Here is a 72089-nt window from a genome sequence, read left to right on the forward strand (position 1 = left end):
TTTTCGATGTTGTGTCAGGGATGGGGATGGAATTGCGTCAGTCGGTTTTTATTTTTTCACATCTTTATCCGTTGAATGTTAGGATGTTTTGGGTTTATTATTTTTGTCTTTTATGTTTTGCCGGTTGTGTCAGTACAAAATTTATGATTAAAGTGTTATGTTAATCTATCATACAAAATTTATGATTAAAGTGTTATGTTAATCTGTCATACAAAATTTATGATTAAGAAGTTTTTAATTTCTTTGACTGTGATGTTATTGGGGTTTTTGATACACTGACAATGTCATTTTAATTATGGGAAAGGAAATTGTTGGTCTCTATATGCTGGTATGTTTTTGTGTCAGTACATCATTTTTATGTTCTTTCTCTATATGTGGTCTCTGTATATTTTTCCTCTTCTACAGATTGCATCGGTGCATGCGTATAGGCAATTGTGCCTATTTACATCTTTAATTTAAAAAAAAAAAACTGTAAAAAAAATCGAGCTCGCCACGAAAGAAGAAAAAAATACAAAAAACAAATAAAAAAGACAGTGATTTTATTGTCCTTCCATGTATAGTCCGTGTGTGTTGTGTCTTTTTTGTCATTCTATTATATTTTTTTTGTGTCCGTTTAAGTGAGAGTTTTTTATCTTTTGGTGTAGGTGACAAAGTGTGCAGCTTTAATCTTTTTTTTCTTCTCTCTTTCAATCTTTTTCGGTGTTGTGTCAGGGATGGTGATGGAATTGCATCAGTCAGTTTTTACTTTTTCGCATCTTTATCCATTGAGTGTTATGATGTTTTGGGTTTCTTATTTTTGTCTTTTATGTTTTGCCGGTTGTGTCAATACAAAATTTATGATTAAAGTGTTCTGTTAATCTGTCATACAAAATTTATAATTAAGAAGTTTTTAATTTCACTGAATATGATGTTTTTAGGGTTCCTGATGGATTGACACTGTCATTTTAATTATGGGAAAGGAAATTGTTGGTCTCTATATGCTGGTATGTTTTTGTGTCAGTACACCATTTTTATGTTTTTGCTCTGTATGATGGTCTCTGTACACTATTTTTATGCTTTTTCTCTGTATAGACAATTGTGCTTGTTTACATCTTTAAGTTTTTTTTTAAAAAAAATCTGTAAAAAAAACCGTGCTTGCCAAGGAAGAAGAAAAAATTCACAAAAAATAAATAAAAAAACACATAAAACATTAAAAAAAATTGTAAAAAAAATCAATCAAATCTATAAAACAGATAAAAAAATCACAAAAACTATTAAAAAAATATGCTTAATGAGTGGGTATAAAAAAATTTCATCATTACTAAAAAAATAAAATCAAATCCATGCATGACTTTCGACAGTTCATGGTCCTATTATTGCACTTTCCTATAAAGTAAAATAAAATATATGTGAGAGAGATGCTTAAGAAGAATACATCTAAGAAAAAACTGTGCCCATTACTTAAAAAAAAAGGGAAAAAAAAAGAAAAAAAAAACATATGCATGCATAATTTCATGAGTTTTTTTCCATATCTGGTTTGAGAATTTTTCTTTTCTCATGTATGGCTTAGTTGGTTTTGTAGTTTTTGATTGGTTTTGCAGTGATATGATGGGTAATAGGTCACTTAGAGGAGAGAGGACATTGCACTTTAAAAGATAGTGTGTTGTGTTCATCTTTAGGAGAGGTCATAAATCTTTAGTGTTTTCATCTGGTGTTATTTGTTTCCTTTTAGATATTTTTCCTCATTACTGGTGGTTTTCTGGAAAATCTTTTTTATGTTTTTTACTTCTCATCTCTTCTCTTCTCTTCCATTTTTTTTTACTGGTTTTTAATGTTTACTGCTGGTTTTTACTAGTGATTTCTTTTCAATTGTTTTCCCAGTTCTCTAAGGTGTTCTTGGCTGGAGATTTCCAAAGTTAGAACTTTCTGATGTTTGATCATTGTGAATGCATGATTGTTTAATGTAGTATTTTCTAACTTTTTTTTTTTTTTATTCATTGGTTACTACAATACTTAGTATTTTCTGTGGGTTATTTTTTGTGATTTATTTTTAGGTCTTGTTGGTTGAGGACTTTCAAAGCTGGACATTCTGGTTCTTATCTTTGTAAGTGTATGGTGTTATTTATTTTGTCACGTAATTTATTATATAATTTATTTTTTCAATTTTATTTATTTATTGTTATTGTTGTTTTATATTATTTATGGGTCAACACTTTAATTAATGAAAATTGTGCATGTGTTATTCTATTTATTCATTAATAGTGCATGTGTATGTGTGGTTTGATGGTGACTAAAAATCTTAATTTTCTATGTAGGATTGGATATATAATGATTACACGAACCTTTCATAAAATGGTGCATGTGCAAGTGTTGCCCCATACTATTTATTTATTATTATTCTATTTATTTATTCTTTTGTTATTCTATTAATGAAAATGCATATGAAATCTCTATCTACAAAAGAGGATATGTAATAACCTTATTTACAACATATAATATATTGGTGAGAACTCAAACAAAAATTACTATAGAAATACCCCAAAAAAAAAAAAAATTTGGAGCACATTTAATAGATAACTGGTTTAGTTCAAACCCAACACAATGTACGTTTACAAAGAGATCTAACAAAAATTGTGAAAACAAAATTTTTTAAAATTCTTGTTTTTATTAAATAAAACAGAAATCCTATTTTATCTAGAAAAAACTAAAAATAAAATAGAATCTAGGAAACTCATTGTAAAAAAAGGGCACAGATTGTAGAACAGATTAATAATCTCTTGCCTTTTATTTTAGATTCTTATAGATTTGTCAAATATAATATTATTTTGCTGCAATCAATCTAATTTTTAGAACATGTTTTATATATTTAGATGTTTGTGTCAGTGGGCATTCTATATATAAAATTGTGAAATTGGTCAAACAAAAGGAAGACAGTTGAAGGTAACATTCAGATCAGATACAAAACAATGTGGGGTTAGGTTGGCTATGTAAGGACTTGGAGAAGCAGAAAACGTGATGCAAACCAGATGCAATTATCCCATTTTCTTAAAGTTATAAACCCAATCATAAAACCCTAATAACACAAACTCAATCATAAAACTCTAATAATACAAACACAATCACAAACACTACAAAAATTCTAAATTTCGGATTCAAAAATCCTAATAAAACAAATATATTATACCATCTACCAGATTTAGGATTTCAAAGTAATTTTTTAATAACACAAACATAATCACAAAACCCTAATAACACAAACACAATCACAAAAATCCTAAATTTCAGATTGAAAAAACCTAATAAAACAAATACATTATACCATCTACCAGATTTGAGATTTTGAAATAATTTTAAAAACACAAAAATAACTTACTGTGGGGAATCGAAGATAGAGAGAATGGGGTGAGGCCGAGGGTCTATGCGTGGTAGGATTAGTAGGTTGTGGCTAGGTTATGTGCGACGGAGAGTGGGATTGAGGGATGAGAGAGTGAGGTTGAGGAAGAGCAACGAGAGACGAAAAAGTGAGGTAGATTTTCCAATCACAAACCCTAATAACACAAACACAATCACAAACACAATCACAAAAATCCTAAATTTCGAATTCCAAAACCCTAATAAAACAAATACATTATATCATCTACCAGATTTGAGATTTTAAAGTAATTTTAAAAACACAAAAATAACTTATCGTGAGGAATCGAAGACAGAGAAAGTGAGGTGAGGCCGAGGGTCTGTGCGTGGTAGCACTAGTAGGCTGCGGCTAGGTTATGCGCTATGGAGAGTGGGACTGAGGGACGAGAGAGTGAGGCTAAGGAAGAGAGACAAGAAAGTGAGGTAGATTGCATCATTGCGAAGAGACAGAGGCAAGAAAGCGGGCGAATTGTAGAGTGAGGCGGCAGAGTGAGGCAGAAACGAGAAAGTAAGGCGGCAAAGCGAGGCAGAGACGAGAGAGTGGCGAGAGAGTTGAAGAAGGGAGTGAAATGAGAAATGGGTGTGCAACCGGGGGGGGGGGGTAAGGAGAAAAAGATAGGATTTTTACCTATTTGTGACAAAACAACAGCGTTTAGAGAGAGGGGCTGGGTTCTCCATTGGTACACGGGCTGGGCCTTTCACAAACACACCCTCGGCCCAACAATAATAAAACTCACCCAAACACTACACACAACCCACCAGCACAAAAGGCTCAATCCGAAAAACCAAAATAATATATAAGAAGAAAACACCTTAACACAAAATACACAACAACTTTTACAATAGTAAAATAAAATAATGAAGACGATCATAATGATAATAATAATAAATTTGAAATTAAAGAGCCAATAATAATAGAAAATATTATTAGAAAATTGAAGTTTATATAATATATTATTATGAAATAAAAGGCTTAAGAAAACACCTTAACACAAAATACACAACAACTTTTGAAATAGTAAAATAAAATAATGAAGATCATCATAACAATAATTAAAAAATTGAAATTAAAGAGCCAATAATAATATAAAATATTATTAGAAAATTGAAGTTTATATAATATATTATTGTGATACGGAAGACCCAATCCGAAAAATCAAAATAATATATAAAAAAACACCTTAACACAAAATACACAACAATTTTTGCAATAGTAAAATAAAATAATAAAGATCATAATAATAATAATAAAATTTAAATTAAAGAGCCAATAATAATATAAAATATTATTAGAAAATTAAAGTTTATATAATATATTATTGTAACAAATCAGAAGAAGTGTAAAAAAAATTCTCGTGTGCTCATTGGGTTTGGGATTAATAAGAAAGTTTTGAATAAAATACTATAAACAAGTTTTAAGAGCGATTTAAAATTTTTTTCATCATTCCAAAATATTTGTAAAAGATATATTTGAACAATCTTTTTGTGCTTATATGTGTGTGTATACAATACAATCAAAATTTACAATGTCTTTTGTGTCTAGACAGGAATTATCCTCCTTATCAAGAGATCTAAATATGTAAAAAACTCTCCACTGTTCATTTCAAGACCTGTAAGTGCCTTTTTATATAATATATATATATATTTCTTTTTTTTGCTGGTCTCTGCTTGTAATTTTTAGTGGGTACATACTAATAGCAAATTAATTTTAAAAAATATTTTATTTTATGAATTTTGATATGTGATATCGATCTATACTTTTTATAGGTTCTCTTTTCATTTCATGTGTTATTTTGTTATCTTCGTTTCCTTATTGATTTAATATGTATTTTTTAACATATTAATTAATAAAATTGTTTATAGCATTTAAAATGCATCATGAAGGTGTGCATTTTGCATTACGCAGTTGTTAATTATTTATTTAGTCTTGGTTGTGTGGAACAGTGTCCAACTTTTGAAAGAATTGTTTGCTTCATTAATATACTGAGAAGTGATAAGATTGTGTTAATGAGTTATGTAGCATTTGTTTTTAAATATTAATATTAATTTTGTAAAAGTTAAGTTTGGAAATTATTTTTTGAAGATTATGAAAAACAACCAACAAATAAAATCTAGTATAAAGATTTACCAGAAGAGAAAAAGGAAGAACTCCATAGAAAGCAGAGAAAAAGATATGCTAAAAAAAAGCGTCTAGAAGCAATTCCATCCAGTTAAAAGATTCAACTTCATTTGAGGGTGATCAAATGACTACGTCAATTGATGAACTTTCAAATGATGATGTCCAACATATAAACATCATTTAGGGCTTCACTGTTTTACAAAAAGTGTCAAAGAGACAACGAAATTTTCGCGTTGATGTTGACATCGATGAATTAGTTTCGTCTCATGAAGTATATGTTCCTCCTGATGTTAATGTCTGTGTGGTTGATTCAGAGGCAATTTCATCATTAAATAATGTGACGAATCGTTTTGATTGTTCGAGTGATTCTATGAATTTCTTGACACGTAAATCAGGAAACACATACATAGATGAAACAACTGTCTCTAATCAGCTTTTGATTCAACAGATTTTCTTGAAATTATTTTTCTATCTATCTTATTCAAGTAACTGTATATTTTTTTCATTGAAATTTGGGAACATCCTATTCAAATAGGTCTCATGTGTTATTCGGGAAGAGTCAAGTTTTGAAACAAGTATACCGTCACCTTGTAGGGGTAAAAAATAAGTATAAGTATAATTATATTATTTGTTCTTCTAATTCCATTGCCAACTCTTGTCACTCTTCTAGTAGTGTCCTTAGTTAGATCATTCAAATAATTCGATGAGTTTACGCCTATTGTCTTGTGTTCATTTTTTAACTCAATAAGTGGGGGCATCACCACTCTGCTGGACTTAGACAATTATTGTAAGTCGTGCCATCTGAAGCATATTCTTTGCCATATGTGCATTGTTGTAGACATTGTAAAGCAAAGCGATTCTATCATGAAACAAACGGATTTTGTTGTGCTGATGGGACAATTTCTTTGGCCACAAATGATATCCTTGATCAACTTTATGATCTTTTTATCTCCGGCACAAATGAAACCGCTCATTTTAAGACCTATGTTCGGATTTATAATAATGAGTTCGCGTTTACATCTTTTGAAATTAAATTCGATAGAGATCTTTGCAGACGAAATAGAGGGATTTACACCTTCCGAACTTAGGGATAGATCTATCTCTATATCAATGATTTAGTCCCTTTAAATGGTCGTCCTTCTTATCTCCAATTGTATTTCTATGATACTGAGCATGAATTAGAAAATCGCATTTCTGATTCAAACATAATGAATCCATCAATTATAGCTCAACTCATCAATATTCTTCGCTTCAATCTATCTTTTGTGTTTTTCCGGTCTCTTGGTGATTTGTCAAATTTGAAAAATCAAGTAATCCATATAAGATCAAATGCTGGCCTAGATTAGTTATTATTCAATGCCCCGACATCTTCACAAGTTGCAGCAATATGGGTTGAAAATGAAACCATTTTGTACTTAGTTTGTAGACGATCAAGTTTGTAATATTTCATTCTCCTTCAACTTTTCTAGCATTAAACAGAAAATAAAGAATCCAATTATTTCGTGTCGTGAATATTATTGCTACAACTTGCAAATTAGAGAAAATGTCAAATCAATTTTGTTGTTGTGTAGTCGCCTATTGCAACAATTTGTTGTTGATATGTATGTTAAGATCGAGACGTCAAGATTAGATTATTTTCGTAGCAAACAACAATATATTTGATCTGAGTTATATCAAGGTGTTGTTAATACCATTAACCTTGGGGAAATTAATGCTTCTAATGTTGGAAAACAGATTATTCTACCTTCGTCGTTTATTGGGGATCTAAGAGACATGCAAAAAAGATATATGGAAGCAATTACTTTAATTCAGCGTTATGGTAAAACAAACATTTTTCTAATAATGACATGCAATCCAAACTGGCAATAAATTTTAAATGAATTACGCCTGTATAAGGAGAGTCAAAATCGGCCTGATTTGGTTGCTCGGGTCTTTTATGCAAAATTAGAAGAATTAAATAATCGATTATTCAAGCAGCAAATATTTAGAAAAGTCTCAGCATATGTTTATGTTATTGAACACAAAAAAAAGGGTTTCCACATGCTCATTTTTTAATTATATTATAGAGAAATTGAAAACTATATACGCCTGAATCTTTTGATATTGTATCGGCAGAAATACCTGATAAAAATATAAATTTGCACTTGCATAACGCTGTTGTCAAACATATGATGCATAAACCATGTGGCGTGTTGAATCCAAAAATGTTTGCATGAAAAAAATGGTTATTGCAAAAATTCTTATCCAAAATTTTTGCATCGGGTACAACTGTTGGAATGATTGCTTCCCAATATATACACGTTCTGACAATGGAATAACTGTCAATGTGAGAGATCATAATTTGGATAATTATTGGGTCGTTCCATATAATCCATATTTGCTTGCAACATTTGACTGTTACATTAACATCAAGATTTGTTATACGGTAAAAACAGTCAAATATATTTATAAGTACATTTATAAAGGGCATGACCGTGTTACTTTCAATTTTGGTTTCTGAACAAAACAATTAACAAATTGATGAAATCCAACAATTCCAATCGACCGAATGGATTGCTTCGCTTGAAGCTATGTAGAGAATATATGACTTCATTGTTAATAAAATGTACCCAGTAGTGTATAGCTTATATTTACATCTTAAGAATCAACACCAAGTAACTTTTCGAGCAAATGAAGAGTTAATCAATGTTCTCAACTCGGATCAGTCTGCAAAATCGATGTTAACATAATTTTTTGCATTAAACCGAATAGATGAGAATGCCAAGACGTTATTGTATAAAAAATTTCCAGAATTTTATGTTTGGAGCCAACAATACAAATAGTGGACTTGTCGAAAAAAGAAAACTATTATATATTGAATTGTTACAGCAAATCCAGTTGAAGGTGAGAGGTATTATCTACAGATATTATTAAATCATGTAAGATGACATTTGTCATTTGAAGATCTTAAGATAGTTGATGGTGTCGTGGCTCCAACATTTCGTGAGGCAGCACCTATGCATGATTTGCTACAGAGAGACAACAACTTAGAAGATCGTTTACATGAAGTATTTTTATATCAAATGCCATCCAATTTGAGACGCTTATTTATAACTATATTAGTTTATTGGAATCCAACCAATCCGAGAGAGCTTTTGAAACGTTTTTAATAAGATATGTTAGTTGATTTTAGGTCAAATGAAGATTCTATGTTAAATGTAAGAATGCAAGTTTTGCGCTCAATCTCTTTTACACTTGAATCAATGGGGAAAGATTAATTCATTCCATCTTCTTGATGACAACATTTGTTTCGATGAAGACCAATTCAAATCTAAGAAAATCGATGATGAATTGGCTATTGAAATTTCAGAAAAAGATATTATTGCATCAGAAGCCCTTGATAGTGAACAACGATATGTCTATAATTCAGTTTTGGGAAAGATTTTTTCAAACAGAGTTGCTACATTCTTTATTGATAGCCCTGACGGGACAGGAAAGACATTAATGTATAAGGCACTTCTCACCGCAGTAAGATCAAGAAAATTAGTGGCACTTGCAACTGCTTCATGTAGTGTTACTGCATCTATCTTTCCTGGAGGTTGAACAACACACTCGCGCTTTAAGATTTCACTGAATACTGATAAACATAACATGTGTTATGTTAGTAAACAAAATATCCTTACAAAACTTCTACATGTGGCAAGGTTAATTATATGGGATGAGACCTCTATATCAAGAAAACAACACATCGTTATATTAGATAAAATGTTACAAGACATTAATTATTCAAAGTTAACATTCGGCAGAAAAGTTGTCTTTTTTTTTGTGGAAATTTTCACGAAGTCTTTCCTGTTGTTCGTAAAGGAATAAGACAAGAGTAGGTTGACGCCAGCTTGGTTTCTTCCTATTTGTGGTATACATTGATCAAATTTCATTTGACTGAAAATATGTGAGCAAGATTGAATCCAGTTTTTTCAGAATATGTGTTAGAATTAGGTAACAGAATGCCACCAATTACAGTTGATGAAACTATAAAAATTCCTGATGGCATGCTTGTTCCCTATGAAGATGATTGCACTTCTTTGAATCATTTAATAGATGTTTTTTATGATATTCATGAATATTTAATAAATATTTCAGTTATGATGAATCGAGCCATATTAACACCAAAGAGCAGTTATGTTGATGAAATAAATGCATTACTAAATTACTAATTCATATGTTTCTTGGTGAGCTTAGGCGATATTATATCTTTGATGAAATAATAGATGCTGGATAATCAGTCATGGAGGACTTTTTAAATACTCTAACCCCAAATGGATTTCCTCCTCATGAATTGTTATTGAAGATAAACTATCTTATCATGCTGCTTAAAAATATTAATACTTCAGAAGGACAATGCAACAGAACACGCCAAATTTGTTGAGTTTTTGATTGAAATGTCATTGATGCAGAAATCGCAGTTAGGCACCATAGCCAAAAAAGAGTCTTTATTCCAAAAATCTCATTATTACCAAATGTTAATTGAAAATAGTGGTTTCTCATTCAAACGAACCCAGTTTCATATCAGATTAAGTTTTGCAATGACTATAAATAAGTCACAAGGGCAAACATTGGATTTTGTTTGGATATATTTACCTCAACCTGTTTTATCACATGGTCAATTATATGCGGCTTTATCAAGGGCTAAGATTGCATTTACAATAAGGATTTTAATACAGCCAGTGTCGACTAAACGATCAGAAAAGAATTGAACAAAAAATATTGTGTACACAGAATTATTAAGATTAACATATTCAGATTAATATTATATGGGTAATGATTCAGTTGTATAATTTGAATTTAACTACTTAAACAAAATTACGCATTTAATAAAATTCACTTTTCTGTATGTTTAATATTGTGTTCTTAAAATATTTATTGTGTACTTTAATTCTCTTTACAATTCTCTTTTTAAATTTAGTATTGGGTTTATTATATATACAAGTTTAATATCTTTGTATGTGAACAGTTTTAAATATGCGGACGGTTTATACATCGATAAAAGATATCACTCCAAATACAAGGAATTAGAAAATAAAAATGATCGTGTCAGACAAATCACCAAAACGAAAGGCCAATGCTCACCAGTGAAGTACTAAAGCCTAACATTGATTAATCCAGAGATATATTATTTATTTCTATCTATTGTCTTTTGTTTTTTTGGTGTACTAAAAACTTGTAAATGATTTTGTTATTTTTTCATCCAATCTATTAAGCTTTGTTTCTTTATTTTTTTATTACTAATTTGTTGGGTCTTTTGATGTTTGATTTTTTAAATCTTTTCATATTATCATATTATATAAATGTTGATGATGTTCCCTTCATTTAGTTCTCTTCTTGTAACACATTTAAAAAAAATATTATTTTTTAAAACCCAAAAACAATTTAAAATCAAACAAAATTATTATACTCAATTATTCATTACAATTTTCTTTTTTGTAAATTATTCGTTTCAATTTCTTATATTGTACAAGGAAATCGAGTGCAAGCGGCAATGTTTAATAAAGATATTGACTCACGAGATGATAATTTACATATTTTTCTATCATATTACATCAGTAAGCATATGTGAGGCTATTGGATCCAAAGTATAGAATTGAAACACAAAAATATCAATAGATCCTAAATATAATTGAGGAAGTTTCAAATGATAAAAACAATTGGAGCCACCTAGGTACCAACTCATTCCGTTCAATGAACTAGACACTTACAAAGACTCAATTACAGAAATAGGTAATTTACTCTTTATTTTAGAATCTTTAATTATTAATATATTAAAAATTTAAATCTTATTTGTCAGATGTTTTGGCTATTGCAATCTATATCAAGCCATGTAGAGAGATAATTTCAGCGCATGGACCAAAAATTATTCAAGAAATATATATCATTGATCAAAGGTAAAAATATTTTTTGGGTAGTTCACTCTTTTAGAATTATGTTTCATTATTTATTTCTTACATATTTTGTTAATTCTTTTTTATTCCAATTTTGTAGCTTAAACTCCATATATTTAACTATATGGGATCAATCTGTGCAAGATGAATACAAAAAAATTTCAGAGATAATTGGGACAAAGCCAATCATACTTGGAATAAGGATAAGAGTTGGTTCTTATAATGATATTTTTAATAATTAACAATCTTATATTTTCTTTTATATTGTATATACTTGCATTAATCATGATCTCTATTTCCAATGAAGGATTATCTCTTTCATCGCGTCTGAAAAGTAAATGTATGATCAATCCTGTTATTCCTGAGGCAACTTCATTGCAAGAGTGGTAATCGTCACAAATAAGTCATTATTTGTTTCATACCACTTGAATATTGAAATCTCATATTTTTATTTTTTATGTTGCATTTGTTTTTATAAATTTTAAGGGCGGTGATTAATGATTTATTACTTGAGAGTATTATTGCAAAATGATTGACATACACGTCTACATCTCTGTCTTTTGTTGGTATTCAAGAAATAATCAAGAATTGTGATATTGCTGAGTTGATCAAAAGTTTACAAGCCATGGCGGTAAAATCCTATTCTTTGTAATAAACTCAAATATTTATACAATCAATTCACCTAAAAAAATATTTCTAATGTAATATAGAAAGTAAAATTTTGGATAAAGACGAAGATAATTGTGGTTGACTTGTGCTAGATATTTTTTTATATGTCATGTATTGGCTGTAATAAAGGAACTGTGTATGATTACAATGATAGTTTCATTTATTACCATTGCAAACACCAAAGTATTTTCCAACCACAGTTGTATTTTTTAAATTTTTTGTTTTGTTTGATAATTTATGTGATAGATTGAATATATAATTTTTATTGATTCTAACTTAAAATGATATTTCCATCAAATTTATAGTTGTCGAGCATATGTTGAACTTGATAATAGTATATGAAGACATCTGCTGTTATGTTTGACGGAGTTATAAAGGAAGCATTCGGTTGTTCGGCAGTTGAACTTATGAATCACATTGGCGATGCATGTGTTCTTATTTTCTATTGCCTTTATTGTTGTGAGTAAAAAAGTTAATCTTAAAATTTTTGACATATTTACTATATCATCTATAAGTACATTGAGGTTTATATTAAAAAACTATTAAAAGAAAATTATAACAAAAATCATTTAAATTGATTTTTATATACTTGTCTGTTATGCCAATTTTATTTTTATTTATAACATGCATAGTAATTTAATTAAGAACATTGTATTCAAAGATTTGTATTAATTTACAAGACATCAATTTCTAGCAAATTTGTTCTTTAAATTTTTATTAATCATGCAAGGCTATTAAAACTTACCTTTGCAAGAACATCTATCATATATAGAAAATCTTATAGCACAAATTTCGTAGAAAGAATGGATGATTGAACTTTTAGTAGACCCAATCAACTCAACCAACAATAGCACATGAATCTCAATGTCGTCTCTATTGATGCAGTACAAGATGACACAAAATGATTGATCATAGTAAAAATATCAAATGACTCATATTTTGAACTGATGTTTTTGTTGGGTTTGTTGCTAAAACTATTGATGTTATAAATATGTGTTGGGCTTGTATTAAACTTATTGTAGGCAACTTTGCTAAAACTATCGATGTTATAAATATGTGTTAGACTATGTTATATTTTGAACTAATATTTTTATCTTCTAATCTATGCAAGCATGTAATTATTATACTCTAGTTAACTATCATTACCCCTAAATATTTGTTAGATTTCACATTTTTTCTCATATGTCTTAAATTATTGATTAAAATCAAATTTTTTATGAAATATATACTATTTTTTTTAAAATAATTATTTTGCTAAACTAGGCAAACGTGCTTTGCACGTTGTTCTGACCTGGTATGTATGTATATATATATATATATATATATATATATAAGTTAGCTTTAATTGCGAAATGCACTCTATAATTTTACTTCAGTCATGCACGTGTCCATGATCTTCAGTCCCATCTAGAGCTTTATGAAGTTCTGAGTGTGTCTCATCCCCAAGTTGGGTTTCACTAAAGTCTAAAATTTCGGTAGTGTTTGAGGAGGCTAACAATAGATAAAAATATAAAAAAGTCATAATCATATTACCAAACATTGTAAAAAGTAAGAATAAAAAATTAAGACAATAGAATCATAAGCTGCCTGAATGACAACACTCTCTTGAGTGCCAACAACTGTTTGCCTAAATAAATTGTTGCACATGTCAACCCTGTTGATATCTCTTCCATGTGGCTACAAATCACTAAAAAATCAGATTACATCTAACAAACAAATACACAAAATAAAAATATCAAATATTCATAATGAACACTGAGTTAACCTGTTTACTTTTCCCTTCTGAGTTGCCTTCTTCATCATGGGTTTGACTATCTTAATTATTGATTTTTTTTCCTAAAGCATGGCGGTCTTCCTTTGCCTCAAACTACAAGTGGACTCGACTTTCTTTGAACTCTCAGCTATAGTTGCATTGACAGTTGTATCTGCAACATGTTTCAAGGGTCGTTGGGGAGACTTCTTGGTACAGTAGACATTGTTCATTGCATGTAACTTATCTATCATATCATCATCATGCTCATCACATGACGTTGCATTTGTGGCAATGTCATAACATACCTTCAATATTTTTTTTTTTGACAAGTTTAGAAGAAAATAAGAATGTCACAATCCGACCACATAACAAACCAGGACCAACAAAATATACGTGAAAATAAAAAAATAGCATACCTTCAATATATGTGAATATTTGCTCACTTCTGGGCTCGCATCAACTGAATCATAAGTACTTCGTATAAAAGTGTATGTCCTTTTAATGTCATTCCTCCACCGATCTAATATATACATTTTTGGCACTTTTTTCACTTTGTTAACTCTTACAATAGCTAATACATGTCTACACAATATCCCTCTCATTTCGAGCAGTGCGCATGAACACTTCACATCAACTTCAGCCTCACTAAAGTACACCGTTTGGGTCACATCCTTGATGAAATCATCAACACAGACTTCATTTTCTACATAGTACATTGCAATTACACCATCTTTCTGGTGTAGAGTTAGAAGAATATCAAGCATTCTCATTACTTCTTTAAATTTAGAATTAGTGTATGTGGCTTGAAATATCTTTTCAAGTGAAGAAATAAAGACGACGGGAATTGTGACGTTGAATGAGTGAAAGTCTGCCCCATTTTCATTCTCAATATTCTTCCTCAACGCATTATCAAATTGATTAACAAACTTTTTTTAAGTTTGTCCTAGCATGAACATACTCGTCAAAGAAAACATTCATGCTCTCACTCCCTCGAGCCAGGTGTGGGCTCTTGAATTTCTTCCACATGGCTTGAGCTTGCAGAGTTTAAACCAATTGGAGAGGAGGCTGATGATTGAAATCCCTACATGAGATTTACATTCAGTTTACAACAATATTTTGAAAAATATATACGCTATTTAAAAATTTAACTCATCACCTGACAAGTTCACGGAGATAGGTTGGCATTAGGACAAGGTAAGAATGGTGGGAACCAAGCATGTGGCATTGGTGCATGACCCTCATGCATATAGCTTAAGAAATCTAGATAAAAAGACATTGGTATCACCTAACATATAGATCAATAATGATAATTAACCAAAGATGTAGTAATAAATATAGACATTAATATAACTATAGTGTCAAATTAATATTCATAATACCTGGGTTGTTAGATTGATAGGTGGATCTATGCTAGGAGGTGTTGACAAATATGTATAAAATGGTTTTGGTATCATCTGATTTGATAGATTTGTTCATGGATCTGTAGTAGGATATGTGATAGGAGATGCGTGCTATTTCCCTTTCTCCATCTACATAACTGCCAAATGTCAGTCTTGGATGGTTTTAGGAACTAGACTTGCAAAGTAATACTTTTACTTTAATCACCAATACAGTTAAAAACTTACAATGCACCAGAATACTTCGTTGGAAGAGAAGCCACTATAGAGTTATTAATTTTGTTGATCAGTGCATGAATATCCTGCACAAGAATAAGAGTGTAAACTGAAAATTAATCCAATACAATCACTTAATGGACAGGACAAAGATTAAAAGCATAGAAGTTGCAGTGAAGCCTTCCAACATTAATCATGAAGAACAAGTAACTAGATAAAAACAAATTATATCAAAGGGACTACACAATCATACAACCATATTTGTTGCATTTACTGATTTTTAACATATTTGGGATTCCAAATCCAAGCAATATAAATACAAATACACTCAGGACCAGATGAGAGATTATGACAATGCAATGCAAAAAAGAACTTCAAATTTATAACAAGTGGATACTCTAAATTCTAGAAATGCTAAACATAGATAGAACTGCACAACTAATAAAAGTTTTGCTTTAGATGATTTTCTTGAAGTATTAAATTCCCCAAAAATAGAATTTTCATGAAGTTCCAAGCTAAGCCTTGAATCTAAAAGCTTTAACTGATAAGAGGAAAAACTTAAATTAGTTTATTAATTACAATTTTTTTTAGATTGTGGTTGATACATGTTAAAAGCAAACAGTAAATACAAAATGATGATGCAAATATTACCCATTACATGCCCAATTCTTCTATGTGCAAGCAACATAAATGGATCTTGTATTATAATGGAGCAAATAGAAAGAAGGTTAATTGATCTTCAAATAGAAAGGTAAAATTTGCGTGGATTTGGTCAAAATCTTTTACCATGAGGAATGGTAATTATATATGACCAACACAATAAATTAAGAGCATATCAAAGTTGTGAACCTAACTGTCAATATGTATCACGGAAGTTAGTAACCACTACTTTAGAACAATTGACTTTTACAGTTGATCAACCATTAATACATAAATGTGTCATTCATGATTGTTACAAATTACAGATAGTGACTACATAAGACTATGTGAAGTCAACTAAACAAAAAAGTTTCACAATAGAAAGCTGAAAGCAAGGAAGTTGAACTTAGATAAAAAAAACCATCCAAGTGTTATCAAGCTACAACAGAGAGATCTTAGCTATTCACAATGACATTCATTTTTTTAACTTTTCACTTGTATGAGAGTTATGAACCTAAGATCCATTCCAACCGAACCTTATTACTTGACCAATTGTATGACTATTGTTAAAATACAATCTGTACAAGCTATTTGATTAGTAGCATGATTACAAGTACACTCAACCAAAGAGAAGAATCAACTAAAGAGAAGACCGTTGTGGGCAGAGGAGACCGTTGTGGGCAGAGGAGACCATCACGTGTAGAGGAGATCATCGCCGTCAGTTGATTCTTTGGTTGTGCAATGGTACCTCCACTCTATGTCTTTCCCTTTATTCAACCGAAGAGAAGGCCATCGCGGCGCGTAGGATACACTTACTTCACATCAACCTCGACGTCGCGTGCAGAGGAAGAGATTGGGGGAGTTGGCTTCGTTGAGGAAGAGATTTGGGGAGATGGAGGGGAGCAGGCTGTTCGATTTGGAGAAGGAGGGAAGTGGGCTTTCGATTTGTGGAGGAAGACGGAGGAAGAATTTTCTTTCTTTACTTTTGATAATTACACAAATGCCCCTGCCTGCCTACTATGTCACTTTTCTGTTCGCAATCGATACCCAATTTTACTTATACCTAGAAGAATTGATAGAAAAAGCAATGTCTCTGCATCATGAGGTGCTACAAGGAAATAATCAACTTCACTACTACACTCATATTGGTATTGCACGATTCTTTCGTAAAGAATTGGAGGAAAGGGTTCCCCTGTGCAAGGTTTTAAGAGAAAAAAGGGGTCGTAAAATTTAAAATTAGAACATAAATGTTTTAGTTACAAATAAATTTATAAAAGTAAATTTATAAACTGACATGAGTTTATATGTATATTGTATTCTAAACTTACATTTATTGTAAAGTAATTCTAACGTATCGTAGATTTATTTTTGTAAAATCTTAACATTTTTCAAATTAAAAATTGTTTGATAACAGTGAATTGAAAATAGTTTTCAGAAAAAAATACAACTAAAAGTATTTATTTACAGAGAAATAATATTTGCAATTCTAGAATGTGCAGATCCTACATACTACTTTTTTAAAAAGGTGACAAAATCTAGGATCTACATGAAAAAAGTTAATTTTTTAATAATAGGCCTTATTTCTTTTTTAAAAAAATATACAAGACTTGCATACCTTAAAATTATATCTAACATTACCCTTATTTATAAGTTCAATCTTTTAAGATAATCTTGACTTAACACGGTGTTAGAGGTCAATCTCTTATTTTAAAAATAAAAAATAAAATTATGCTTTTTAATCTTCAAAATTATCGTAGACACACTAATGTTTTGGACATATCTTCAAAGCCTAAAAATATCCTTCCCCTTCAACCCCCTCCTCCCAAAGTTTTCTATTTTTTATTTTTATTTCTATTTTTTATTTTTACGTATAGAAGTCGAAGATACATCTCATACGTGTGTATCTTGTCCATAATGCTAAAAACATTTTTATATCACGCATTTTTTTCTAATTAATATGTAATTTATCATATTATTTAAATATATATTTAAATATTAAAATAAAAAAAAAATCATCAAGAACGTGACTGTGTAAGCCTTGGTACGGAATTTCTATTTCTAAATGGTCGCTGATGTCTTAAACGTCTAAGTACTTTTATTAGATTAATTAAAAACTAAATTTAATAAGTATTTATCTATTAGAAAGTAAAATATGTTTACATTGGATTAGTTAAATTCTAAATATTTAGAATTTAGGTACAGTGACTTTAAAATTTTTTTTTAAATTTAAAAGTTACTGTACATACATCAAAAATATATTTTATTAATTATTTCTTTCTACCTTCATTTCTATCGCATATTTTATCACAATTAATATATTAATTTAAGTTAGTGATATATTAATTTAATAAGAATATGATTATTAATTAATATATAATAGATAGAATAGTAAAATATGATAAAATAAAATAAATTAATAATTAAAAAATTTAAATATTTAAATATTTTTGAAATTATTAGTTATTTATTACTATATAATGAGTAAATGTATAATCTAATGTGGAGATTTGATGTGAATAACTAAAACTAAATTTATCTTATATTATTTTATTATTATATAATGAAAAAATAGTTATTCCAATGTGAAGATTTATGTGAATGAAATAGTTAAAAATCAAATTTCTCTTACATTCATAAAAAATGTCTTTTAACTTTGATTAATCCAATGAGAGTGCTCTAAGGAGTGATTTGAATTCAGAGAGAAGTTGAGATGTATTGAAATAGTTTGTGAATAGTAAAATAAAAATTGAATTATTTATTATATTTTATGTAAAAATTTGAAAAAATTGTTTTGAGATTTGAAAATGTTGAATTATTTATTATATTTTTTATAAAAATTTAAGAAATTTATAATAATGAAATGAGATGAGTTAAGATGAATTTTGAATATATACGAGACCTAAATAGAATATTAGAACTATTTATGGAAACAAAAAATAAAAAGGGAAGGATTGTTATACACGTAAATAAATCAATTGAAGTTCAAACCAATGATTATTATACTGAAACTAACGGAATCTAAGAGCATTAGAGCAGGGTAGATTCTTGAAGCCTGGGAACCGAAAAGGAAATGGGTTTGACTAGCAGTTGCAGGTATTCCAGAGCCTCAAAACTCTGTCCTCGTCTCTCGTTCGATTTTCAATCTTTATTCTGGCCCCTTTCTTCTTTTCGTTTTCTGTTTTTTAATATTTCGTTTTTTTGGGTACTATTGTTTATTTGTCTTCAGCTGAATTCCCACTACCTAGTCCACCGGTTCAAAAAACAATCACAAGTACCTCTAACTTTCCCCCAATTCGAACCACCACTAAAAGCTTTGTCCGTGTCTATGGATTTTCTAAATTCCTTGATGAAAAGTTACAACATCGTGCTTCTATTTTCTTTGTTTTGTGATATGTCGGAATGGGTCCAAGTAATCATGCCTGTCTGCTGCTTTAGCTTCTGATCTTCATCGCTGTTGTTCCCCAAAAACCGTACGAGTATTAGGCCGAGCCTTTGTTTTGAAGTTTCAGAACTGGGTGTCCATCAGTTTCAAATTTCGACAGTTGGGTTTGATCGTTGCAGGATGAAGTTGTATTCTTGATCTGAAACTCAATTCCGTGCGCGTTACATATTTCCGAAAAACGACTTCGAACTTTTAAGTGTTCTGATAAGCGGTACATCCGTACATGCACTTTGGGCTTCATATATCTGTTTTTTTGGTTTATACCTTAAATCCTTCATTTAGTGGTCAGTTTGCTGCTATAATTAAGTCACCTTTCATCTTGCAAAGCGGTATTTTGCCTCTGGAATTATCAACTTTCATCAGTTCCATCTGTTGCAAGCTTATGTTCGTCTTTCATCCCAGATTATCATTGGGCGGCTCACTTGAAGGTCCCCAACTATGGGTTTCCATCTATTTCTCCCCATGATAGTTATATATAGTGTTTTCTCAACTAATATCGCAAACTATTTTTTGTTAATTAGGTGCATCGCCCTTGATCCTGGATAAGAAATAAAATATTCACTCCACTTTAAAATCGCTTTGTTTTCACCATGTTAAATTCACATTTCAAGAAGCTGATATTTTGACCATATATATATATATATATATATATATATATTTATAGGTATATGTGTACTTGCCTCAATATGTACATTTGGAATAATGTTGATATCTTTTAATGCACTTGCTATATAGGTGTTTATGTCAATCGTCTGTGGCCTTCCTATCCTTGAGTGTGTATACTGTCTGGCCTGTGCTCGCTGGGTGTGGCAGAAATGCCTCTACACTGCAGGCCATGAAAGTGAAAACTGGGGCCTAGCCACAGCTGAAGAATTTGAGCCTGTTCCTCGCCTTTGTCGCCTAATCTTAGCTAATTATGAAGATGATATTCGCAACCCACTTTGGGCTCCCCCTGGGGGTTATGGAATTAATCCTGACTGGGTAGTTGTACGTAAGAATTACGAAGCAACCGTAGGCCATGTTACTCCTTACATGATTTACCTTGATCATGATCATGCTGATATAGTTCTTGCAGTTAGGGGACTCAATTTAGCGAAGGAAAGTGATTATGCAGTTTTACTTGATAACAGACTGGGGCAGACAAAATTTGGTGGTGGGTATGTCCACAATGGGCTATTGAAGGCAGCAGAGTGGGTTTTCGATGCGGAGTGTGAGGTTTTGAGGGAATTGGTTGGGAGGAACCCAAATTATACCCTGACATTTACTGGTCATTCCCTCGGAGCAGGGGTGGTAGCGTTGTTGACAATGGTGGTAGTTCAGAATCAGGGAAAACTGGGTAACATTGAGAGAAAGAGGATCAGATGCTATGCTATAGCTCCTGCTCGGTGTATGTCACTAAATTTGGCAGTCAGATATGCGGATATTATCAATTCTGTTGTACTCCAGGTACAATCATCAAATCCTTTTGTTCCATTTAGAGTTTTGTGCTTTGCTGTCCATAATTTGGTTAATATTTACTTATTTATATTAGAATAAAAGCGTGATTTTCTCAGTGGAATGGGTTTATTTGCATGTTTATCTTTACATCATAGTACAGCCGAAATGGTATGTTGTAAGCATTTATCATATTGATCATTCATAATAATAATTTTGGAAATATGTACTGTCAACTTCAAAATGGTAAAAAGAAAAATTACTTGTGTCCAATTTCCATCAATACAACGTGCGACCAAAGCACCATACAATAATAAATTCACACCTTCCTAGTTTAATAACTAATTTGTTGAGATGGATATCATGTGATGGAGTGAAATATTTAGAAGCACAACATCTTGAAAAGCGCATCGACAAATTAGCTGCCATAAATGGGATGGATTTGTGAAGATAAGATGGGGGTTGATTAAGTGGTTTAAATGCCATTAAAAGGTTACTTCTTTTCCTGTGTTACGTAATGGTTTTTACTGATGTCCTTTCTGCCTATGGATGATTGCATGTGCTAATGTTTTTAATATGAGTTATCTTAATGCACCAGGATGATTTCTTACCTCGGACCACCACTGCCCTGGAAGATGTATTTAAATCACTTATCTGGTAAAAAGTAGTATGTCACAGTCTACCTCTTTTGCATTTGGTATTAACTAGCTTGCGTGATTAAAGTTTTACTAAACACATGCTTAACAAACAGTCTGGGGTACTTAAGCAAAGAATGACTTCTTTGGTCATGGAATGATTCATTATGGCATATATATGGATGTCCCTCATAGGGAAATATTTTTCCTTTTTTTTAAGGTGATGGGGGTTTCCAGATAATTTCGAGAATTACAAGAATTGAAGCGTACATGGTGAAGGAATTTCTTGTAATGTTGACACAAAAATAAGGTTCTTTCAACCTTTAAAGATAATCATAATTGACTTGCTACCTTTATTTTTTTCCCTTTCTTGTTTGGCTGGAGAGAGAGAGAGAGAGAGAGAGAGAGAGAGAGAGGAAAATGCAGGCCAGTGGAGGGGGCCAGGAGGAAGTCCCTAAAAATTGTATCAAAATCTGTTCTATATTGCACCTTGAAAATTGAAAGTGATGCTTTCTTGTGGTCAGTTCGCAACGACACCAAAGATGTACCCCTCTTTATTTCTCTGAACAAATATAGCTCCAGTATGATTAATTCATGAAATCAATGCTTCATGCACATGAATTTTAGTTGGTCACTGATCATATTCTCTTATACAATTCAGAGTGCACCATCCAGGTGAGATTCTAATGTGGATTTCTTTCATTTGGACAGTTTGCCGTGTTTATTGTGCCTAATGTGCCTGAAGGATACATGCACACTGGAGGAGAAGATGCTTAAAGATCCAAGGAGGCTCTATGCACCTGGTCGACTTTACCACATTGTTGAGCGGAAGCCCTTAAGGTATAATAGTTTTCGTATTGAGTACTATAATTCTTGCGCGGGGGTGAAAACTCTAGCCCTAGTCAGGTTGTTAAAGCAACGACTTTCGTGGTTGTTCATTCCCAAACATTTCCTCAAATAAGAATAGTCACCGACTTGATGTTTGTATGTCCTTCACTGAAGGAGGGAAACACAAAATCATGGGTGATGTAGGGGACTGGGTATGTATTAGAGCAAGCAAGAAGAGAGCGGAAGAGTTTATTTTAATGGTAATAGTGGAAGAGATTAGTAACTGTGGAGGAGACATCTTGCTACTTTGTTTATCTAGGTGTGTTGCCAATTTGGCACATGCAGGAAACCTGCTCCTGGAAGATTGTCACTGTTTGCAGGCACTCTTTAGGCATACCTCCATCATACTATATGGGCATAATCTAGGGATACAAGAAGATACTCTCTCTCTCTCTCTCTCTCTCTCTGTGATTCTTTTGGGTGGGTAGGGTAACCTGGTTTGCTGTCTGGACTTGGCTTCACCAAAGGTGGCCTGTGACACCTGACAATTACTTTTATGAGCCTCTACTCTTTACTTTAGTCATCAAGAATCTGTGAATGCAATGATGCTGTAATTACTGGGAATTCGGATGTTAAACGCTGAGCTCAAATAAGCCTCTGAGGACCAACTCTGATGCTAGCCATGAAGTAAACTTACAGGGGGCCAGCTTCCGTATTGCTACAATTTATGGATTGCTATGTAGACCCATCAAATTTGCAAGAAAGGCACAATAAATGTCTCTTGTAGTTTTTCAGAGATTGTGGTATCTTAAACTTGTTTCAGGCGCATTTATAGAATGATATTAGATGGATTTTATGCACTGAAGATCAATAATTTCATTATTGAATGCTATCTGTGTCGTCCTTTCTTTTGAGGTGGAATTATATGAAATTACGGCACCAGTCTGGTGCTTTATATACAGTTTCTTTTCCCTGTTGCAGGTTAGGACGATTTCCGCCAGTTGTGAGGACAGCAGTACCTGTGGATGGGAGGTTTGAGCACATAGTTCTTTCTTGCAATGCAACTGCTGACCATGCTATCATTTGGATAGAGAGGGAATCGCAAAGGGCTTTTAACGTAAGTTACTGGCAATAGAATTTGCCCCTGGAAACAACTTTAATACCGCAGTTTTCAGCGCCCAGCCAAGAGGAGAAAGTTTGTTTATCACAAAGTGTCTTGAAAGTATACAATCCTATCACTTAGTGTTTGTTAGCTGCATTTATTAACATTATGCATGTATCGATCAATACACGATTGAGCTAATTTGATACAAGCACCTAAGTATCCATTAAATTACCTTAGAAGTTTCCATAACGATCCAGAAACCACCCTTTTTCCCCTCGGTTTTGATGATACCATGCTTTAGGAAAGGAATTGGGTCCTACATCCACGCCTTTGAATCAAAGGCTAGCCATTTGATAGGACACATTTGGAAAACTGCCCACTTCTAATTGCTTTTTCGATAGTATTTGTAAAGCTTCTTTTTTTTTTTTTTTTCCTTTTTCATTAGCAGTTGTAAAATAATACATCTGGCTTTTTCGAGCCTTATATTTACTTATCAAATCGCTTCCATAAGTTTATGTAAAATGTTATACTATTCCAATATTTTAAGGTAGGTTATGCTACCGTGCTAATACTGGTATGAATCTATGTATTCCAGCTAGTTTAAATTGATTAATTGAGTTTTTGTCTAGGATTTATATATTCTCCTTATTACCTAAAATTTAACTATCTTATAAATGCTAATCCCATGTCTTGACAGTGGAGATAAACTCTAAATACACTTGCAGTTTAGATGGTTGAATATTGAAAGCTTATTTTCTGCTTAGCGGTGGTTTTTAAACTTTATTTTTGATGAATTTAGTTAATGCTGGAGAACGACAAGATTATGGAGATTCCAGTAACACAGAGGATGGAGCGTCAGGAATCTCTTGTACGAGAACATAGCCAGGAATACAAGGCAGCACTTCAGAGAGCCATTGCATTAGATATCCCTCAGGCATACTCGCCTCCTTCGTACGGAACGTTTCATGAAACGGAAGGCGAGAACTCTGGCAGATCAAATGAGGAGATCTCATTGTTGTCCTCTAAGGAAAGAAGGGAAAGTTGGGAGGGATTTGTTGGGCGTCTATTTGATGTGGATGAGTCCGGTGACATGGTGTTCAAACAGCAGCCATAGACAATCAAAAGAATTTCACATTGTAACTTAGCAAACAATTTTAGTCATTCTTTGATTCATATAGAGCACCCTTTGTTTGGGTTCATAATTATGTTGAGATGAAAGGAAGAAATATGATAGGGGACATGAAGAGCTGTGCATGTATTTACAGCTTTGAAAATTTGTAAATATGACTTTTAATCTTCAATGTTAATTAGGCCACGATTCTTTTAGTGCCCTCTTTTGCACTTTCCGATAAGAAATAGATTGTCAAAGTTCGGCAATCAGCTGGTGCATGGCACATGCTAGCATTTGATGAATTGTCACAGAAAACTGCAAACAAAAACAAAATGTGTTGAACTTCAAGATAGCCAATGTCTCAGACTGACCCAAGGCAAAAGTACTCTCTCGGTCCCCATAGAAACTCTTAATCTCAGCTAAACGCTTGTGGCCTGATTGGCATAACTCCAGCTTTCAAAATGGAGGTCCGGAGTTTAAAACCCACCTCCCCAAATAGAAAAAGAAACTCCTAATCTCACAAAAGTCAGAGCACTATTAACTAGATCAAAGTTCGATTTGTGCATCTCAAACTGGAAGAAAGAGTTTATTATTGTGTATATAAATATTACAGTCAGCAATAACGAGCAATATTTCATCCTACCATTACAAAATGAGATTTTACAAAGATAAAGTAATTGAATATGGGTATTTAATTACTCTCATGCTGTAATTACTCGTGTACACACTGTATGTAAAGAACTCTATCAATGAGTAACATTCTTTTGGCAATTCTCTTATTTTTTATTCTTACAAGCATGGTGTGCCCGCTCGTCCCTCAAAAGATTTTAATACTAATCAAAACTCAAGAAGTCGATATCGTTCATGCACGAGGGATTACGAAGACGAAAAAACAAGAACCCACTCAATTGATTAAATAACGACGATGGAAAAGGAGAGCTTTACCCATTAAATTTGACATATCACTGGAAGTCAAGTCAGTTGTTTCTCATCTTCAAAAAAGACAAAAGGGACATAACACTCCAGATATATATCGTTCACTTCCCCATTGATTTCTCACCTACCGATCAGAGCTTAAGCACAACTTTGTGACTCTACTGCTATATATCGGAACCACCGTCTGTGGAGGCGACTAGTGTAACACCCAGGCCCAAGCCCGACTCACTCGAAGAATCCATGTCGTTTTGAGGTAAAAATTTAAGCTTTCTTTTTCCCTCTATCTCTCCCTATAATCCCACTCACAGCAGCCTTTCCTTTCACAAGCCATTGTGAACCAAGTCAACAACCAGCTGCATCCCACGTTCACACGCCAAGGCCACGTCTCACATCGGCCAACCCCCAGCCCATGCAATGACACTTTAGCCGCTGCCACACGCTGGAAACCGTCCGAAAACAACCAAGAAACACTGAAGGGTGTCGAAACTCTCGGATAGTCATAGATGTAAGTACACGAAAAACATTCTAGAAAACAGAATCTCAATGAACGAATAAAGAGAATGGAATGTAAAGAATGTACATGCAGAAGTCATGATTGGATAATGCAGATAGACCGATTTTTCCTTCCTTGCTCCTCACAAAATATCAGTTATTAATAGGACAAGCCAATGGACGAATAGAGAGGAGCGGGACCTATCCTCTTATAAATAGAAAATTTATGGAGTCCTCTCATCAAGGTCTCAAATTCTAATGGGTCATTAAAAATTTCAGAATAAAGATCCTTAAGTTTTCAGGTCTACATACGTAATTTTACCACAATTTAAATAGGATATAACCTATATTAGGTACAATAAACCCCAAATGATCACTCAACTTAATGAGTTAAACCAAAGTACCATTGTGAGCTATATATATATATGTCTAACCCGTTTTATAAAACATGCAATCAAATGAAACCCATATTTAAAATTATTTTAACAATAGAACCTGCCGGCAGGTCCTCCTTCCATCGAGCTCAAATCTATTCGGTCGTCTCCTATCCGAGCGGTGTGTTTCTATTCTACTGTGGTCTTTTAGTGGGTTCTAGCTGTCATAGGATTTTTCTGTAAGAGTTTTATTTAAATTCAATGTCCCACACACCTATCTTGATAAAGTTTAGAATAGTTTAAAACTTATTACTTAATAGATGAGTTATAATGGGATAAGAAAACTCCTAACAGATAAGATTAACTTTATATCTCTAATCACAGTCAAACACAAAGTTTTAGATTTCTTGATTGTTAGAAGTCTATAAATAACACTGAGGAATTAAAGGGTTCTCACCTACAATATTAGAGTGCCTTTAGCATATGAATTATCTTTTTAGCATGTTCACACCATGGGTATAAGCATATGACCCATCTTTTTAACATGTCCCTTAAAGTATAATCATTAACATACTATTGTTATGGATATATTTGTTTGTGTACTTTCTCCATAACACTTATGTATTTAAATTTTCATTAAATACTTATCATTTAGAGAAAAATATTCTAAGGAATTCTTACAATACTTTTTTAGCGGCTTGACTATAAGTCAACAATTCCAAGTTCTAAGATAAATTTCCTCTATCAGATACTATACATTGTGGCCTCAAAACATACCACAAACTTAGTCCCTATTGCACATGAAGCAGTAAGAGATTTGTCTTATACTTTTCCATAAAATAATTCTACTAGATAGCAAAATACATAACCATAATTGTATTTTTATTATTAGAGTAATTTCACAAAATAAGATCTGAATATACAGTTACCTTAAGAGTATTAGTTCTTCTTAAAGCAACAATATAGTTTTTAATTTCTTGCAAATAACATTGCAATCTTTTCATAACTTTTGGGTCAAACATACTTGGGTTATTTTGGCAACAACCAAGAATGTCAACTGAAAAACTGACATTCAATCTTATACAGGTTTGTGCAATTATCAGATTTATTATAACATCATATACAAAATTTCCTTAACAACCTAATCATTTTGAGGACACTGTAAAATACAGAGTATGTCACATTTTATTTTTAAAGCATCTATTAAACAATTCTTCATGTAAAATCTTTCAAAACTCTATGCAATTATACTGAGACAATCCTAACAGTCATCGTCTTGGTATTAAGATTCAATCCCAATTATGAAGGATGTCTTATTCATAATTTCATTTTTAAAGTTACTTAGAGACATAACTTTAATGCTATACTATAAACCATAATTCATACTTGTCAAAAATCATATACATGCATGATCATAAAAGTATACTCCCACTGACTTACGGATATATACATTAACAATATTTTTCTTAATTCCAAAACAATATTGATATTATTAAATTTCAAATACCAATTTTTCAAAAAATCTGTTACCTTTTTAAGTAATCATTTTATTCGTTTTTTATAGATTTCAGACTTGCATTCTACAATTATTTTAACATTTCTTTGATGTAACTCTAGACCATAATGAGCTACTAATGCCATAGTGATTCTTAATGAGTTCTTTCGGGTTTATTAGAAATCTCTTTCAAATCAATGCTCATTTCTGAGTGAAATTCTTAATTATAAGTCTGACTCTATATCATTCAACATTACCTTTAAAACCAGTCTTTTGTCTTCAACACCCATTTACATTCAATTTTTAATACATTTCAGGCAATTAGACGAAATTACAGACTTTACATTGATTCATGGATTTCAATCACTTTTTTATATATCGGTATTTTATAAAATCACTTATTTATATAATTTGTGAAAACATATACGAACCTTCATTTATTTCTATGTCAAATTCAAATTTTGAAAATACACCACGCAACCTAACCAAAAACAAATCAAGAAGATCATATAAGGTTACCTGTTTTGATGTCTCCATAGCCAATTCTTCAATGATGTTTTTCTGATGAGGTAGATGATCATTTGCTTATTGTTTTATGTTATCATTAAGATAATCATAAATTGAACTATAAGCATTCTTAAAGTACAAGAATGCACTTCACAGCAATCACATCTCTAATTTCTATACTCCCACTGATTTTGTCAATTATAAGGAATCTGACATTTCAATTTCCTCAAAATTCAAACTATGAATAGAGACAATACAACCTAAATAATTTGGATTTCTCTGAGTAATCAATAATGTACTCATTAAGTATTATACGATCCAATTTTCTTTCATTTGGATTGTAAAGCCTTACTTTAGATTGACTATTCATACATGTATAAGCCTTAAATCAAGTTTCACAACTCAAAAGTCTTTGAGACTACTTACTGGAAACACAATTTAAGATATATACCATTGTCTTTAATAATTTTACTACACATCTTTTCAAGAAATTACCAAAATAAGTCAAGGTTATAATCTGACTCATAATATTTTTTCTGGTATTCACTACTTTAATCCAATTCGATAATTTTCACATTTTTACCTAACTGCATTTCCTTCCCATGAGAAATGCCTTAAGAATTACTAATAGCTTGAGACTTCTTATATAACAGATAGATACATTCATACCATGAAAATCATGTATGAAAGTAATGAAATACTTATATCTATCAAACATTATAGAGAAAAGATTTACATGCGCCTATATGCATTATCTCAAGAAATTTTCTATTCCTTGTACCATTTTTTCTTGATATGTTTGATTTGTTTTCCTTTTATACAAATTAATACACACCCTAAAATTAGAAAAATCTAAATGCGAAAAATATTTTATTTACTAATCTTTACAACTTTTCTTGGAGATATTTTTTAAACTTTTATGTCACAAATTATGTTTCAAATTCTATGCTATAAATTGTAAAACAATTTCATAAATTATTTTTCATTTAGTTCCAATACATGCCTCACGAGTGAAAATGAAAAACTTTTAACAAAAATACTAATACGAAGGCATGATAAATACAAATCTTATTGGAAGAAATATCGGAACAAACATTAATGGCATTTTGAAATAATTTTAAAATTTGAACATTTGTACTCGAATTCAACCACTAAAATAAGTATCAATATTTATAGAGTTTGATTTGAAACTTATACAGACAAAATACATATGAACATTTGCACTCAAGTTCAATCTAAAAGAATGTATAAACATGTATAAGATCTGATTTGAAACTTATACCAAAAAAAAAAAAAAACTTACCCTTCCCTTCGAATCATGTTTCATGCTTATGGCACATAAACCTTCATGTGTCATTTTTTCTTTTAATTAACACAATTCTTATATTTTCATCATCATCATTTTCTTTCTTTCCCAAAAGATACAAATGTTTTTTCATACAAATTAATAAAATAAATTTGTATCTAGCTAACAATTATGCTACCAACTTTTTCATATCTCATTATTTTAATGAAATAATAATGTCTTTAAAGTAAACCATTACCAAATTCTTCATCAAACAGTAGAGAAAAGTACGTGTTTAATTATTATTATTTTATTATTGTGGATTATAGAAAATTAAAAATTTAATTATTAATATTCATGTTAAAATATTTAACATTATCTGCCCCTCTCGAGCTCGGCCTCCATTGAACTCAACCCAGTTGGCCGCATTTAACATTCATGTGTACCGATAGTTAGTGTTATTTCAAAGAAAAATTCTTCTCAATTATAAGTATAAGATGTAAAAATGAATACTACCTATGCATAGAATTATCTATTCCAAAAGTGCCACTATATGTGTCGTGTAGTTCTCTAAACTCTGAAAACAAATGCAACATGTGTTTCAAATTTGGGCTGGGTAATTGCACATGGAGCTTGTAGTTGAGCCTGTTTGGACTGTTTGGCCTGTTTATGTTGGGCTGGACTTATATTAAGTCTAGGTTTGATTTTTAAATAAACTTATGTATGAGTTGGGATTATATTAGGTGGGTATTAAGTTGGAGATATATTTTACATAGGCTTAATTTTAATTAAGTAAATATGTTAGCCTTATACTTATTTTACGAAAATGATTTAGATTTTAAAGTATTAGCTCGACAAATTAAGTGGATATCGACTAAATTGGAAAGTGATGATATTTTTGAGTTATGAGAATTCTAGATTTTTTTAGGAAAAATAAGTTATTTTAGTATTTTAGGCTTAAATATCAAAATACGTGTACAATTGAAAATTTACGGAAGTTACGTGACTATTTTATAGGTGATGATTGATACTCCCTTACCACTGCTGTGAGAAGATTCATAGAAATTAAAAAATCCATGTAAGTGGGGTTCGTATACTAAACTTTATATAAAAAGAAAATGAATTGAGGTTGAATTATAAAAATGTGCATGATATGTTTTGAAAAGAAATATGAAAACAACCTCAACTATGTATTTTGCATTACTCATGAAATTTGTATAAAAGAGAAAATATTTTATGGCATAACTAGTGTAGACGAGCAATATTTTGACATGCTGTTTCTGAAATGTACAAAAGAGCGAATATAAAATATGGAAATTTTGTACATGTTATATGAAGATGTTCTAAATTTGTTTTGAATATGTGAAAATGATAGGAATATGTTCAGCACTCTGTTTGATATGATATGCATTTGAAAAATCTTTGACATGACTTTCTGATTTTGTTGTGATTCTGATTCTGGTTTTGATATGATTCTGATTCTATTATATGATTGGTACTAACATCTCTGATATGAGTGCACCAATTTTAGAAACAAAGTGATTTTTCTGAATAGTCTTTCATGTGTGCACACTCGAGACTCCAAGAATGAATAAGGGAAAGTCTCACATTCTGATACTGCCTGATTTGACCACTGGGGATAGCACAACCCTACCATGGGGATTAAATATGGTATATGATATGATATAATACGATAAGATATGATATGAAATAATATGATAAGATGAAGAAGTTCAATCATGTTATGCCAAGGATATTTGAATATGAATAGTTGATTTTGAACTATGGCCAGTTTGAAATGTCGCTTTGATTTTTCTGATAACACGATTTTGAGATCTGCATACTGAAAATGAAATGTTTTGTCTCTGCATTCTGAACTCTCTATGAAAATGCTCATGTTTACATATTAGTATATGTTATCTGCTTATTGAGTTATTGATAACTTACTTTATCTCCATAATATTTTTCAAATAATTTGAATATTTCAGCTGAGGATCAAGATTAGAGAGTATGAGTGAGATGATTTAAGCATAGTTGATTAAGCTTAGAAGGTTGCTATGATTATTGGAGAATTTTATTCAGTAATTTTGTCGTGTTCTGATGACTTAGTATTTTGGAAGGTTGATGTTTATTTTTGAGGTTTTGTGGTGTTTTAAGATTATTTATATTGGAGTAGTTGATTGGAAACAATGAGATCTATGTGTAATTGAGAAATTGAAGTTTATATGTACATTGTGAGATGTGAATTTAAGTGGCAGGAAGTACTTCTTCGACCCTTTTGGTACCGGGGCGTTACAAACAAGGTGCTGACAGCGATGGAGGGATTGTAGGTTTGATGAAGAAAGAAGCGATGGTTTGGTCGGGTGTTAGCTAAGTGAACTAGAGATCTATTTTGGGCTGGACCTACGAGCTTTCATAAAGTTAGGTCTTTTAATTGTTTAAGTCTAATGTCTATCATTTAGTCTACAATCTATTATTTTATTCCATTGTAAGGGTTTCGGTCCATAGTTGTGTTTGGTTCTATTTAGCCCATGTTAAGTCCATTAGGAGGACATTTGTCATTTTCATTAGATACATAACACAGTAGCTCTTTCCATACTCAAGGAGATTTTGTTACGATAAATGAGAATATAGCTTCACATGTAGAGGGATTCCCTCATGCAAAATCAATACAACAAACTATATTTCTCTCTTTCTCTATTTTGGAGGTTACTTACCCTCGAAGTGAGCTCACTATTATTCCATAGATTCAACGTATAACAAGTTGGTACCAAAGTTGGTCATCCTCAACAGTTGATCACCACCATGACTAAAGGCACCCACATCAATAAGTTGCAAGATGGGTTGAGAAGGCGAGGAAATCCCAATTGAAAAAAATTGGAAACTGAGGTTTTAGCGATCAAGCGACAATCAGATTTAGTAGTTCAACAGCTAGCATCTTGAGCTTGTAATTGCAGAAGAAGAACTCGAGACATCAGCACGAAGAATCTTCATCATGAGTGCATCACAGAGCAAAATGTTATGGTGAGGTCAGTGGAGACATTATGCCCATGTCAGTAAGGATTGATTTCACTTCTTTCCAAGAAGAGGACCCCGTAGGTTGGCTTTACAAGGCTAATCAATTTTGTTTTTTATTCCACAACACTCTACCTCACCACAAGCTGAGATTGACTTCCTTCCACATGGAAAAATAGGCCATCGTATGGTTCCAAGATCTAGAAAAATCAAGGCCATCACAAATTGGGATACCTTTGTTAAGGTGTTCCTAATTACGTTTTGGCCAAAACTCGCACGATGACACCATGGAAGACCTAACAACATTGAGGCAAACACGTTTTGTTGAGGAGTAAAATGTGGAGTTTGAGGTTCTATCCAATAGATTGTGTAGGTTGTCTAACCCACATAAGTTGAGTTATTTTTGGAGTAGTCTGAAGGATGAGATTAGACTGCCTGACCGAATGCTCAACCCTTTAGACCTCCTAACAACTTTTAGTTTGGCTAAGATACAAGGGAACTTGGAACCAGGGAGTATTAAAGAAGTTAATCCTCAAGAAGGCCATAGTGCTAGTTCAAAATATTAATCACAATCAAATGAAAGAAAGCAAGGAAAAATGGTTATGCTACAATTGTGATTCCAAGTGGAATCCAGACCACAAGTGCAAGAATCCAAAACTATTCTTAATAAATGAGGTGGATGATGAGGGGGATGATGAGTTAAGGGTAGCCAATTAGTTACCACAAACTGATTTGGGTAAGGAAATTGTGGAATTCCCAAAAGTGACCTCTAAACCCTAGATTTCCCTCCATACTTTAATAGGATCATCCAACCCTAGGACCATGAGGGTTAAAGGGAAGGTTGCAAGATAATGGATTGTGATTTTAATTGACTCAGACAACACTCATAATTTTCTAGACCCTGTTGTGGCAAAGAAACCCAGATTCCTTATTTGTTTGGAAAAAGGTGAAGGTTAGGGTGGCTAACGATGACCAATTGTTCAGTTGAGGGAAAATGATGAGAGTTAAGGTGAGCATCCAGGGAGTTTCTTTTTTACCTTGGATCTATTTGTACCGGAGTTTTTAAAATTTTTTTTTCTAAGCAAGCAAATTTCTATTACTAACGAAAATGATGATACATGAGGAGGGGGTGAGGTTCCCCAACAAACGTCCCAGTACAATAACCATAGTGCAAACGTGGTGCAAAAAAAAAAAAAGGGGTTTTGGGACCAATTCCTTAGTCCCCACACATGCCCTACAAAGGGGGCGCCGTCTTAAAAGACGGTAGTTAGCAATTTGCCTATTTGTACTGGAGTTAATTGGGTGTGATATGGTTTTGGGAGTGCAGTGATTGCAAATCCTAGGTATTGTCTCATGGAATTTTAAACAACTCACCATACAATTTTCTTTACAAGAGCATAACATCACTTTGCAAGAAATGATATCTACCCAGCTGTTGGAAGAAAGTCCTTGCAACAAACTCAATAAGTTAGAAAGGGAGTGATATTGCAATTGATAGATGAAGGGGAACTCTCCATTGAGCAAACTTATTATGAGCCTTTAAAAGGAGTATTGGAGCAATATGATGGTGTATTTCAGGAACCAATGGGTCTTCCCCCTTTAGGACCTAGGACCACTCCATTAACCTGCTACCAAAGGCTAAACCAGTGTGTGTAAGACCTTACAGGTACCAATTTTTCCAGAATGATGGGATAGAAATGATTATCAAGGAGCTTCTAAACTCTGGAGTAATTCAGCCCAACCAAAGCCCCTATTACTCTCCAATTTTGTTGGTAAATAAAGCATATGAGACTTGGAGGATGTGTATAGACTATAAGGTTCTAAATCAAGTCACTGTCAAGGATAAATTCCCCATACCAGTGGTAGAGGAACTACTAGATGAGTTAAGTGGATCAAGGTTGTTTTCTAAGTTGGACCTCAGATTTACCACCAAATCATAGTAAAGCCTAAAGATGACTTTTGGGTTGACTAATGCCTCATCCACCTTTCAGAGTTTGCTGAATTAGGTTTTCAAACCTTTTTTTAGAATATTTTTTTTTAATTTTTTTTTATGACATATTGGTGTATAGTAGGAATGAAGAAAAACACCTAAGGCACCTTTAACTTACTTTAAACATGTTGAGGAAGCACCAATTATTTGCAACATGGTCCAAGTGCAGGTTTGGGAGTCAAGATATTGGCTATTTAGGTCATCTAATTTCTGGCCAGGGGTTAAAGCAAACCTAGAAAAATTAAAGGTTATGATTGATTGGCCTGAAGAACCCTAAAAGCTCTAAGGGGATTCCTAAGCCTCACTGGCTACTACAAAAAATTTGTTAAAAATTATAAGGATATTGTTGTTACCCTCACTGCCCTACTAAAAAAGAATAGTTTTCAGTGGAATGAAGATGCAGAGACAACCTTTACAAGATTGAAGGAGGCACTCACCCAGCCACCAGTGTTGGCCCTTCTAGATTTTTCTAAATCTTTTGTTATTGAATGTAGGGGTGTAACGAGTCCAGTTCGGTCCGATTTTGGACATATTTTAGAACTGAACCGGTATGTACTGGTTTTGAGATTTGAAGAACTAATACCGCACCAATTACACCCCTAAACTAGTACTTTTGATTTTACCAGTTCAATCCAGTTCAATCTGATTTTTTCGGTATATTATATATATAGTATATATAATATGCTATATATTATAGTATATAATAATATAGTGATAATATATTATAGTATATTGTAATATATATTATAATTGTATTATAGACTATAGAAATATATTATAATAAATAATATACTGATATATTATAGTATATTATAATATATAGTGATATTGTGTTAGTATAACTACTAATACTATAGACTAAAGTGATAATATATAGTTACTTATATAATTAGTAATTTAGCCTATAATACAAGATTATTTTATATATAATTATAGATATTAGATATAAAAATTATATATAATATAAAAATCATATAAAAAGATTTTTTATATAATATAAAAAATTAAAAAATATATATTTTTATGAATCAGTCTGGTTCGGTGTTAGAAAAAGAAAAATGGAAACTGGACCTATTTCGACTGGTTTTAAAAAAAAGGGAACCGGTATCGGACCTAATCGATTTAGAACCGGATTGAACTCATTCGGTCCGGTCCGGCCGGTTTATTGATATTTTTTTCCCCTAGCCTCAGAGAAGGGTGAAGGGGGTAGGGGTTATTTTGTTGCAGCAAGGTAGACCTATTTTCTTTTCTAGTTAGGCACTTAAGGGAAAAGTTCTTTTGTTATCAACCTATGAGAATGAATTGTATGCACTAGTTATTGTTATTCATAAAATGAAGGCCCTACCTCTTGGGTAGGTCTTTTATGGTCAAAATTGACAACCATAACTTAAAGTACCTCTTGGACCAAAAGATTAGAACTTCTATGCAACAAAAGTGCCTGAGTAAGTTGCTAGGCTACGATTTTATTGTTAAATAAAAAAAGGGTCAAGAAAATAGAGTGGCATATGCTTTGTCCCAAAAAGAAGAAGAAGAAGTGGAAGTTTCTCAGACTTTGTTGTCAGTATCTTCCTTAAAGTGGTTGGAGGAAATCAAGCAAGGGTATGTTAATGACCCAAGCTTGCAAGATTTAGTGTATATATGCCTTAGGGGACAACTACCACAACACTAATCTTTGAGAAAAGAGCTACTATTTTACAAGGGAAGGATCTATATTGCAAGCTGCCTAGCATTCAAGAATAATCTTCTAGAGTTTCTACATGGCAGTTCTTGGGGGGGGATCATCAGGATTTTCCAAGCCCATCCATCGAGTAAGGAATGATTTCTACTGGCTAGGAATTAAGTCAGATGTTAAGACCTTCATAAAGGGTTGTGAGGTGTGTCAACAACAAAAAATTGATCAATCTTCCCCCAATAGACTACTATAGCCCCTCCCAATCCCATATCAACCACAGACCCACATTACAATGGATTTTATAGAGGTGTTACCTAACTCTAATGGGTTCAGCACCTTGTGAGTAGTGGTGAATTGTAAAACAAAGTACAATCACTTCATTCCATTGGGACATCCTTACTTAGCAAAGTTAATGGCTCAGCTGTTCATAAAGCATGTGTTTAAGTTGCATGGATTACCACAATCCATAGTCTCAGACAAGGATAGTCCCATGATTTTTCAGTCCATTCCAAGTCGACAGTCGTGTTGGAGAAGTGGTATACAAGCTAAGGTTGTCGACCATTGCTCAGATCCACCCCGTCTTCCACATCTCCTAACTCAAGAAACAACTGGGAGAACTAGTCACGGCTACAACTGTACTACCCCTGATGAGCCCCCAGGGAGTCTTACAATCGAAACTAGAGGAGATTCTGGACCAGTAAGTCCGTCCTCTCCACAATCAGTCAGTGGTCCGGTTGTTGGTGCAGTGGCAGGGATAAGGGAGAGAGGAAGCTACTTGGAAAAATTATTACAAATTGAAGGCTTCCTTCCCGCATCTTGTGGACATAGTGCTTTGAGAGATGAGATCAATACAACTGCCTATATTTCTCTCTCTCTATTATGGAGGTTACTCACCCTTGAAGTGAGCTCACTATTATTCTATAGATCCAGTGTATAACATCTATGAAACATTAACATAAAAGCAAAAATGTTGACAAAAGTTGCAAAATTACCTTCCTATGCTAGCGTGAACATGGATAATGAATTTCAAGCCAAAACATGATGCTACAAAAAGCCGCTAGTTCTAATCTCTACATCCTTCAGGAATTCCCGCCTTTTAATAATCACTCAAAGGTAAAACAAAGCACTCTCTAGCTTACAATGTGTCTTTGCTCTAAAAATTTGAACTTGACACAAATCTCTACGTTGAGAAATACAAATTTCAGTGTGCATGGTTCGAATCGATGATAAGGAAAATGAGCTCCAATGAGAAGGAAACTAAAGGAGAGGACAGGAGATGCGTGGGGTTATTTGGTGAATACAGTGGTCAAGTCCAGCTAGTAAGAGAGATAGACACTTGCAAGCATGAGAGACCTAGGGTTTTGTGCGTGGGCAAAGGCGAGCGCGTCTCTATGCAAGCATGTGGGGTTAGGGTTTGTTACAACTGAGATGTGTGCATAAGGGTGGCAATTCATCTTCGTGTCGTTTCAAGTCATGAGTATTAAATTATATGGGTCAACCTGAATACAACTCATTTAATTAAACAGATCAGACTTTAAAAACTAACACAAGCCACATAAATAATGGGTAACATAACACGACCTGCAACATAAACAAGAAAAAGAGTGGCACGTGTCATGTGTTTGGTGCAGGATATTGGTGTTGCTTGCTTCAATATGATGAAATGATTCTATTAAATATGGTCAACTTTAAATAGCCCTTGAGTAGATGCATTAAATAGCCCTATCTCTTCGACTTCACAATACACAGAAGTTTTCTTATTTTGTTTCTTTTGCCCCAAGATGGGAATAAGATCTCTCTATTTTAAATATGGGAGATCATTTTATGTTATATTCATACGTGAAATGACTAAAATATCTCATATTCACTTGGCTAAAATATCACATATTTACTTGAAATAAAGAGGTATCTCAAAGAGGGAGAGTTTGTGCTGAATTGATTAAAATTTGTTTCAATTCAAAGTAAGGAATGTGGCTTTTCTGATTAGCTATGGGCACAAAATAAGGTATCATGCTTGTAGCTGCGGCCAGCTTGTCGATGGTTCTTCAGAACAATTGTCCATCATTGCCGTTGAAAACCTCCTGAAAATTGAATTGAAACTCTGAAACGTTAGGAGAAGCATTCCATCAATTCAGTACATGGTTAAACAACACTGGACTTATGTACAGATGTTTGAAATTTATCCATTTCTTTGACCTAAGCAGAAACTTGGCCATCAGTGCCCTGAAGTTTAGTATGCTCTTCGTTTGGTTTAACTTGAAGATCAGAAACTGCTTCCCCTGCAATTGGAAGTACGACAAGGGTAACTTTTAATCCTCAACAGCAAAAATGATGAGTTCTAGGTCAACCACCACATGATCCAGATCAAGTCATTCAGTGACCTCAAATTAATTAATTTTCACAATCAGTAACATTTTACATTCTACGCATTAATGAAGTAGACAGCCAAGAAGTTGATATGTAGATGTTACTGGTATGCCTGATCAGAAAGTATTCTGAGCATGGAATTCTTTTCAGATTTGACCAAAGGTTATTGGAGTTACGTAAAATCCGAGAGGACAGTAAGACTGTCTTTAGATTCATGAAATAAACTAATGGTTTCAATTGTCTTCACCAAGGCTTGGGAACTTTGGTTACCTGTGACTGATGAGGAAGGTCCAGGAAAACACAATTAAGGCGTCAATTCATTCAATAGAGAATATAAGGCCCACAAAAGGCACTACGAAGCCAAGTTAGTCAAATCCAAAGGAAACAGCAAGGATTTGGCTCATTTGCAAAGAATATCATACTTCACCAATGAGTGTTATGCTCCAATAGAATGTGCCATACTGGTTTAAAGCAAAAGAAGTTATTGGGGTCGGAAACCATGTAGGAAACTGAAAACATCACCCGAAGTTTCATTGACCATGACCTATCATAAAAAAAAGTTTCATCGATGTACAACTCAAGTGGGTGACCCAAATATGCAGGAAGAAACTTTGCTCAAGAAATTTAACTAAACACAATAGTGTGAATTGAAGTAAATCCCAAGGTACATAATGCAATCAAGAACATGATAACTGAAATAGGCCCATGCATATTATTGCTTAAAACTAGTAATCAGCAACTGCAGGGGCATGAAGTTAAATGGACGATGATAGCTAAATCTGAGTATTACAAGGGCTCTTTTACTTTGTAAGGCAGTAGAACTTCAATGAATTCAGAAGGATGTGTTGTATGTATCTTATATATGGACTTTCTGAGGGTAGGACTTAGCAAAAAGATACGCTCTGGCAATGCTCATATAGAAGAGGAAAAGCAGGGGAATACTTACCATGCATCCTCTTGACAAATCGCTCGAACTCCATGAAGTTGTGTCTCTCCATGAGAATTGGGCTCAGCCTAAGGTAGGTAAAGGCAGATAAGTGCCTCCCATCTGGATCATTCCTCGGTTTGGCATTTTCCAGTATCTTATTGTAGCCTTCTCTATCATGGCAAGGAAGAGCATTCTCACTAGCTACTGGAATGCAAACATCCCATGCAGCATTCAGCACCTGGATATATATATATATATATATATATATATATATATATATATATATTCCTTAAATGAGTAAAAGCTTTATTCAACATAACATAACTTACAAAGAGACTGAAAATTGAATCTGGAGCAGATCCATTATCCTAATTTGACTTGGTTGTTAACTCTACCTTCAAGATTCCACTATGTTAAACTAGGAGTAAATTAAACTCTAATAAAACACATATTGTATTTCAAAGGAATCACTCATATACAGTGTCTCAAGAGATATTAGAACAAAGAACCGATTGTTGGTCAAAAAAGAAAATAAGAAACATGTCAATTGGCATGATGATCCAGCCACAATCGACTGAACTTGATTTCTCAATCCAATCAAATTGGTCGTTGAATAAGAACAACATTTAACCAGAAGATCATTTGAATGATCCTGATCAGAGAGGCTTTTCAGACTCAAACTACATGGAAATTTGGTTGAAATAACATCATGAACTCTAGGACTAGTATTTTCCACATTGAACTATAAATACGTCTGATGTTCCTGCAAGGAAACCCTTGTCGCCAGGATATAAAACTATAAACCGACTACTGAAAAACATTATGAGTTTCTGACATGCATACCTGCCAAACTAATCCCTCAGGGTCTGCCAGTGCTTCGGGGAAGTCCTCATGCTGGTCCAGTGTACGCAATTCTACGCATGTGAAATTCAGAGCAGTCCCTTGCTTTTCTAACATTGTTGCAATTGGCGCATAACCATCATGATTTGAAGGGTTGTAAAATCCAGCAGTCAGCTCAGCAGCATGGCTGGCCGTTTTGTACCACCAATGGATGCCTGATAGCTACTCATTAACCAAATAAGCCAAGGTTTTTTATTAGCAAAAAGGATAAAAGAAACAGGTTTCTCATTGTAACTATGGCCTTTTACCAAATGAAAGCAACTAACCTTCACAGCAATGCAAGTACCTTCAAAAGCTAAATTGGCTAGGGCAAGTACACGATCTCCATGATCAATCAATACATGAGAGTACCATTTAAGGAAGAATCTGCCATAATAGCTATCATAATCACCTCCATCACAAAAGAACCCAGTCTCATGTGGTGCAGAATTATAAAAACCTGCATTATCTGGTCCTCTGGCCCAAAATGAGTGTCCCCTTGCTTCTGCTGCTTTTGTAAGACTCTTCATCAAGTACCTATCATAGCACTGAACTGAAACAGGTCGCATCAAGGCATACAAGACTTTGATATATTTTATAAAATTAACTGAAATTTTGTGATGGTGGATCCAGATCATGACTATAGGACATATTGAGGATCTTAACAAAACACTTTCGTGAGAAAATCATAATTATGGAGAACTTTGCAGCAACTAATGACATACACACCAATCACCATTTACTCACAAAGAAAAAAGAAAGAAGAGTACCTGGAATTCCCCAATACCAGGGTATCTCCAACCATGCTTTGCTGGATAAGAAGGATACCGCAGCTCTCCACATGGTCCTAGTCCAACTTCAATCTCAGAGATGATTCCATTCTCAAAAAACTCATCAAATTCTACCCGAAAGCTTCTCATGTAGTCGAAGTAAACCTGAGTGTTTTTTTTTTTTTTTTTTTCAAATAATAACAAACCAAAAGGTAAAATTACACTTACCCTATCATAGAAGATCAAAATATTTTGCTGTAAATTTAACTATAGAGAATAGAGTTTTTTAGATGATTGGTATAAGGTTTATCCAAGGATTCAATGGTGCCTGTATGTGCAGATAACATAGTTAGCAATATGTTTTTTCTTTTTATCAGTAAATAAGAAATTTATTAATGAGAAAGTAGTCACAGCCCTAGACTACATGGGACATATACAAGATCAACACCTATGCGTGATTGTCTAAAGATACAAGGAAGTCATGAATGGTCATGCCATTAAAATCTATTAGAGAACATAAAATGACATATTTCTTTAACTTAGATCCTCTATACAGAAAGATGGAGATCCAATATAACCTAAAAATCATAGTTAAATGAAATACCTCAACAGCAGTCCGGCCTTTTAAGACCCGTTCCTTATCAATTCCCCATGAGAGGCATTCCGTATTGCGCCTCCCTTCTCTATTAGTGAAATATGTCAGGATTGCTCTGACCAATTTCCACCACCCAACGAGGGAGCGGAATGTGTATATCATCACCAATATTACCTCCACATTCATGAAACGACATTACAACCTGAACCAATTTTGGGTTAAGAAATGACATTTAAGCCCAACATGAGGTTCTCAAAACAGAAATAGCAGAGGATTTTTTTTCAGTAAGTTATAGCAGAGAATAATCCTGAAAATAATTTTAGTTCTTGCTTCCATATCAAGCTTATTAATGTCTCCCAACAATAATATTTGAACAAGTTTCTTTGCATGTGTACTTTTGTCTATTGTTTTGTTGGAAATAATTATATTTATATAATCCTTGCTATGCCAGTTTCTATGTGTATTTTGGCTTTTTCTATTTTCCCTTTAGATGGACCAACGTATAAAGGTCTTGTTGGCAAGGGGTGGGAGGGAGAAACAGAGATAGTCAATAGTAAGTTGAGATTTGGGTGGCCAGTGGCCATAGTTGAAATCTTGTTAGTTTCCAATTAAATTTATTTTTCCCATTTTTGTAGATAAGTATAGATATCTATCACTTTTAAAGATGCTATAGAATAACTAAATATCTACAGTTATTAACCTCTTTTTCTTTTTGAGTTTATTCCAATATAATTCTCCAATTAGAAACAATTTTATCTGCATTTGTCCAAATCAGCAGATTCTACTTCTCAGGTTACAAATGAGCTTGAACCTGCTTAGTTCTTGATTTAAATCTTGAAGATAATTATCGTTACTTATCAAAAAATTGAAAAAAAGAAAATTATCGAATTGATGTTGTACTCCTCAAAATCAACCCACAACCAACACAGGTTGACGGTCATACAAACAGTAACTATATCACCATTATTTTCTATCTACGCGCATTACAAAGAGTGCATGCAAAGAAACATTTACATGCCTCAAAGCAGAGATGTAAGGATGTAGAAAGATAAAAGAAGCATGGCTGTTGCCTATATTAAAAAAAAAAAAAAAAAAAGCATAGCTGTTCAAGCAACATAGATCACATATTACTTACCTGCAACTTGAGCTTGAGGTCACGCACAATATGGAAGAGCCTTTCGTAGCCACTCCAATTATATACCTGTGGAGCATGTGCCTCTACGATTCCCCACCAGCAATCAATCATAACACCATCAACATTAGCCGACTTCAAGATCTTTAGCTGATTAAGAAGACCTTCTACATCATCCAACTCGCAGTTCATATTTATGATGCCCAGCTGCCATTTCCCCCATTGTAATAAATAAGAATAACTTACTAAACTGTAGCCATTACTGGCAATTACATAACAGTACTGAGTAAGCAGTGATTCTGTGCATAAGGTTTCATATAGAAACGTTTGAAAAATTACTTGCTCTCCCTCTCAGAAAGCAAGCTACAGCAGTTTAAACATAATTGGACTCCTGAAAAATAGAATACGACTACATCCAGTCACAAAGCAGAAATAGAAGTAAAAGACTCACCGGTAGCATCACATATACCGGAACATAAGAAGTACCAGCAAAGTCACGCTCCTGAAACTTTTGGGTTGTGCTAACAGCCTATCAAAAGAGACTAAAAATTATTGGAAAAAATGGCAAGAGGGTCATCGTTTAAAGAAATGCAAATAGTCCAAAAATCAACAAGGCCACTAAAGACGTTTTCTTGTAGTTACTTCTTTCTACGAATGCATTTTAATTTCTACAAATAAGTTCATCAACCTTCACCATCATTCTAAACTCCCCTCCAATTTCACTTAACAACATCGGCCTGCCAAAAAATTTCTTTCCACTTCTTAGAAAAATGAGCATATTATTATTATTATAATTATTATTATTATTATTATTATTATTATTATTATTATTATTTTGACAAGAAATAAGAGCATATTAATACACTTATTACACTTATTTCTTCGCAATTGTCTCTTACTGATATAGAGGTCTCTTACTGATATTATTCCGTTTTCATTTGCGCAGAAATATATTACAATATGATGCTTAACATATGCTAAACAATACACAATTTTTCAACTCAGTTGCTAAAACAGCACTACCACACTTAACAACCCCATCACCAACCAAGAATCACCAGCAAGACAAAATTATCAAAATTTGGAAACTCGAAGATACAATAATTTATCAAAAAGAAAATTAAACAGAAAAAAAATGGAGTGTTACCAGCTGGTCGTCAACAGCATCCACAGAATCACCCACTAAAGGATAATCCTCAGTCCTCTCTGCTCTCTCTCTCACCATGGCCCAAGCCCGAGACGGAGAGCTAGACAATGCAAAGCACCCCTTCACGCCGCACGAATTGAAGTCCACTGAGCTCCGAAAACCTAAGGAAACTCTAAGAGAAGCAGAAAGGTTATGAGAGTTTTGCGGAGACAAAGCCGTTGTTGCAGCAGGGAATGCATTGGGAGCCCTGAGGCAATTGAAGACTTGAATCGAGGAAATAGCCATCTCTAAAATGCTCTTTTTCAGCGACGTTGGAGTTGGAAAACACTTTCAAAACACTGTTTATTTCCAAAGAAAATCAGAAACTTACTTTCCCGAAAATAAGAGATCATGCTGCATAACTGCAAACCGTGAAGAGAAACTTTTCACTCAATGCTGCTAACGAAACAAAAAGAGAGAACTTATTTAATTACAATTCATTGGAGTATACCATACGGTCTTTGCTTGCTTTGCCTTCAAATTCGCCTAGTTTTCTCGTGAACCAAATAGATAGGTGGAGAAAGTGGCGGGGAATGGAACCCGTGAAGATGGGTTACGGATCCGAGATATTGTTATTTAGGCCGACGTTGAGCTGAGTTTAGCTATCTATGATCAGTAATCATTTGAGATGGTGGAATGAATTTATTAAAATGAATCTAAATGTATTTAAATATTAAAATAAGTTTAGTTATATTTATTAGAAGTTAAAAAAGATTGTAAATCTTACATATAAAGAAATTTTAAATTAAAATAAGTTTAGTAATTTAAGAATTGTATGTTTAGATCAATGTTTTGAATTTCGTCGGTACGGCCGAAATATATCGTACCAGCCGAGTAGTTGGTACAGAGAAGTATATTATTTTGTACCTGTTAGAATCTCGATCGTATTGGCCGGTACCATACCGACTGATATATAGATTTTGGTCTTTATTTTTTTTTTTTATTTATTCAAATTACAGGCTCATTTTTAGATCTCCAATTTAGATTGGACTATTTATAATTTATATATATTTATATATATAATTTATCTATACATAAATTATTTCGAAATAATATTGATATCAAAATTTTTCGTTTTAATGCTTAGATTGAAATGGTTATCAAAATGGTATTCAAAACATTAGTTTAGATATTAAAATAGATCAAAATCTAAACCGACTTGAATGCAATCAACTAACAAAAGCCAGCCCTTAATTACATAGTTTATTTATTCGAAATGAAGCTGAAAAAATAAACAAAAAAGAAGTTTCTTTAGCATTGTTTACCGTACACGTGGAGGATGATAAGGCTGAGGGGCTCGTTCAAGCTCGGATTGGGCTTAACTCCAATTTAGCATTGGGCCACGATTTTCTCTGTCCATTTAGGAAAACACAGCCACTTAAAATATTGTTATTGGATTGGTCATCTTAATGTTTAAAATTTGATTTTTTTTTCCTTTTACCTTATTCATTAATGGGACTGTATATTTATTCCCCTTTTAGGACTGTAAATAGAATTTCTTTTTAATTAATATGTAACTTTTTTACTTTTAACTAATCACTCAAAACTTGAAATCTAAATTGGATTAGCCATCACACTCTCAATAATAAAAAAAAATAGTATTATTTTTATTATTTATATTTTTTAATTAATTTATACTTTTAATTATTTTTTTATTTTATTTTTATAATCTCCAACAATCATTTTTATTTTTATTTTCACAATCCAAAAATCTATAAAATAACAATATCATATGTACATAAATGGTAAAATCTCATATGTAAATAAAAACCTCATATGTACAATCCAACACTGTCTACTATAATCCAACAATCCAACACAAATAACAGTCACAATCCAACACTGCCTGCTATATCCCATATAATCCAACATTGCTTGCTATAATCCAACAATCTAACACTGCCTGCTATATCCCATATAATCCAACATTGCTTGCTATAATCCAACAATCCAACAATCCAACACTGCCTGCTATATCTCATATGAGTAAATCACATGATTACAAGCACTAAATTATATAGATTAGTAAGCAAAAAAAAAAAAAAAAAAAGGAATTTCACCAACATATAACAACCCTATATGTGGCAATAGTTACTGTCCAAAATAACAGCCCAACAGAACAAAAGCCATATATCTAACAATCCAACAACCCAAAATAATAAAAAGCTACAAAATAGCATAGGCAATAATTGCTGCACAGCCACATGTATTTCAACCACATGTGGCTGCCCAGCTACTAAAACCAATTGTAAAGTGTTTAATTACAATATTAAGTGGATAAGAACATGTTGAGATGGAGATAACTACACATCTTCAAAAGGTTAAAATGGAGATGGAGAAGTAGATGAAAATCGCTTACATGAATCCTCAAAAATCTCTTTTTGAAGATTCAAGAAATATTCTTGCTACATTCCATTCATGCCAGCAAGATCTAACTTCATTATCTCCATATCAATCTTCATTCTCTTCATATCATTCTTCCTTTTTTTCACCACCAGTAATTCAGCCCTATCAGAATGAAAATTGTTGATCGCTTGTCTTATCTCAAAAGTGCATATGGCTCTATCATTTCTCATGCGAGTTAAGGCCTTAACAAATTCGGCATCGAAAGCTTCTTTAGCTTTCCTCTTTCTCCTCCTTTCTTTCTTAACCATCTTGCATAGAGATCTCTTATAAATGACATATATGTTGTCATCTATCGTGCCGTCTCTTAGTGGAGTCGACTCCACAATAGCTGGGCATTTTCCATATGATTTTCTTCTTATTGACAACATGGACACATGTTGTTGCCATTTTGGTTTGTGTTTTAATAGACATTGGTAATGTTCCATGTTGCATGTGACCTTCTTAGTCTCTCTATACACGATTTTGACTCTTTCGATTTAAATATGCTGATGTAGTGAGAATATGAGAAGAGAATTTTAGCAATAAATTTTAAAATGAAATGCAGTTAGAAACTCATACCTTGTCCTGCTCCGTCGCATCACTTAGATGCAATGATTCTACTTAGGCAATAGCAGCACAAAACTTATTTGTGTATTTTTTGATCACTGACAATCGATTGATCAATTAACCCCCAGAACGATTTGTTATGCTAGGTTTTTTATACTTATTGTAATAATCGTTAATTCTTTCTCACATTTGTGAAGATTTTTTGTGCATCCCCCGTATAACATCCAGGCTAATATTGAGCCAAACTGACACGAGGAGATTGTCCTCATCTACAATGAAAGACACACCTTATTGTGTTTTCTTATTAGGTGGCCTTTTTTCATCTTCCAATTGTATTGCTTAGAGTACAAAATTATCATGTCTGCTAGCCATTGGGGTGTTGGAGATACCTTATTCACCACTTTGCAATAGAGTGGTAAAGAATGGATCTTCATCAAATGTGGTGTTTATCCTTGATTCAAGTATAATTGTATAAAATTAAATCTAGACTCATAATTCCAATATGCTCAGATAAACAAAGTCTCATACAAAGTATTTAGTAAATATTAGATAACAAGGTGAAATTCAAATTGGGCAACACAAAACTTGCAACATTCAAGTCTATACATTTGAGCATTATTGAAGAATCCAAAGCATCCCTCTAGTAACAAAGTAAAAGGCAACACATAATTTTGAGTGAATAGCAAATATCCATATTCCTTTTAATTCAGCATCTAATGACTATATAAAGAAACACAACTAATTTTGTATTCTCTTGATAAGAGGGAATTGAAATACATTGTAAGGAAAATACCAGGGGTGGGCAGTGGGTGTCCGCCCCCGCCACCACCCTGCAAGGAGAATACCTAGAAGACTAAGGCAATATAAAATACAACTCTAATAAGTTTAAATTCTTTTTGTATTTATATATTTTAATATAATTTAAATTATATTGTAATTTGAGTCTAAAAATGATTTTTTAGCCTAAAAATATTTTTTTAGGCTAAAAAATCATTTTTAGACCCAATGGATCATGGCTTGGGCAGGGGCCCTGCCCTCGCCACCCGGGGGTGGGGTGGGGTGGGGTCTGGGGAAGGGTCCACCCCGTCCCACACCATGCGGGTATCACCCTGAGAAAATAACCCAGTGAATCCAATTAATCAGGTCATTTGATCACTAAGATTATCATCAATTTGAAGAATCTACCCAACTAAACCCTGGTTGCTTTATGATATTATTTTTTTCATCAACATTCTAATTTTTGCTGCATCATCCCACTGTCCAACATCAACATACATATTATATAGCAACACATATTGCGCAAAATGTTGACAATGGCGCAAAATGTTGAGGTTTGCTTTTCATAACACACCAAAAAGCCACACCAACTACTACCATTACCAATAAGATTGAGTTTGTATATGGAAATCATTTTACATCAATGTGCCATATATTCAGTGTTAATATGATATCATCTTCGTGCCCATTGAAAAAATAGGAGATTGCAATGAAAAAACCCAATTCATATATATTAGTTTTGACCAATTGATCATAATGGCCACATATGGCATGCATATGCAATGAACCCTTAATGTTTGTAGAGCAAAATGGAAGCTTTTGGTTTACATAATTGCCATCAACTTGATTTTACAAGCTAAAAAAATGGTCAATATGACCACAATTGGCGATACAAAATCCAACCTTTCAAAAGGACGTACATATTATGGTAAAGAAAGTTCGAGTGGGACCAACGACTAATAAATTACTAACATCTTCCTCACCAATTTCCATTCCCCACTAAACAGTAAACATGAAATAAACAGGGACAGAGTCCCATAAACCTCCCTGGTCAGTAAACTACATGTAGAGCCTAGCCCCTTTGTTCGAGTCCATACAGGAGCTCGAAAAAGCAGCCACCACGGTCAACAACCAGATCAAGGTATAAGATTGAGCCGTGGGAAAGAAGTCTTTGTGCACGTGGTTTCTAGAATATAAGAAAAAAACACATTTGACCTTATTACCGTGCATTTCATAATTGACTGGTTGGATTGAATTATTGTAGCTCATATCTTAGATGATTTTAATTTAATTAATTTAATGTAGATCAAATATGAATGATATTAACTAAACCAGGAGATACAATGGCATTTGCTCTTATGTTAGAACAAAAAAAAAAAAAAAAGTTTTGAAATCTAAGAGAAATTCTAATTTAACTCCCAACAGTAATTTTTTTTTTTTTTTTTTGTAAAAGTCTTATTGCAAGCAAATTCGTGCACTAAACTGCGCACCAATATTAAATATAAGGTATTCGTTTAATAAAATAATACGAATTGAAGATAAAAATGATTTTCGTGAGACAGAAAACCTTATATGAGTGTTGGTACGTGATTTGGTACGCCAAACTGCATGTACCTAGCAAGTCTTTTTTTTTTTTTTTTTTTTTGTAATTTTACTTCTAAATCACAGAAATTTTAAATCTCCATGCCCTATACGTAATTACATTGAGAGATTTGACTGTTAAAATTGAGTAATGCTAAATACAATCATAGATTATGCAAGCGGCACGTATTCATTTTAAAAAATAGTAGAGTTCATCATTAAAAAATTAATTTTTTTAATATATGTTTTATATTTTTATATTTACTCACTTTTTTCAAAATGAATGTGCGGTGCTTGCATACTTTATAACTGTAAATATCATTTATTTTTAGTTTAAATCGGGAGCTAAGAGATAAATTTGATAATCACAAAGTCATATTGTAAAATGAGACGCATTTTGGGAGTGGGAAATATAAGCCATATTTGATTATGAAATGTTTTGAATATATTTTTGAGATTGAGTCTTGAGAAAGGAAATAAAATTTTAAATAATTTTTTTTTAAACAAGTTTTGCATTGAAATTTCTAAAAGTAGATATGTAGAATTGAAAATTTATATGAATATAATTGTATGAATATAATTTTTTTAAAATACTTTTATTTTTGAGTTTGTAAAAATAGCATCGATGTAACCAAAATACCCATAATTTTCTCTGTTAAGTCCAGATCTTAAATCCCCCAATGGAATCACTATAATTAGCTCATAGATAATAACCTCAATAGCATATCTAGAGCATTAAGCTCCCAATCTGAATGAGGCCCATTTTTTCACGGGCAAGGTAATATTTCATTGAATAAAACCAAGATACATCCAACAAGGGGTGGAGATTCTCGACAATAATTCCACCTCAGGCCACATAGTATCAACTAAAAGCACAAAAAATGTTTTAAGTTAATGACTAGGAAAAACAAGAAATGAACCAATGACTTGATGATTTTGATCTGGCTCCATGATTTTGAACAAATGTGATTTTCAAGTAGTTTAAAGTATCCAGGCCAAGAAAAACCTACCCAGTCTGGAACCCAGATAACCAGATTTCGGGAACAAATTCAAGCCGTTACCTGCATAGAAAAATCCAGGTACTGATTTTTAAACTAGGTACCCCTTTTTTTTTTTTTATTCAGTTTAAATGTTTTATTTATATATTTTTTTTAAATAGAGTTTGAATGTTGCATTAACATTTTTTTTTTATGAAAAAATATTCATAACATGTAAGTTTTGATTTAAAAAAAAAAAAATCGGGTGCAACCCGACAGGCTCTGACTTGGCCTGAGTATACCCAGATTCCTGGGCAAGAACCCGGATCAACAATACTATTTCAAAGGCTTGGCTTAATCTCAGGGAGATTCACAATGAGGTTGGTTAATTTGAGACTTTTGCAGAGGAATATGCTTCGATGTTCAACAAGGAAGGTGCCGACGATTGATGTTACATGAAGACTGAGTCTAACAATCTCTATTAGTAAAAGAACGTGCATTGACTAGAGATAGGCCGGTGTTTCCAAATGCCTTGAGTTTGTAATTTGGATAAACGGTAAGTCAACATTGCTGACGGCGCATGAAATCCACATATGGTAAGTTATTGATAAAAAAAATGGGTTTAGGGTTAAAAAAAAAACCCCCATTAAAGTTCAGCTTAACCTTATCATGGGGACGGGTTGCTACAAAAGCACATTTTCCTTTTTCACAATTTGTGTATGCTTGAATAGCATTAAAACTTGTTACATACTCAAGACAATGGTTAACAACTTCCAGCATTTTACTTTAAGTATCTTCAAACCAACAAAGATTTCTAAATTTCCATATGCCCCAACAGATTGTAAGGAAAATAGTGACTAAAGACATGTCAACTTCCATCACATTCTATAATAACAGATTAAACCAATCGGCATCATCCAATAACTTAAAAATGTGGTTGTTTCTAAACTTCTAGATTTGAGAAATATTAAAACATAAACATAAAGCATGGATTACATCTTCATTCTTCAAATGACAATGAGCATAGATCATCAGCCACTATACCCCTTTTCCATAAATCAACCTTTGTAGGTAGGTTGTCGGTAGAAGCCCTCCAAGTAAAGATTTTCACTTTAATAGGAAGAGACAAATGTCATAGCTTCTTCCACAAACCATATGACATTGTGAGTGTGAATGTCCTACACCACCATTCCTACGTACCATCTCCATAGTAAAATAATATCTAGATTTTATAGAATACATATCTGATTTATTTGTGCCCCAAACAAGCTGATCAATTATCCAAAAATGGATAGGAATATGGAGAACTTGCTCAGCCATAAAAGATAGAAAAAAATATTTCTAATCAAAGTTTCATTCCATGTTATGGAAAAAGAGTTAAATAACATATTGTAACACCTCACCTAAAAAGCTCCTTAGGCCTTGACCTTAGTAACCTTAATCCTAGTTAACTAGGAGTTGAACTATTCTAGAATAAGAATAATTTTAGATATTTGAGTTGGCAAGAGGACCTTATAATTTTGGGTTATTAATTACATTAGGGTTGATTGTAAGGTTAGCCTTTATCTTGGCACTTAGCACAAAATTCATATAAAATTAACGGGATTATCTAAAATGGAAGATTCAGTGATAGGTTGCATGAATTGAGGAGCTCAGAAGGATTTGGTCGCCAACAAATTGATTGTGGAACTCGGATTTGGTAGTTAACAGCAGATTGATCTCGGTCGGAGGAATTATCCCACCAGGTAGACGTTGTGTGCACTAAATATAATTGGCGTGGAGGTCACAAATGAACGGGCGTGGAGGTCACAAAGACCACACGGCCCTCTTCTCACCTACCGAATGGAAAGACTCCTGACCAAGATGAAAGACTCCTCTCGCATTTTCTAGTTGTTGCCCACAATGTCGTTTAGGTGGACTTTTAAGTTGGTCGGTTAGATTAGTCTTCCAATCTAACCGCCTAGAACTTTGTTGTCAAGTCTTCTTGACCACAAGATAAAATATATTGGCGCCAAGTCTTCGTGTCCTCTGGTTTTCACGCCTAGGTTTTCGCCATCTGGAAGCTAATCTCCTCACCTACTGAGAGGTAAGCCTTCTCGCCTTTAGGCGAGAGAAATCTCTTTACTGCCCACGGGACAAGGCTCCTCACCCAAATCTCATCGGCTCTCTTCAGATCTCATTGCCTCTCATCAGTCTGGATCTGTAGTCTCTTTTTTTAAATCAAAATGCTCTCCTTTTACACTAAATCTTCTCATTTATTCAAATTCAAGAAAAATAAATAAAAATATATAGAAATAAAATAAAATCAATAGTATTGAAGGGAAAATGACACTTTTCAAAAATAAAAGAGTGATAAAAATCACATAAAAATAACACTTATCACTTCACGACCTGGCCACCACTGTAGGACCATTGTAGCCACAGTAGGGAATAAATCATGGTGGTTTCAGGCCACTGTTCCTCTTTCTTGAAAGGACACAAACAGTAGAAGACAATCTGAAAGTTTCAGCAGGACACCTCTATCTCATCATCTTATTTTGGGCTGCACCTTCATGATCACTTGGCAGCCAACTCTCCACCCTCTACCACCAGAAAAAAAAATCATCAAGAAGTGACCTTGCTCCTGCACAAATCAGCCATGATAATGGTTCAAATGGATTAGTCAAGACAATGACAAAAATCTGCCAAAGGAAAACAAGCTAAACCCGTCAACCCCTTTGGGTGGTTTTGATGATTTTTCTCCCCTCTTCTCTGCCCCACGACTTGGCTAGCCCCCATAGGAGTAATGTAGCAACCATATGAGTGAAATCATGGTGGTTTAGGGTACTTTTTTTACCTGCGCAAGATGACACAAATGATGGAGTGCAAATCTAGTAAACTCATATTCATACACCATCTTCCATCAATCCCCTTGACCAAAGCCAGCGTCCCTTGACCAAAGCCAGCGTCCCCTTCCCCTTGGCATCCTGTAAAAGGTCCCTTCACCCTCTCATTTCCTCCACACCTCAGCTCCAAGCTTCCTTTTGAGTTTTGAAGAGCAGTTCCTCTTCTTAGAGATCAAAAGAGTGAAACCGAGTGAGTTCTTAAGTATTCTTATATAAGGCTATCTAGAGTACTTGGAATGCCACAAAATTTGTAAATTTTCTTGATTTTGATCTTAGTTAGCATGTCAAGTTTGTTTCCAGGAGTTGGTACGAAATTTGGGTGAGTTTTGGGAAGGTTATCATGCTTAAATCAAAATCGGATCAATTAAGAGATGATTTGATTAATTAAATATTTTTAAGTGGGAATTTAGCTATAGCATGTCTTAACTATGATTTGATATAATTCATTATTGTATTAACATGATTATGGAAGGTTTAAATTGTGGTTAGAAACATGCCATGACAGGTTTCGAATCTATTTTATTTTGATCATCAAGTACGAATCGGTTTGAATGAAGTAGAGATTAAGAATATCTTAGCCATGATTAAGTGTTGGGATAAACTCTGTTATCCTAGAATTAGTTTTTATTATGTTATTAAAGATGTTAGTGATCATTTTTTATTAAAAAAAATCTCATATGCATGTATTCATAGGGACTAATAGTTGAAAATACATTTAGGCATCAACTAGAGTGCATACCACGGGTTGAGACCATTTAGGCAAGTTCCACTTTGATTTTTAAAAATTCAATGGCATAAATGGTTTTAGAATGCCAAAAATATGAAGTCCATGAATTATTTTTTTTTAAATTTAGAGTTTGTTTGTAATTAGTGAAAATTTAGGGCCTTAACAACAATTTTTTAGAGTCTAAGGGTATTTTTGTAAATATTCATTTCTGAAACCTTTAATTTTGGACCTCACCCATAGAAGTATTAATCATAACTTAGTACACACTTGATTTAAACAGCTACAACACTATTTTCAACTACTCTAAAAGTCTATAAGTTGGCCTCCAAACTTATACATTTATAGATTATTTATGAATTATTGATAAATACTTCATTGATGTTTCAATTATCACTTTGAGCATAAAATATCATATTATATGATACATTGAGTGTATATTTACATGACAAGTGATATTTCTACCATTTTAGCATAATGTACCTATAAATGTCATTTTTACTTGAAAAGTTTGTTAAATATGCACACGTCATAAAACATATTTTTCAAGCATAACATGAAAATAAATTTTTTCACAACCCCAAAGGCTAGAATGAGGAATTATCCTAATAGAACTCATATGTCCACTCTGGAGCGAGTAAGACTGGAGTGGTAATCCCTGGGTTGACGAAAAACAGTCAGCGTGTTTCGAATGGGTTCTTTTTAAAGAACGTCGAAGCGAAATCATATGTTATGACACTAATGCTGGTAAGTGTATATGTTATGATGTTATGATGATATTATGTTATATTACCAATGCATTGAGATCAATGTCCGTAGACAATGACGTAGTGCCAACATGAGTTGTGCTACGGTCACTGGCAGGTACTCATGGTGCATATGAGGAACCATTTTGCTACCAAACGTATGTTAATCAGCTTTAATAAATGATGAGATGTTATGATTTTTTAAAGCAATGAAGCATGAAATGTTCTCTTTAGAAACGTCATGTTTTTGGAATGAGAAAGTGAAAATGTTCTATGAAAGCAAAAGTGCATCAAGGTTTTTCTTAAAGAGTTGAAGAATCTGGATGGGAGACATATGCACATTTTTCTGCATTTCATGAAATTCGCAATTATCATTATTCATGCATAATTTATCTCTATGTAAGTAGGTTGTTTAATTTACTAAGATTTCAAGTAAATCTCACCCCTTATGGAACCACTATCATTTTTTCCGGAATGATAGAAATTGTGATAGGACCGGTAGAAGATGAATATGATGGATCGCTAGATGCAGATGGTTGAAGAGGAGTCGGACCTTGAACGAAGACTAAAAATAATTTTCATGCTCATAAGTAGGGGTGTAAATTCAAACTAGAAAACTAGACCGGACCGGTTTTACCGGTTTTGAACCAGTCCGATCCAGGACCAGTTCTTAGAATGTGAAAACCGGCCGATTCCGGTTTTATGATTTTTCAGACTGGACTGGACCGGTTGATAAAAAATATATATAAAAAATAATATGTGTATTATTGTATATATAAGTTTTATACAAAATATTATATATATATTAATATATATAAGTTTTATATATTATGTATAATTATAAATTTTTATGTGAAATTTTTATATATAATATATACAATTATATATATTCATATATGAAATAATTTGTTATTATAATTTATAAATTATTACATAAAATGTTAATACTAAATCACTAAAAGTTTATAACTAATATTAATATATAACTTATAACTATACCAATAGTCTAATATTAATACTATTATATAGTCTAATATATTAATAAAAGTATAAAACAAATTTTTTTTAAATCAATTTTTTTTTATAAACAAATTTTTAATGACAAATTATGAAACTTACATTTTAAAAAAACCAGAAATCAGTAAAACTGGAAGTACTGATTTAGGAGGGTAACCGGTGCGTAATTGGTTTTGAAAAATACAAAATCGGTACATACAGGTTCGGTCCTAGATTTTGTCCAAAACCGGACTGGACCGGACCGGTTACACCCCTACTCATAAGCATTGACTCTTCATACTTCAGGACATATGAAATAGTTGATTTAACCATGGAACTTGGATTAAGTATTTTGTATTAAGGAAATGCTATCCTTAAGTTTGAACTTATGATGTTATTAATACTATTGAGATGTTTTTATTTCATTCTAGCATGGGTTATAACTAATCACCCTTATTCCACTGCAATTGTTACATACTGCTAGTTACACTTATAGAATGCATTGCATATTAACTGTCATGTATGGGGATGTGTAACCTCGTGTTATAATCTCTACGTTCTAAGTCTTTTTTCCATCCCAAGCAGAGGTTGGGGGCGTCACACATATTAACAGGGACATTCAAAGGTAATAGTTGAGAAGGTTGAGAACTGACAGACCCCAAACTTGTTGAAACCCATCAATCTATCCGTACATTAATATTTTCCCCAGTCCCAACACGCCATATGGCACATACAATCCCGAATAAGAATATAAATTTCGTTGTGAAAATGCTTCTCCACACATAGGATGGGTTATACCCAAGTTGTGACTATAGAAAAGTTGTATTGTGAAAATACTTGGCTTTAAAAACCTTGAACAACAATGAATCAGAATTATGTATGTGCCACCAATTTGGTTGGTGGGATGTGTCATCCCACCAACCAATTTGGATTCACACATTTGGTTCCAACTAATCCAGTGAACTTTACGCTCAGACTCACGTTGTCCCCATTAAAATCTAGCCAACATACTTTTCAATTCCCTGCAAAAAGATTTTGGTAGTTGAAAACAACTAATAGTGTATGTCGGTAATGTTTGAACTACTGCCTTAATGAGAATTTCTCGACTAGCTTGTGATAGAAGTTTCTCCTTCCATCCTTGTAATTTGTTCCAAACTCTAGATCCTGGAAAGTAGTATAACGAGAACAATAATGCTAGGCTGGCGCCAATAGTGACCGTTGGGCATGCCGCCTAGGCAAAACTCATGTATTTTATTTTTTTCATTTTTTCTTTTCACTTTTTTTAACATCTTTAAAAATGTATTTTAAAATATATATATATAAATAAACTAATAGTCACTTTCTTAATCAGTAAATAAAAAAATTTTAAAAAAAATTAAATACATAAGCGATTAAAATGAAAGAGTAAAGTAATATTATTCTAACGAGAACGGCCAACAAATGATGGTAACTCCTAATCTCAAGTATGGTGTTGAATGGACTGTATATTCCAATGTGCCTTAATATCAGTCACATTTTCCTCCTCAACACTTTTACTAATTAATAACTTTATTTTATCCAAATTTACCTGCTGGTCAGATGCAATTGCATAAATAGTGATTAAGTGTTGCAGTCCACAATCTTCTAACATATTAGCACTACAAAACAACAAATTGTCAACAGCAAAAAATAAGTAAGTAATCGTTAGAGTACCATTATATACTCTTACACCCCTTATCAATTATTGGTTCTCAGTTTCTTGAATGAGAGGGGATTGACCCTTCAATACATAAAACAAATAAATACAGATATAACATATCACCTTATCGAATAGTCCCATTAGGGAAAAGTTAAAGATGATTTCCATTTGATGGTTAATTTTATTGTCAAAATAAAAATAAATAAATAAAACAAATGTCAGTATCAAATTAACTTGAAACGCATCTGCACACGATGCTCCCTACACCTAAATGATAGGCAGACGTGGCCTGAGTAGAAAATCTTTAATAGGTATTTAAACTTAATTTCTTTTTAAAAAAACATTCTGACGCTCTAAATAATATTCCTCAATGATTAATCGTGTGTGTGGAGGATATGAGCTTTGAATAATAATGGCTAAAAAATGTTTGGATATTGATTTTTATTGGCGGTTGAACTGACGCGTTGAGTACCAAGAAAAAGAGAATCATGAAAAAGACAAAAAATAAATAAATAAAAGGCACAAAAAATAATAAAAAAAGATAATATATATATATATATAAAGAAAAAGGAAAAAAATAAATAAATTGGAGTATCTTGTTGAGTCGGATCCCCTCTTCACTCCCAAAATTATTGTTTTTTTATTTAGTTGAAGAGAAGAAATTATGAGAGATGAGTATTTTCACTTTATTTAATTAAATAGGGAAATGAATATTCTGAATTAAAGTTGTGATTATACACCAAAATATACTACAATTATCATGACCATATAATTTAGGGATATTTTGTAGAAATCAAAATACTTGAGGCAAGAAAAAAAAAAAAAAAAGAAGAAGAAATATTAGGTTAGATACATAATTTGCGCTCTTATTGAATTCTTACTGAAGTTAGTCAATATATTTATATTGAACTCATTTATGCATGATTTTCAACATTTATACACAGACAGATATAGATACTAAATATCTATTAAACAAATCCATCGTTAACCTTGATTTAAAATGATGTACAAGAATATTATGAGATACATCATATTTAGATACCGACATTATTAAGTGAGATTTTATGAAATAATAAATAGATTTATTTTTTTTACTGACACCAGATGTTCAGGACAATATTTCGACTTATTTTAAATGTTTACAAGCTCTTGACAATGAATTTTTTGTAAATGTACATGGAGTAATTTAAAAGGTAATTATTATCTTAATCCAATGGTTTGATGCAGGAGATCTGGCTCTAATGATGCATATTTGACAGATTCTATGTTGATAGCATTAGAGAAGGCAAACCAACACAAATATGACAATAAACAATATTGGAGGTTCATCTCATTAGAATAATATTGTGCAGTTGTCAATATTTTTGTCATAATTTTAGTTACGGGTATTAGAATTGGGCACAAGACCTCAATTTCAAAAGCTCTTTTCAACGCATATGTCTTGATTATCATGCTACGCCTAATGACCCATGTATCGACACCGAAATAAGTCATTTTCTCCTTCAAATAACAAATGTATGCTTCTTTTTTTTTCCTTTTATGAAAATATTTCACTTTAATTTTTAGAAATGATTTTGGCCAAATTTTTTTATAGGACTTTTATTTTATTACATCTTTTATTTTAATGAAATATTTCATTTTCGGACCAAATTCTCATAATTTTAAATTTTCTTAACTATTTGAACTTAGCTTGTGGGTTTTAGAACTCGATTCGAATTTTATCAATAAACTTTACTTTCATAATTTTTATTCTATGTTGCATCTATTTTCAATCTCAACCATGAGCTTAATTTTGTCTAGCTTAATAGTTCTTAAAAATTATTTATTTCCAAAAATTCAAATCTTAGATCTTAAAAAATATATACTAACAAGACAAAGAACCCAATCAACTGAGTCAACAAATAAATTTCCTTAGAAACGAAAATTGAAAACCATGTTGAAAACACAAATAGTGAATGAATAGCAATGCTATAAAAAGTGGAGCAGTGGCGTAGCACAAGACATTTCGGGAAAGAGTAAAAAAGTTTTTTTATATTCTTAAATATTTAAAAAATTACAAAATTATTAAAAAATATTTTTAATTATTGAATAATAAAATTTTAAAAAAATTACTATTCATTACTTCAAACTCTATATTCTATAAAAAAAAATATCTCTATATCTTATTTTATAAAAAAATTATAAATATAAGGTACGAAAATAAATAATAATTGAAGCATATGAATTACTATTTATGTAGCATTTTTCTAAGAAGTGACATATGAGAAAGAGTGATTTTCCGATTTTCAGAATAGAGGGCAAAGGTACCGACACTGAGAAGACTTTGTTTGGCAATTAATAATTGGACAAATTAATGATATGGTCTAAAACCATGTGGTCGTTTTCGAAAGTTGTGTCATGGTACTAATAAATGATGTTACTCATCGTTTAAAAATCCACACTCATAAATAAATTTCTTTGTCTTTTTACATTAAATATTTTTCTATGAGAATCAATAAAAAAGGACAAATATGCAGTGGTTTCAAAATTGATGGTACTTTCTCTGGGTTTCGACAGTAGATCTAGATTCCTTTTATATTTATGGTCCGAGACTTCAAGTACTTGAGGAGAGGTTTCCGCACATCACGCGTTATAATTAATTCTGAAATGTTTTGGGGTCAGAATCTGTATTACGAATTTTTTTATTTATTTAATGATTAAGAAAACATGTTTCAATTATAAATTTTTTATATTTTTTAAAATATTTGTGATGATTAAAAAAAGTATTAAAAATAAAAAATAAAAAAATGGAATATACTATTCGAAACAATTCTTCGGATTACTTTTTCAGTGACTTTAGTAGAGCTCTAATTAATTATATATATATATTTTTTTTAATTAATTAAATTATTCAACTCATCATCAATACATTATATATTTAATAGAAACAAAATATTTATAATGCACTATATAAAAATATGAATAAAATCTCTCTCTGTCCGTGCACAACAAGGGAAAATGGAAATGGTCATGGACTAAGTTCTATCAATTTTTTGTCAGTAAAAATAATAATATAAATTGTAAGAGTGGATTGTGAAGAGAAACCAAAGAAAAGCTCTTGAGGCTGTTAGGTTGCATCTGTTATGTGTTCACAACCTCTCTTTGAGAAAAGCAAGCATCAGCATCATGGATCCGTTGGATCGTCACCAAAATTTGACTCAAACCTGATTTTAAACTCAACCTTGTCTGTTTATCCTGTAACGTTCCAAAAAAAAAGAGGAAAAATTTCTTGCGTGAAGCGGGTGAAAAAACGCCATAATCACCCAATCTTCTACATGGGTAGAAGAAGATGAGAAGATGAGGATGAGAAGAACCAAACCTGTGTTCAACTACACGTGGGTATACGAAGAAGATGAGAAGAAGACCCAAAATCACCCAATCTTCTTTGTTGGTAGATGAAGAAAATGAGAAGAAGACCCCTTCATGCTTTGTTCGTGGGTAGACGAAAAAGACGAACCTATCGTTTGGGTTAAACACAAAACGCGCCGTTTCAATTTCTCCACGTGGAGGGGCGGGTACGCGGGTTGTTCCCATGCTGAGTGCAAGTAGACTTTTTGTTATATTTATGGTTCAAGTACTTGAGGAGAGGTTTCCGCACATCACGTGTTATAATTAATTCAGAAATGTTTTGGGTTCAGAATCCGTGTTACAAATTTTTCTTTATTTAACGATTAAGAAAATATGTTAAATTATAAATTTTTTATATTTTTTAAAATATTTGTGATGATTAAAAAAGGTATTAAAAATAAAAAATAAAAAGTGAAATATACTATTCGAAACAATTCTTCGGGTTACTTTTTCAGTGACTGTAGCAGAGCTCTAATTAATTATATATATATTTTAATTAATTAAATTATTCAACTTATCATCAATACATTATATATTTAATAGAAACAAAATATTTATAATGCACTATATAAAAATATGAATAAAATTTTTCTTTGAAGTTAAAAAGAGGCTGAATATATAATATTTATTTTGTATCTTCTGTTAAAAAAAAAACTCATAAAAAGTAATAATATATATTGTACAATGAATTTATGTTCTCTTATTTTAAGTCTTAAAAAATAAAAAATAAAAAATAAAAACTCTTAAAGATTCTAATAATGGGAAATACATAGCATTTGTTTATACAATTATTGATGGTTATAACTTATACGAGGATTTTTAAAATGGTTATAACTGCATGCTTTAGTTAGAAGCTTAATTCACCCTTCAAAATATTCAAGAATTATAAAAAAAAAAATATTATTTTGGAAATACTTGTATATGGTAGATTTCACAAAAATAAATTTTATCCCCTAATATTTTTTGTGTTTGAATTTTACCCAATATTAACATCCTAATTGCGTCCTATCATTTGCAAAAAATGAAGGGCTATAATTAATTAGTCCTCCACTAATTATTTATTAGAATTGCTACTTATCATTTCTACACCATATATTAATATGTGATTTGTCATTTTTATCCTTCTATTTAAACACACACATATTATTTATATATGTTTTCAATTACGTAGATGTTTATACTTTTTAGTTTTTGCATGGAAAAATGATAGACTTACTACTTTCTTTTATTTTTAATAAATCTAAATTTAATGAAAAAATATTATTATATTTAAAGTTGTTTATGAACTGTGAATAGATTGACTAAGAGCACTCTCATTAGATTATGCAAATGCAAATAAAATGAGGAGTTTGGCTAATAGAGCATAAAAATATACTGCATTAAATTATGCAAAGGGTTAATTACATTTTGTCCTTTCGAATTTTCACTCAATTCACAATGTGTCTCTGAAATTAATAATTGCATCAAAGTGGACTCTGGAACTTTCAAAACTTTTCAATCCCACTTCTATCTACCAGCATCGTCAAATATAATGAAAATTCACTATAAATATATAATTTTTATTTAATTTATTATCATTGACCATATAAAATATAAAATAATATATACTATCAATTAATAATAAATCATTAATCATGCAGTCATATTTTGATAAGAGTCAAAACGCCTATCAGCTTTGGCATGTAATAACCATGCATAGTTGAAATATCTTTCACAGACAAATATTAGGCATTTGTAAGCTAAGTGAGTTGGCCGTTATAAATAGTAAAAATAATAAATTGAGATGGTAAAGTAAGTTATGTAAAATCTACTTAAAATAAATTTAAATATATTTAAATATTAAGATAAATTTAAATATATTTATAAAAAATTAAAAAAATTATAAATTTTATGTGTAAAGAGATGTTGAAGTCCGATGTATAAAAAAATTTTAAGTTGAAATAAATTTAATAATTTAAAAATTGAATATTTGAATCTTAAACTCATCTTAAAATTATACCTAACATTTAGGCTGTGTTTGAATATTAAATTGAAATGATAAAATATTATTTTTTAATATTATTATTATTATCAAATTTTAAAAAAATTGAATTGTTAATTATATTTTATGTTAAAATTTAAAAAAAATATAATAATAAATTAAGATAAATTAAAATCATCCGAACTTACCCTTCGATTCCGGCTTAATGTCTTCTATGTCAATCAGTCAAGCCCTCTCTCTCTCTCCCATTGGTCCTGACATGCCCCCCGTGATAGCCTGCAGGGCTTTGATCTGACCTTTCAACGAGCTAAAACCCGCAACAAACATCACAGATCAAACACGGCAAGAAACAGAAGCCAAGATAAGGCGATCGAAAACGTTAGGGCACTGGGCACCCCCTACAAGAATTCACTGTATGATGAATCCCAAGACAAGTACCTCTCTCGCACTCGCGCTCGCTCTCTCTCTCTCTCTCTCTCTCAGATCTCGGACTGACTCATGATTTGAAGAAAGCATGTTTTTTTTTTAATTTATAAAAAAAAAAAAACTCAGTGCATGCATGCATGTTTAGCCTTCCTCCTGAGTCCTGGCCACGAACCAGGGAATAATCGAATAATCCTAGCATGCTCCATGTTATTGTGACAATTAAAAGATGCCAAACGTAGAGTCATGTCCTGACATGGCCCCGTGATAGCCTCGATCTAATTTATTAATTGTTTTCCTCATCTTTTATTTTTCCTCTCCTTTGTTCTGTTCTTCGAGCAATAAACGAAGAAACCCACGACAAACTGAACAAAAACAAAGCAAAAAACAGAAGAGAGGATAGAAACGAAAACATATAGGGCATCCCAGAAAAATATATAGCGGCCACTCAATGCGTTCACCCAAAAGAAGAAGTACCCTCTCTCTCTCTCTCTCTCTCTCTCTCTCTGACTGGCTGATTTGAAGTATATTCCGTTTTGATCTTCCTCCCACGAACTTATACTAATGGTCTGATTATCTATCTCTCAATAAAAATCACATAAAAATAAAAGAATATATTAAATAATCGTGATGTGTTTGATTAAGGATCACTATTCATCATCCCACATGATCTCATAACTTATGAAAAATACTCTCACAATCTATGAAAAACACCTTCACACCCTATGAAAAATGTATAGATGTATAGTGTGAAAATAAATAGTAAATGATGTATAACATTCATCGTACAAGAAATTAACACGTTTGGATATGTCCCTAAAAAAACATCATGTTTGAAATATAAGTCAGCTTTTCAACGTGATTAACTTAGACTGCATTTAGATGTTGAGCTGAATTAAGCTGAGTTGAGTTCTTTATGTATAGTATTGAGTTGAATAGTAGAGGAAATTATGTGGAGCTCATCTAAAGTGAGTTTAAAGTATATTTGAATATTAATATAAGTTTAGTACTTTTTATGAAAAGTTGAAAAGGGTTGTGGATCTCACGTATAAAGATGTTTTAAGTTGAAAAATATTGTGGATCTCATGTGTAAGAAGGTTTTGAGTTGAGATGAGTTTAATAATTTAAAAGTTGGATATTTAAATATTAGACTCAGTTTAAAATTAAACTAAATTAAACTAAACTCAACTAAGTTTGAGTACTAAACGTAGCCTTAATCTCTATACTTTTTTGGCTTTTGTTTTTCTTAGTTACAGGGTGATCAAGGAATGCAATACAACGTACACTAGCTAACCCCTGAACATAATCTGTAAGCTAGGGTGCATGCTCCCTAAAGTGCTCAAGTAGTACTCTGTCCTAGAATTAATTATTTATTAATAAAAAGCTCTCACTGCATGAAATTGCATTAAAGTATTGACAATATTAGAGCTTATAAATTGTTGACAAAGCACTAGTATTAGCACTTTAGTTAATGATTCTATGAACACAAGTCTGACTAATATTGTCTCCGCAAATTGAACATACTTGTGATGAAGACTGCTACTGTTGCTATATATATATATATCCATTTTTATATGTTAAAAGAGATTTTATATCAAAGCAAGATAAGATAAGATATATAAATATATATATATAATATAATATAATGTCATTAATTAAATGTTCATGTGAAGAGCGGAGCAAAGCGAGTTGTGTTCTTTCACAAAAGGAGTGGGTTGTGTTGTTCCACAAAAAAGGACAATTCATGATGGCACTCTCACTTAGCCCACCCAGCAATAATGAACTCCAGCTCCTTCCTAATAAATCATCATCTACGTACACGATATTCCTTGAGAATTCTAGCCTCCCCACCCCCTTACTGATAATTATTTCATTCAAATATATAAAAGCCGGGCCATCTCCGCACCATGTCTCTGATCACTCCCCTTTTCAACATATTAATTTCCATTGAAGCTTTGTAGTGTGGGAGTGGAGACATGATGACTTCTAGCTATCTATCAATCACACACATTCACATACTAATTAAAATAAATGAAAAGCCTGTTCTTATCCTCATGACTTGCTAGTTTCTAGACACGCGTAATTGCTAGTTCCATTTTATCCTATATATGAAATCTATATTAATGTATGGTGTTAAATATATGGTGTTCAAGCAGGATTTAGTGGAAGAGTGGGACTACTATGCCGTCCCACTTTTATTGCGATACGACCGGTGGTTTTTTTTGTTTTTTTAATTTTTACTTTTCATATTTTTTAATGTATTTAAATATTTTTAAAAAATAAAAAAATACATAAATATACTTAAAATTACTTTCTTAATTATTAAGTAAAAAAAAACACATTTTAACCAGCGATCAAATAAAACGGTCAAAATAGAGAGGCAAAGTTGCTTTGAAAATTTCAAACATGATGATTATATATGCAAGTGGTGGGGAAAAATGTTAAAATAAAAGTTTCTTTTAAGTACAATGCAATTAATTGTACCAATATATATATTTTTTTATTCGGCAATTTAATTATTAAGATTTTTTTCAAGTTTTTATTTGAAGTTATGAAGTCATGTATGAATGCTGCAGGATATATAAACTATTTTTGATCTATGACTTGAGATCCTCGATTTCAATCTAAATTTTATGAAGACGAGAAATCATTATTATTTGCGAGCTTAATGTAAGATGATGTATACATTATATATATATATATATATATATATATATATAAATTTATACTGATAAAACTTGTGCAAATCTTAGAGCTTATAGATTATAACTTTTATAAAGTAAAGAGAAATGATAATTGCAGTTGTGAGTGTGCAAGCGTCATTCAATTACTTTGAAAAAAATGAATAAATACGAAACTCACATAAAAAGAAATTAATTTTTTAATAGTAGACCCTACTCTTTTTCAAAGTGACTGCATAACGCTTGTACACTCTACGACTATATGTAACATTACTCTTTGTGGAGCTATCTTGAAACATCTGATGTTTGAATTGAATTTGATAGCCCAATGCAAAGTGCATGGTCTAGTAACGAGAGGTTGAAGGTTGAGGAGTTAGAGTTAATAGCTTATATGATGAGAATGATCAGATATGGTTAAGAAGAAACTTTCTATTTTTTTTTAAACAAGTTTGAGCACCCGATCATGGTGTTTCAAATTACAAAACAAGGATTTGAGGATTTCACATTAACTCAGAATCATCGACAAGAGCATAAACACACAATAAATACTGAGAGAAGCTTGGTCAATTGGAAGAAGCCAAATGATATGGTAGTTAAAGCCAATTGGGATGTTGTTGTGGATATATAGTCAAAGAAAGTGGGAATTGGAATTATAATTAGAGATGTTGAAAGGGACACATCTTGGCTTCTTTGTGCTTAAATATTAATCATATCATGAAACCCATCATAGTAGAAGCCATTGCTTTGCAAAGAGCAATGGATTTATGTATTGAGCTAGGCTACAATGTGTGGTTTTGGAAGGTGATTCCCATATAGTAGTTAAGGCTACAAACAATACTGAAGACATATACAGATTATAGAACTGTGATTGATGATGCACGAAGCATGCTCAATGAAATATCAAGATGGAGTGTCACTTTCACATATAGAGAAGCTAATGATGTAGCTCACAAGCTTGCAAAGCTAGTTCTCTCCTATTTAGAAGAGAAGGTGTGTGTAGAGGAAGGTCCTATGCTAAATTTGAATTTAGTTGAGTGAAAATATTGTAATGACCGATTATTTTGATTTTTATTAATAAAATTATATCTTTTATTTAAAAAAAGTATAACAATAGATGGTACAACTAAAAAGGAAGGGAATAGAGAGAGATAGAGAGAGAGAGAGAGAGGCAGGGTGATCTGAGATTTTAATGATAGAGGCTCATCTTATTTGATTCTATGGCACTACAAGGGTTTTACTTGCACCCGGCCCCCCATGGGCAGGGGTTTGCCCCCCAGAATCCCCACTGCATATCGGGAGCGGGCCCCCATCCTTATTTCGAGGTTGGGGGCGGATCCATGGTCCTCCTTCGCCTACCTATGACTGGCCCAACCGAAAAAAATAAAAAAATAAATTCAAACGTAAGGTGGAAATGAATAAAGTTACAAAATACCACAAAGATACCATCGAATCAGAAACAATGAACAAACCAACAAAATTACAAAATACAACAACACAACAATGAACAAAGTTACAAAATAGAAATCAAATCCACAACAATACACATCGAAATAGAAGGATGGAAACAACAAAAGAAAAAAACCAAAACTAACAAAAACAAAAACCTAAACAAAATACACATCGATTGCAAAAGGGAGAGAGGGTCTGAGAGATTAAGAAGAAAAGGAGAGGAGGAGTTGAGGAGAAGGATGAAAAGAAGATGACGTGGGCTATGCCGTCGTGGCGACTATGAGAGGGAGAGAGGGCAATGGCATAGAGAGCCGAGAGGAAAGAGAGAGAGAGAGAGGGGGGGAGGAAGATTGAATAGAGAATAAACTGCATGGGAGGGGGGAAGGGTTGACTTAATTCCAAAACGACGTCGTTTTGACATTTTTTTTTTAATATTTGTTATTAAAACGACATTGTTTTGGTAACAAATAGTTATACATATACATATATATATATATATATATATATATATTGAGTTGGGCTTAAGCCCAGCTCGGGGGGCGGGCCCCCGCACTTGCACCCTCTTCTCCCTATGGATGAGGGCTCCCGCCCCCACATGGGATGGGTGGGGTTGCCTACGCCGCCCAAACGAGGCGGGGCGGTGGACACAGATTACCCCTATGGCACTATAAATTTGCATTGGGACGAAAGGCTTTTTATTAATTTCAATCGATCGAAACAAAAGAGAATATTGTAACAATGATATCACTGATCAATTGGATGAGAGAAAAGATTGAGAAGTAGATTGAATCCTGATCCACACAAAAAAATGATGCATTAAATGATTGTAAAACGTGAAATAATAAATATTAGAAAAAAAAAAATCTAAACTAAACCTACGTACAAAGATTCCTCGAAATTTTTAGGATATGTCGTTTTCACATTAAATAGGTAGAATTTAGCCACATTTTTCAATATATAATTAATTTAGTTATGCTATTATAAGAGTTCTATACATATCCTCCTTACGTTATTTAATTTGATTTAAAAGATAAAATTTAATATTTAAATTTTATAAATTAAATTTTATTATTTAAGTGATGTGGATGAAGTACTCTACATACGTGCTTGATAATATAATGACTCTAAATATATAATCTTATATTTATATTTATATTCTAAAATAACAAATTAATATCAACGATAGCTAGAATTCATTAAAATCAGTTATAAAGCTAAATTCCATCGACATTAAAAAAAACAAAGAATGGTATTTATATAACTCGTGATATATATGGTATCATCATACACAATGCAGTATAAAAATTAACTAATCCGAACATTACAACATCTTTATTAATAAGTACTTTTATATATATCATGTGCAGCATGTTAAGATCTCAACCATTTAATTTTAAAAAAGCTAGCAATTAATATGAAATCTTCTTACTATATATACTGTACCATAGAAAATATAAAAAATCCTTGATAAGGATAATACTTCAATATATATATATTTCTATATATTTCGGCCCCGTTTGGATGCCCAGATGAGATACATTTGAGCTGTACTCCATCTTTCATCTGCCCATCCCAATGATAGAATACAAAATTTTATCTTATCTTTGATTTTTCAACCATCGTTACAGTAATGATACAGTATCGTTACAGTTGATTTGTTGCAAAGTTTCATCTACCTCTACAGTACTGATACAGTACTACTACAGTATGCTAACTATCACATTTTTAATATATATAACTATCTATTAGAATTATTTATTTTATTGTAATATATAATTAGAAAAATATATTTCAAATTTTATAAAATATAGTATAATAAATAGGTCATAATTAGTTCTATAAAAAGTCATAATTAGAATAATTTTGTTTAACAAAGAAATGCGTTCATATTTGAAAATATTGAAATAATCATGGCTAACTACAAAAAATATATTTTGGAAAATTCAAAATATTTATAAGTTTTTAAATTAATAATAGATATTACTTGTTTTTAATATATTCATAATCTTTTCTGTCCAATAATTAAAAATAATTTTCAATAATTGGTAGGACCAATTACTTTATCAAATTCTTAAAAAATTAAAATCATTTTATCTCATCTCACTATCTAAATACACTTTTTTTTATAAAATATCTCATCTCATCTCATCTCGTTATCTAAATACATATTTTTTTATAAATCATCTCACCTCTCATCTTAACTAAAAAATTTTATTATTATTTAAAATATCTCATATCTGAATTACATTTAACGCGACCTTAGATTTAAAATGGTTCATGAATTTTAGAAAGGTCCTTCTGGTCGCTAGCTTGAATTCAGAGACATTTATTACTGTTTTGTTCTTGTTGTTGAAAGTTTTCACTGACCCATCGAAAACATGTGATGGTAAACAGCAGGATAAAAACAAGAAAAGCTTTCAAAATTCAAAGTTGGCTTTTATTCTGTAGTCTGTGCAAAGATATTGTAGTTTTCTTCTATGCCAACCGGGCAATGCTAGGGATAAAAACAAGAAATGCTAGTGATTAAAAAAATATTATTTAATAATATTGTAAATTTTATTTTTTTTAAATATTTAAAAGTGTTAAAAAATAATGTGAAAAAAATAAAAAAATACTTTTAAATATCTTTTTAAATCATCTTTTTAATATTTTTAAATATATATTTTTTAAAAATTTACAATATTACTAAATAATATTTTCTTAATTACTAAATAAAAAAAATAAAAAATTAGAACGGAATAAATCCAATCATTTTCCATTCCAAAATATCAGCTGTTGTAGTCATAAATTTGCCTTTAAGAGGGCCCAAACAAGAAAAGTTATTATAATAAGGCTGCTGCAGCCTGCAAGGACAATTCGGCATGCCCCCCATCTCCCTCGTTATCATATTTCATTTCTGATAAAAATAAATAAATACTCTGCTTTTTCATCAATTCTCGAGGTCCATGATTCGATGTCCTTAAAAAATATACGGGACCAGGACTTTTATCGAATACGAAAGTGGACATATTTCTACAGTATTTAATAATTAATTTTTCACACTGAAATTGATTCCAATTTCTTAATAATAAACAGTGAGTGAGTTTTATTTATCTTTAACAGAAAACTCTTTTTTTTTTTGATAAGAACATTTGGTACAAGAGAACACAGGAAAAGTCATGGGTGGTCAGGTGGTGGGGTTGGTTTTCGAAAAAATTCCAACAATAGTAAAGAATTTATATTATGAGGAAGCCAAGTATAATGCCAGATTCCTTTGGATCCTACGAATTAATTTGATGTGTTTTATTATTATTTTATTTTTGGTTTTTGCTTCTAACTTTTTTTTTTTTTTTTTTTTTCTAATTGGGTCTTTATTTTTCAACCTCAAACCTCAGAATCCACAGTCGTCTGCTAGATTTTCTTTCCAAAGAACAGTGCCATCCCACATCATTATAGGGCATAGGCTAACAACCCAAGTGGATCTGAGTTATGTCTTTGATTGGTTTCTAAAACCATGAATTCTTGATAGGAAGCCAGAGGAGTTTCTTTTTTTCACTCCACTGAAAAGCAAATAATATTCATCAGCTGGGTCAGCTTGAAAAGTGGGAACCAGTGCCTTTGGAGTAAGGGGTTGATAACTTGATGACCTTCCAAATTCTATAAGATCAGTTAAAGAGTTGCTTGTTGGAAAATGGCTAATGGCTGTCAAACCCGAGATGGGGTGCCAGAGAACCTAAGAAATCAGCTTGCTGTTGCTGTGAGGAGTATCCAATGGAGTTATGCAATTTTCTGGTCGCTGTCAACAACAGAACAAGGGTACTGCCTCTTTCTTATTTTGATGTATCGTTTCCTTTCTTCATTTGGCCATGGTGCTTCATTTCCTTTCGCCAGTTTTCTCTGGTGCAATCTGGCTTCTTTACTTCAATATCAATATTTTTATAGATTCCTGGAATCTAATATAAATGATCACCATCTGTGTTTAGTTAATTGGAGAAGTGCCATCCCAAAATGGGAACTTTCCTTTTAAGCAAAACTCAGAGTAGTCCTTGTAAATATTGTTTGTTTTTCTGCAACAGATGGTATAAATATGTTATTCTGCAGAAGAAATTGATGAAAGTATGCTAAGTAGCATATGGGTATCTGTTAAGAACAGATGCTTGACCTGCAGGCTGCAAGTCATTGTTTTCAAGCTCAACAATTTCTTTCTGGTGAAACCTTGACTACCTAGTCCATGAATATGTAATTGAAAGTGGCATATAGGAAAGGAAAGTGAGATAACAAGGCACCCGCTTGAGCTTAAATCCATCTCAAAAGTTATTTCCTTCTTGTAAAGAATATATCTTGAAAAGGAAAGTTGAAAATTTGTAAAATGAAAATTTGGAAATGAAATTTGAAACTGTTTGTAGAGGCGAATGTTATTGTTTGGCCAGGAATTCAAACGATTTATAACCATGTGCTATTATGCCCCTGGGTACATGTGGTTCACTTAAACAAATGCCTTTTGACATAAAATACTCAAGGTACATATGTTTTCCTTCATATTTTTTGTTGCTTACTTAAGGCGATGCGTTGTGATTAATATTTTCAGGGTACTGGA

General features: G+C 32.2%; 3 protein-coding genes across 7 annotated transcripts in view; 2 read left to right on the top strand and 1 right to left on the bottom strand.

Annotated features, from left to right (window-relative positions):
• Positions 1 to 19042: 19042 nt before the first annotated feature.
• LOC121234189 lies at positions 19043 to 24868 on the top strand. 4 transcript variants are annotated; one of them, XM_041130028.1, is made up of 7 exons: positions 19095 to 19191; positions 19325 to 19982; positions 20276 to 20986; positions 21573 to 21631; positions 22321 to 22449; positions 23419 to 23554; positions 24342 to 24868. In XM_041130028.1, exons 2-7 carry the CDS (start codon positions 19764 to 19766, stop codon positions 24654 to 24656), a joined length of 1569 nt encoding a protein of 522 aa, XP_040985962.1. In that variant the 5' UTR covers positions 19095 to 19191; positions 19325 to 19763; the 3' UTR covers positions 24657 to 24868. The 4 variants fall into 4 exon arrangements, with proteins under 4 accessions (XP_040985970.1, XP_040985962.1, XP_040985977.1 ...); XM_041130036.1 differs by lacking the exon at positions 19325 to 19982 and having other exon boundaries at positions 19043 to 19191; XM_041130043.1 differs by lacking the exon at positions 19095 to 19191 and having other exon boundaries at positions 19198 to 19751.
• A 13419-nt stretch (positions 24869 to 38287) lies between these two features.
• Positions 38288 to 44882, bottom strand: LOC121234756 (beta-amylase 2, chloroplastic). Its single transcript, XM_041130848.1, is given in 11 exon segments — positions 38288 to 38698; positions 39733 to 39952; positions 40558 to 40776; positions 40881 to 41141; positions 41364 to 41528; positions 41968 to 42058; positions 42060 to 42160; positions 43094 to 43297; positions 43542 to 43619; positions 44238 to 44638; positions 44728 to 44882. Coding segments are annotated over 10 exon segments (1707 nt in total). The 5' UTR covers positions 44523 to 44638; positions 44728 to 44882; the 3' UTR covers positions 38288 to 38615.
• Positions 44883 to 70888: 26006 nt separating this feature from the next.
• Positions 70889 to 72089, top strand: part of LOC121265049 (transcription factor EGL1-like) — a 5280-nt gene continuing 4079 nt past the window's right edge. Inside the window, exons 1-2 of one of the 2 annotated variants that reach the window (XM_041168509.1) lie at positions 70889 to 71308; positions 72081 to 72089. The exon at positions 72081 to 72089 is cut by the window's right edge and continues 246 nt beyond it. In XM_041168509.1, the coding sequence (XP_041024443.1) occupies positions 71184 to 71308; positions 72081 to 72089 (134 nt within the window). In that variant the 5' untranslated portion in view covers positions 70889 to 71183. The remainder of the gene's footprint in view (positions 71309 to 72080) is intronic. The other variant, XM_041168501.1, reaches the window with a different exon arrangement.

Source organism: Juglans microcarpa x Juglans regia, chromosome 1D (assembly GCF_004785595.1).
Source record: "Juglans microcarpa x Juglans regia isolate MS1-56 chromosome 1D, Jm3101_v1.0, whole genome shotgun sequence".
Lineage (NCBI taxonomy): Eukaryota > Viridiplantae > Streptophyta > Magnoliopsida > Fagales > Juglandaceae > Juglans > Juglans microcarpa x Juglans regia.

What these genes read in the sequence shown, in the direction of transcription:
- LOC121234189 (XM_041130028.1), top strand. Translation starts at nt 19,764, where the DNA reads ATGCACTTTGGGCTTCATATATCTGTTTTTTTGGTTTATACCTTAAAT. An exon ending in TTGAAGGTCCCCAACTATGG is followed by an intron (nt 19,983 to 20,275) that starts GTTTCCATCTAT and finishes CTTGCTATATAG; the next exon opens with GTGTTTATGTCAATCGTCTG. An exon ending in TCAATTCTGTTGTACTCCAG is followed by an intron (nt 20,987 to 21,572) that starts GTACAATCATCA and finishes TTAATGCACCAG; the next exon opens with GATGATTTCTTACCTCGGAC.